The sequence below is a fragment of the Nematolebias whitei genome, chromosome 13, assembly GCF_014905685.2.
Source record: "Nematolebias whitei isolate Nwh7 chromosome 13, NemWhi1, whole genome shotgun sequence".
Taxonomy (NCBI): Eukaryota; Metazoa; Chordata; class Actinopteri; order Cyprinodontiformes; family Rivulidae; genus Nematolebias; species Nematolebias whitei.
Window position 1 is genome coordinate 23,957,727 of NC_056510.1, and position 72,089 is coordinate 24,029,815.

The 72,089-nt window shown below is 38.8% G+C and overlaps 3 protein-coding genes across 4 annotated transcripts; 1 reads left to right on the forward strand and 2 right to left on the reverse strand.

Annotated features, from left to right (window-relative positions):
• Positions 1–3,963: 3,963 nt before the first annotated feature.
• Positions 3,964–5,239, reverse strand: LOC119419181 (ribosyldihydronicotinamide dehydrogenase [quinone]-like). The gene is given in 5 exon segments (XM_037686491.1): positions 3,964–4,462; positions 4,532–4,645; positions 4,710–4,840; positions 4,910–5,074; positions 5,169–5,239. Coding segments are annotated over 5 exon segments (888 nt in total). The 5' UTR covers positions 5,173–5,239; the 3' UTR covers positions 3,964–3,988.
• Positions 5,240–21,457: 16,218 nt separating this feature from the next.
• On the forward strand, positions 21,458–38,129 carry LOC119419182 (vang-like protein 1). Of its 2 annotated transcripts, XM_037686493.1 has the most exons (9): positions 21,458–21,668; positions 22,746–22,865; positions 23,224–23,239; positions 30,383–30,811; positions 32,971–33,146; positions 34,019–34,156; positions 35,504–35,623; positions 36,243–36,477; positions 37,857–38,129. In XM_037686493.1, exons 1-9 carry the CDS (start codon positions 21,607–21,609, stop codon positions 38,115–38,117), a joined length of 1,557 nt encoding a protein of 518 aa, XP_037542421.1. In that variant the 5' UTR covers positions 21,458–21,606; the 3' UTR covers positions 38,118–38,129. The 2 variants fall into 2 exon arrangements, with proteins under 2 accessions (XP_037542421.1, XP_037542420.1); XM_037686492.1 differs by lacking the exon at positions 23,224–23,239 and having other exon boundaries at positions 22,746–22,917; positions 34,019–34,152; positions 35,473–35,623.
• A 2,750-nt stretch (positions 38,130–40,879) lies between these two features.
• LOC119419183 (calsequestrin-2) lies at positions 40,880–48,725 on the reverse strand. Its single transcript, XM_037686494.1, has 11 exons — positions 48,232–48,725; positions 46,321–46,405; positions 44,708–44,808; positions 44,482–44,593; positions 42,658–42,731; positions 42,457–42,587; positions 42,306–42,351; positions 42,169–42,223; positions 41,739–41,839; positions 41,522–41,596; positions 40,880–41,425 (listed from the first exon to the last, which is right to left on the reverse strand). The coding sequence occupies exons 1-11, from the start codon at positions 48,466–48,468 to the stop codon at positions 41,195–41,197; spliced, it is 1,248 nt and encodes a 415-aa protein (XP_037542422.1). The 5' UTR covers positions 48,469–48,725; the 3' UTR covers positions 40,880–41,194.
• Between the last annotated feature and the right edge of the window lie 23,364 nt (positions 48,726–72,089).

The window sequence follows — 72,089 nt, forward strand, 5'->3', positions numbered from 1 at the left end:
TTTCTAAAAATATCTGGAATGATTTGCTAGCAGGATAGAAGAATTTAAAGATGGGAAATGAAGTTTATCTTGAGAGAGAGGGAGATGGTGTGTGTGTGAGTGAAAAGTGTTGGACAGAACGACACCCTCCATTCGACCCAGCTTTCCTCGGTACGCTCGGTAGTCAACTCGACTCATTACCTCTCTGACGATGAATCAGTGAAAGCGGAGCTCCGGTTACACTACCGGTCCAGCGTCTCCGTAGGATGGCAGAGAAACGTCCGGAGTGGTGACGGGACTTCGTCAACAACAGTTCACCTCACGAGTGGACTTCACATGAGTGGGGTCCGTCAGAGTTCCACTCAGAGGTGGAAGATGTCATAATCCCAATACTCGGAAGAGCTTTGAATCATGGCTGGACTTCTGTTCTCCCAAACGACTGGAGCTGCAAACTCTCCACCCGATTCCAACTCGACTAGGTTGAACTAGGAAGTACCAACCTTTTAAAGAGCTCTATTTCCGGTTCATTTGGGAGTTTCTGATTGGTCGATGGACCAAAACAGAGGTGTGTTTTGTGATGTAAGGTGTTATGAAAAGTCAAGGAAAAAGATTAAGATTGTTTAAGAACAGACAGAAGATTGTTATGAAGAACTCAGACTTCGTGGAGTCAATTCTCTAGTATCTTGCTGTAAAAGTTAAACATGACATTTCTTTTTCAGTAAACTTGCAGTTGACCGAAACTTGAACTTTGACCAACTTACACACTTGCTCATTGAAGACAGAAAATCAGACAATGCATCATTAACCTGATTTCTTCTTTGAATGAGGATTAAAAATCATTATTACTGTTTCACAGTTGATTTAAAAATGAGTAGTTCACTTCAACATTTAAACATTGTTTGAACTAACACAATTTGATTATCAAAACATTTGTAAAATGGTAATGATAATAGAAAGTAGTCTTCTTTTACTTGATTAATTCAAGAAAGAAAGTCTCAGGATGGGTCAACCTGTATTTCTGGATTCAAATCAATGAAATGACAGTTTCTGTCCCATAAGGTCCTCAGGCCTAGTTCACTACAACATCAAATCTAACGTCAGCATGTTCTTGACAGAAATGCTAATTTACTTTCTATCATTTCTGTTTTCATTGTTCTTGTGGCGCCATCAAGTCATTTGAATACACTGCTTCTTAATGAGATGCTCCACACACTTGCTCTTGTTTTATGCATTTTTTAAATGAATGTCAAAATCTCATCAAGAATTGCCATCTGTTATAATCATCATGTATTATAATATATTTCTTTAGATGCTTGTATTCTGCATCAGGAGGTTGTGTCTCATGAAAACAGATTGGTCTAATAATTCATTCAGAGAAATTGACACCTATCAAATCCACTTCGCATCCAGCCGAAACAGGAGTATTTTCTTATTTTAACTGTATAAAAGCTTTCTGGAAGGGACTTTTTTATTTGAAGTAAGAATTCTGCAATGTTACTCCAAATTACCAAAGTTAACTGGGGTAATAAACCTCTAGTTATAAAATAATAATGGTGTAATATACCCTAGCCTCTTTACTTTTAAGACTCAGTGTGCGCTCAAACATAGAAGCTCAGAATTCCAAGACCAGAGCTCTGACCACTGAGCTACTGCAACTCTTTCAAAAGTCATCTAAGTTGGTAAGAACCACCTGTGTGATATCTAAGTTTAGGTAAACACTGAAAATACTGTAGGCCTACTATGTTGAATAAAATGTATTATTATATATCTGACAATGTCCTCAGTTTTCTGTGTTTCATTCATGTCCGGACTGTCTGCTCTGAGCAGCTCACAGTTAATTTGTCCTAATATTTGTGTCACAAATGGATTTTTAACCAAAGTATCTCCACTATTGTGGACAGCATGCACACTTGTTCTGCATTAGATAAATTAACAGGGTCCAGAGTTACTGGTGATCATACCATTGAGCTAAAACCAGCAGAATGTGTCCACAGATCAGAATATTTTACCGATACTCCCCAATGAAAATTGATTGGAGCCACCAAAAGTACCAAGCACTGCCGATATGGCAATTTGATATATCCACATAAAAAAAAAAACTGTACTGCCCCAGAACTTAAAATAAGCAGAACTAAAAATAAGCAGCAGCCAAATAAAACGATTTACATTAGGAAGTACTTTGTGGGACATTTTTCAGTTGTGCCTCACCACATCTGGTCAGTCAGCAATCAAAGTCAGCTGCCATTTTGGGATTCTTTCATTTCCAGTCTGACCTTTAAAGTGAAACTTTAAGTTGAAAAGCCAAAGTATGAATAATAGGATAGGAAAAGTTTTATGCCAAAAATCAAAGTAGTTAAGTTGAAAGTGGTATAGTTTCAAGTATTACAATTTATTCTTCCTTTTTCTTCTTTCGGCGTTTCCCTCTTCAGAAGTCGCACTCCCTGTTTTTTATTTTTGTAGAACTTTTTATTAACAACATATAAACACAGAACACCGCTGTTGCTGGGTTGCCAGCTCTCGTTTTGTTTGCGACCCGTCAATCAATCCAGCAGGCGTGTCAGCAAATGACATGTTTCTTTTTATTCCTAGTTTTAAAGTGGATATTAAAGTGATTAATTTAAGTGATTGTTTAGTTATTTTATTTTTTTTTTAAATAAGGGGCAGATATAAGAATTATTTTCTTTTTTCTGCACTCTTTTCATTCAATGTTTTCTTTTTGATGATTTTTTTATTTTGTTTGTTTCATTTAAATTAATGAATAAATGAATTAAATTAAATGTTAATTGGTTTCAAACATCTGCTAAGTTCATGGCATAAACCAACAGACATGTTCCTGTTTTTAGTATTTTACATCACTTTATAATGTAGCTGTTTATGCTTTTAATATATATAATTTTCAAATCACGTTTTTTATGATCGTCTACTGTTGTACTGATAAATATCTCCTGGAGGGTAAACTATATCTTGACTCCAAGTATCAAGCTGTGAAATCGTTTTCTACAACTGATAGTGGTTGGTCATTAATTATGAAGTTTATCAACTTCTCTGTAAACATTTGAGCTCCATGTTTCAGCGATGTCTTCTTCTTGTTCAATCTGAAGCAGGCAGCCTGATTTGGGGCAGCCGCGCTCAGTCTGTCCCTCCTCAGAGACGAGCAGACTGATCGGGGCAGATTGGACGCGACTGGCCGGGGTCGAGTCGTCTCTTTCGGTTTGACCAAAGAGTAGCGCCCCGCTGAAGCCACGAAGCTCTAATGTCCATCATAAAACTAACTTTAACGTGGTTTAATGTGGCGCTATGGCTCTGCAGACATTGCACGTTGCTGTCTTGTTTTGTGGTGTTTCTAGTGTAAAATACTTCCACACAGCGGACATGTTTAGATGAAAAATTTGTTACCCAGATCTCAAGCGATCGTTATGTTCAAGTGTACTTGTAGTTTTAGCAAGAAGATTTTACGTCCCTGACAAACTCATTTATCTGGGCTCAGGACATGTGCTCCCTTGTGATTGGTTTCCATAACTTGGCTGATTGTTGTATTTGCAAGGTTCCATTTATTGGCAGCACAACAGCTCAGTGGTTTCTGTTGCCTCACACAAGAAGGTCCTGGATTCCATCCCCAGTTGGACCTGGGGTCTTTCGTGTCAAGTTTGAATGTTCCTCTTGTGTTTTCTCTGATTTCGTCCCACAGACCAAAAACCATTCTCATGTTTGGCTGCCTTCAGGCCACCGTAGGAAAACAGATGTGATACCAGTGGGATTTGCCTGGTTAAATAAAAGGTTAATGGGTGGGCTGTTAATAAAAGTTTACTGAAAAAGGTCAAGATTTTATTTCCATAAAATCCATTTCCTACACTGACATTTGGCAGAAACGCATGCAGAGACAAATTTTGAGTCAGCAAATAATGGGGAAAGAAAAATAAATAAACACCCCCACACACTTCAATGGATACTGTTACACAATGTCAGAGAAAAAAAAAAAAAAAAAAAAAACACTTATTGTTTTTGTACATCAGCATCCAGCCTTCATCTGGCTGTGGGGGGGCAGAGGCTTGTTCAGGTGGATGCCCACCGTCAGACCCAACTCCTCGCTGGCATGTTTTTCCTGAACATCAGGCGTCAGCTGGAAAGTCTTCTCATCAAAGCAGTCCAGAGAGAAGAAGGACAGGGGCTTCTCTTCCAGGAGCCCCTGCAGTCGTGCACGCCAGGCCTCCAGCATGGCTTTACGATCCTCCTCAGCTGCAGAGGATGGAGCCCAGAAGATCTGAGGAGCCAGAACCTGGAAGCCACAGTAGTTCAGGATGCCATTCTGTGGAGAACAGAACATTTGACCCAGTCACTTGGCACCAGTTTAAATGGAGGTCCATTTAAAGTCAGGCAGTACCTGCAGAGGCCACAGAGTGACGTTCATGTCTCCATTAATGCCAGATGGACTGAACATGGATTCAAGAGACCTAGTGGTGAAGGACAACATGGCCTTCTTGTCCTGAAATGGACAGACAGGTTAAGACAAGTTCCTTTGATGCCTGTCCAAGTCTTGTGATCCAAGTCTCACCTTGAAGACTCCCTGGCTGTAGCACTTCTCCTGGGAAAAGGCAAATCCATGAGTGAGCACCCGGTCAATCCAACCCTTCATGACTGCAGGAAGTCCAAACCAGTACATGGGGAACTGAAGATAGACACAGTTAGAGAACAGAAGCTGAGGAACAACTTTACTGCCAACCAGGATCTACCTGAAAAATGATCAGATCTGCTTCAGTGAGTTTAGTTTGCTCTGTAGTGATGTCATCTGACAGTCTTCCTTCCTCCCAGGCAATCCTGCTCTCCTTCAGGTAACAGAAGTTCTCAGCATCCTTCACTTCTCCTGAAAGCAAAAGTAAGATGAATCCACAAAGGATAACCACCAATTAAAGAAACAAACTTTAATGTATACCTTTGATATCCTCAGCAGTGGCTGTGGCTTTAAAATTCATGGCATACAGGTCAGACACTTCTACTGTGCAGCCCTGAGCAGTCAGAACCTCCACAGCAGCATTTTTAGCTGCAGCGTTGAACGAACCAGAGCTCTGGTGGGCATAAATGATCAGCACCTTCTTTGCTGTCAAAAACAAAGAAGGAAAAAAAAACAACACAACTTTAAAGCTAATCAGATTAGGAACCGTTTATTCTCATCAACCAATTTACTGATTTACCCATTTTGCTTCTCAAGTGGCCTGCTGAATATTAAAGAGCTGGTTCAGTGATGCTCAGCATGCAGCAGTCTGACTTTTTGCTGTTTATATCCACATTTAGCTAAGGATTACTCAGGTGTTGTCAATCAGCAATTTAAACCCAACAGGTAGTCAGATGACCTTTTAAGATTATCTTTAATTTCTCTTCACTGCAAATCTGAATTCTTCAACCTAGATGATTGCACCCCAATCAGATTCAAGTTGAATAGAACTTAATGTGGATTATTTATTGTAAAACTTTAGTTTTATGAATTTTGTTGTTGTGGTTGTTTTAAAGATACACTACAGATGGCGCTTTAGATAGTTTGCCTCCTGATTTCTGTCACGTTCGTGGAGGCACCACAAATATAGACACCCCAGTGCATATGCGTGCATTTCTAGTCAAAGCTCAAATGCTACAGATTAAAGGCCCTTCCTTCAGAACTGCTTCGTAATCTGCCGTATCTCCTCTGTAAACAGCAACATGTTCAGAACATTAAAGTTTAGTTGAAAGTCAGCCTCATTAAATTTAGAACTATAGTTTTATTTTTAAGTGTAGGTTTAGTAGATTTCTTTTTGCTGTGTGTTACTGTTTTATTTATTTATTTGCTAATGTACTTATATGTTATGTGCTTCTTTTTGTTTTCAGTACATTCAGAATCCTATCAACTTACTAATAACTAAAATAGTCTGGTTACACTTTAAACAAAACTAAGGTCAGGTAACACATTCAATACAAATTCAATTCATTTTAACTAGAACATTATTGCTGCTTGAGCCACAAAACTCAATACTATATATATATATATATATATATATATATATATATATATATATATATATATATATCACCAGCAGTCACATGCCGAAGTGTCCCTGGGCAAGACACTGAACCCCTTAATGCCTCCAATATGTGTCCCATGAATGTGATAAAGAAGTACTTTGAGTGTCTTGGTCAGACAGAAAAGTGCTATATAAGTACAGTCCATTTACATATATATTTAAAATCTTTTTTAAGCACCATCATATCATTGAAAACCAAGTTCTCTTCTGGTTGTTGTTTTTTTTTTTGTTTGTTTGTTTTTTACCCTTTATTTATCCAGGTAGTCTCATTGAGCCACAAGAACTCATTTTCAAGAGAGGTCTGTTTAGGGATCAGATGGGGGTTAGGGACCTTGCTCATGGGCCCAGGGTGGGGTGAATGAGGGTGGGGGCAAGTGTGGGTGCTTCACCTACCCCACCCACATTTTTTGATGTTGTCGGTACCAGGGCGTGAACCAGCGATCATCCGATCACAGGCCCACCTTCTCTAACCTCTGCACCACCACTCCCCTACCCTCCCTGTTTTAAAATACAATACCTGCTGTGTTTTAAAGTTTGACATGATAATATGTGCCAGCACAAAACTTCCAGCTTAAAAATCTGGCTTTTTTTTTAACTTTACTTTTAATTATCTCTGTTTTGTATCTAATAATAATAGTATTGGTATTTAGACAGCATGCTAAAAATAGCAAAATGGTGTTCAGTCAAGCCAAACATCCAGGTATTATAATTAATTGTTATAATTAATTCTAAAATTTTAATGTAAAATCAAACAAATCATCAAAATTAAAATAGGTAATATTACCCAATCAAATCTAATAATTACAGCCTGATGCCATTTAAGTGAATCCATTAAGGTCTAATTTAAAAGTAGATCTCTTTACAAAATTTTTAAATTATTTCCAATTCAGTTTAACTGAATTTATTTCCACTATAAACCAGTTTGATAGAAACTAAAGATCAAAAAAATAATTTAATCTGAGCCATGGACTGAATGCTGTCCAAATAAATAAACTTCTCATTGTTACCAGCAGATGGCGACAGAGCACAACTATTGTTGACGCCAAGAGAGTGATTTAAGCATTTTATAGCTTAATTACTACGGACCACCATCCACAGTGATTGATGGTCATCCAGATGGTGAGATGTTAATTGCTTCTGTTTACTCATGGATCATGATCATTGCAGTGGAAGCAAATGGCAACCTTTAACAGATTAATGTTGCTGATCTAATCACCAGGATGACAGTAAAATAAACAGAGCTGCAGGATTTACTGTGAGGCCTTTGGCTCCGAGTGAATCCTGCGTGAGGGGACAAAAACTGTCTGATGAGTCAAATCAAGGAGGACGCTAAAGGATTTTGTTTTATTTGTTGTTCCTTAACAGGAGCCTGAACCAAAGTTGGACTTCTAGATAGAGGTAATCGTTGTTTAGTTGGGATCAAACATAAATTAGGTGTTTCCTCTTATTTATCACAGCCAAGTGTTAAAAGTGAGAGCAAACACGCTGGTGGATTAAAAAAATTCATCAAAGAATTGTTACTAATTTGCTGCGTTTAACTCCTGTTCTGCTGCTTCTTGTTGCGAACTCAAAGTTGTTTTTTCCCTTTATAGTCTCATTGAGTCATGAGAACTCATTTACAAGAGAAATCTGTTTTAGACAAACATTCAGAGTACAGACAACAATATACAAAAATAATAGCAACTAAAATAAAAGTAGTTTTATAAAAACAGTCAAATCAAAGTACAGTACCAAATAAAACAAGGTAAAATACTAAAAACAATAAGGTATTTGCTTAGATTTTTCTAATGATTTATTTAATTTTTATAAACAATAAGTTTTACATGCAATAATTTAACACACACTTCCATATGTTAAAAAACAAAACAAAACAAACAAAAAAAACTGTAGTATGCTTTTTTATAACTGTTTATTGTTGTTGCTGTTGTCCATTGTTGTTCATCTTTCTTTGTTGAAATCAGGTCTCTCTTGTAAATGAGTCCTCGAGGCTCAATGGGATTTACCTGTATAAATAAAGGTTGATTGATATGAATAAATGCATTTAGGAGAAAGTGATTTTATTGTTTTATTTAACAGCTTTACTTAAATGCATTTCTGTTTGAAAAATTAGACGTTAACACACAGTAGATGCTTTATTTATTTGTTTGTTTGTTATTGCATTGGTGAAAATTTGTCTTTAATAATCAAGTTTTGGGAAAGTTCAGTCTGCTTTTTGTGGTTCTGATCATTTTTCTGTGTAATTGTCACAATACATGTGTACTTTGTTTTTGAGAGCTCTCCATGAAAAACTTTCCTTTGATCATAAAAAAAAAAAAAGACAAAAGTAGTTCTTTAAGCATCCACCTGCTGTTACCATGGTGACAAACTAAATTGATTGGATACGACCAGTTTTCAAATCTGACAAATCAGTTTGACAGCAGCTGCTAATCAGAAGGAGAGGAGGGAAAAAAGAGTTCATATAAAGGTCATTTTCCACAGCTGCTCTTCAGCCCGGTTTGGCTCGGTTCGGTACGCTTTCGAGCGCTTTTCCACTGTCATTTCTTGGCAGAACCAGCCCCTTTTTTGGTCCCTTCTTCTGAAGGGGACTAAGCGACTGGAGCCAGCACCAAAACTAAAACGTGACGTCAGAACACTGTCGATCACTGATTGGTCAGGGCGTCATCTCCCCGGCTCCGAGCTCCGCTGGTCACCACAGAAGATCCTCTGTGAAACCGGCTCGGGATCTCGGCCTTGTGTGCTCTGCGGGCTCCGAGCTCCACTGGTCACCGCGGAGGATCCTATGAGCTGCTGACTCACAGAAGGCCGTTGCCCGGGTCCAGTCCGACTGGACCTCAAGTCCAGGCCTCATCCTCTCCATGTCCGAGCCGTCATCGAAAGGTCCGCTTGCAGACAGGAAGGAGTGGATCTGCTTGAAGACATGTCACCATATCATATCAACTCTTTCATACACATCACAACATGAGCAGAAGGTCATTGCAGAACGTTCTCACAGGAGTTATTTATCATGATGAGAGCAAATAATACACATGATGCGGACAATAAGCATGAAGCTACTTCAGCTCTTTATTTACAGCATCTGGTTTGTTGTTGACACGTTTTGTTGTTTCAGAAGGTGACACACGAGTCTGGAACAAGGTCAACATCACTGGAAATAGAAGGAGTTCACACTGAAATGTGTGAAAAGTCCATAAATGATCATTTAAGACACACAAACAGAAGATTGTGGGTCCGTCCTTTGAAACAAATGATGAGTTTGATCCTGAAGCACCCGGTGGAAGAGGAGGAGGGAAACATGGAGAAGTAAAACTGCATGAAAACATGAGATTCAATGAGTTGAAAGTTGTTGCTTTTTTATTTTTGTGTTGGTTTTTAGTCCATATATTTTAAATGAAATAAAGCAGGATGTGATATATTATGAGCTCAGCATTAGTGTTGCATCCAAACATGCAATAATTAAAAAGGCAACTAGGCCATCTCCATTCTGTTTTATAAAGTTAAACTTCTGACAGACACGGAGGGAAATGTTTCCTTTCACTGAAGTGACAAAAATATGGCAACATAACCAGTATTTTGAATTTATTTAGCTTATTTTATGCATTTTAGTCTGAGCTTTTCATGAACTGGCTTTTTAAACAGCTTGCAGCATCCATTCTCTAATTTATTTTAGTGATATTTGTATTAATAACAAATGATAAACACAAATGGATGGGGACATTCACTCATGTCTTTCTTTAGTTTTAGATCTGAATTTGCTCTCAGTGCAGCTCGGAGAGTCTAACGGTGTTAACCATAAGTCAAGTCGTTCTCGGTGACTGCACACAATCCCCACTGAGCTTTTATGGAGCCATTTCTCACAGGGTTCAAGGAACCACTCAGCACAGAGGTGGAGAGCTGCTGATTCACTCACTGTGATAATGATCCTGATCACGTTTCACTTCTTTTAGAAACGGAGAACGCCACATTGTTACACCTGACTTCCAGCTACAACAACTGACATGAAATCTCTTCAATATTATTTTATTTCAAATATTCCAAATGTTTGTGATCTTTTCAAGCAGTCTTGATTAGTATTTTTTTCTAAGTTCTCTAGAAATCTTTTCAGCTGTCCATTGGACTTCTACTCATTCCTTGTATATTTTAAGTTTATTAAGCAACTCAATCATGATGTAAGCACAGTTCAATCATAAAAAAAGCTCCTAAAGTTAAGGCATGAAAAACAGATAATTCAGCAAAGAACCATTTTACAGAAGGATTTTTAGTTAACTCTATGATCTCCAGTTTTATCTCTTGCAGCTTTCCTCCACCAGAGGGCGCCAACAGACTCACACCTGAGGACCATTCTCCCAATGAGCTGCAGGAGAAGTTAAAGCAGTTGATGACTTCTATCTGACGCTGGTGCATTATCTGAGCATCAGTAGTTGTGTTCCTCACCTCTACATTATGCTTTGGGTATTGTGAATATTAATCTCTACTCTCCATGTTGTACTCCTGCAATCCTCCCAAGCCTTAGATCTCCCTGGTTTCTCCTGAGCCTCCTCGTGATCTTTCCAGCCATCCCTTGCCTTCCACCACTTGCCCACCAGTTGTATGAAGCCTTTTGGAATGTCCTCACTCTTTGAACCTTTTTGGTATTTCACCTCTGTGACAACTTTGTTTCTCTACAGTAAGAGAAGAATAAACATCAAAACCATCGCTATATATTACACTAACTTTGCAACCAAGTATGACATCATGTATTCTCTCACTCTCTCTTTTTTATTTTATTTTTTTATTCTTAAGGTGATTTTTGTATTTTTTTTAAAGGGGCAGATATAAGATTTGTTCTTCTTTCTGCTGCCATTCATTTTGTTTGTGATTGCATTTCTTATAATATACATATATATATATATATATAAGTGTTTTGTTTTAAAAAATAAACTTTATAATAGTAAAAATAATAATAATAGTCTATGAGAAGCCATCTGTGAAAGGTGGCACAGTTAGATAATATTTTAACCCCAACAAATTGATTCCCAAGTAGCTGAAAACTTGTTCTACAACAGAAAATCACTTGAAGGATGATAAATCTGTCAGATCTGACAAGTCCTTTCCAGATTTCCCTAATTTCTTCCTTTCTTGACTTTCAGACACAAATCATCTGCTGTGAATATTTTTTTAAGCCTTTTTTTGGCTTTATTGTCCCACTTTGCTCAATTTTAAAGCACACACAGCCCAAACTGTGGCCGGGAACAAGAAGTGAATTGAGAATTTGTGAAAAAGCAGCTGAAGTCCAAAGAAAAGTTTTTCATAACTCCAGTAAGTCTGGAAAACTCTTTGTGAAACATTACAAGAACGTCTGTCTCCTTGACAGTAGTTCAAAACCTTTGCTGATATTTCTTTCTGAGCACAGCTCTCATGGCAGTTTAGGTGTTTGAAAAAGCACGATCCATAAAGATATAGTGTCACGTGTTAATCCCAGATAAACTCTAATATATATGTGGGCCCTCTTTTATGAGTCTCCTCCCCCCTCTGCGTGTCTCTCCTGGTTGTTTTGTTCCAGTGGGGGAGCAGAGGTGTCTCACAGAGCTCAGACACGAAGCGAAGGAGGAGAAGGAAACAGAGTCCTGAAAACCGGAGCAACAATATGAGGGAAACTCCACGTGAAAGCCTCAGATCCACCTGATCGGCTCAGATTAACCAAAACACCTGAGTAACAGTTTCCACGTCTCTTCAGCTGTTTGAAACTTGTCTGAATGTGCAAGGTGAGTTGAACAATGATGTTTTTGTTTGTTTGTTTGTTTGTTTGTTGTTGTTGTTTTTTTTTTTTTTGGGGGGGGGGGGGTTGCCTTTCACTTTCTCTGAGGTTTTTGCTTCCTCTCTTGTGTTGTTTGACTGTAATCTCAGGTTCCATCTGGACATGTTAATCCCCGAAACCAGATCAAATTAAAGGCATGAGGAAGAAATTGTGAAAATCTTCTGTCATTGTTAAACATTGAAATAAAAAGAGGGGTGCATGATTATCCCTGTTGACAGGCTAAAGGGGGTCAATCATGTTATTGTTTATGTTTGTTAGCAAAATATTTAATGACTCAATGGACTAATTTTGATCGAACTTTCAGAAAGTAATTATTTAATGTATATCATCAACTGATTCACTTTTGGAGCCATCCCAGTTTAAGAAAGCTGCCTCAGACAACTGACTTTAAAGAACTAAATGTGTGTTGGGGATTAGTCGTAGCCACTAAAACACCAAAGTTACTCAAAATCTGTCAAATTAACTGAATTGTAGCTATTTGTATGAGTGTCAACAGATTGCACAGGATCTTTGTGTAAAAAGTTTTTCATTAACTATTTGATGTCAGCCCCATCTGTCTGTTAGCAATAAAATAAATCATGAATCACAGGACACATTTCAATAAAACTTACATAAAATAATTAAATTCACGTCTACAGCAGATTAACTTTTGTAGCCACACCTATTCAAGATGGCTGCCACAGCCAACTGACTTTAGAAAGCCTCAAAAATGACCAAAATTCAATCAATTGTATTGATTTTCTGTATAAATTTTGTGTAGTAGTTGTTGAGAATCATTCACAACACAGACTTACAATATCTCATCAGATTGAGCATAATATTATTTCCAAGGTGTGAGTCAAACAGCCTTGTCTCAACATAAATTATTCTAAAACTCTTGCATGAAAAGTGGCGGGAGATATGCATTATTCCTTCAAGGGTTTGTTTCCATCTTGTCCAGTTTCTTTCAGCACCTCGGACAGCGTCAGTCTCTGTTGTAATGCTGTGATTCACCACCAGGGGGCGACACACGCCGTTACATTTACCGTCCAACACGTTTAGTTCGCGTCTACAACTTTAGTACTTTTAAAATAACATTTTCTTTGTTGCTGTTGCTCATGAAACTAAAGCAGAGTTGTCTTCACTAACAAGAATCTGTCCACCTGTGGGGACAGAAGGAAACGGAGACCTGTCCTCCTGGCTCCATGTCAACAGTCGAGCTCGTGTGCAGCAGCAGAGAGGGCGGCGCGCGCTCCCGGGAGGAGAGGAGGCGCAGGAGGCGCGCCACCGCCGGGTATCGTTCTGCGCATGCGTCCAGGGAGCGGGTCCGGGTCGTGACCTTCAACGTGGCTTTTGCGGAGCTGAGAAAACTTCTCCCGACGCTCCCACCCGACAAAAAGCTGTCCAAGATTGAAATCCTGCGACTCGCTGTTTGTTACATCTCCTACCTGAAGCACGTGCTGGACAGGACAACGGATAATACCAGAACATAAATAAACACAGAACAATCAAACATCTGCAACTGTTCTCACAATAATGGGACTGTTGATAACAAGAGTCAAATAGATGGTTTGGATGTTCTAGGTATTTTGTGGAAAGTGTATAAACAGTGAATATTTTACCTGCTGTAGATGTTTTCACTTTGAATAAACAGAGTTTAAATCTGACAGGACTGAAGATCTTATGGTCCAAGAGGCAAACCAAGTGGATTTCTGCTGTCTCCAAATCTGACATCCAGAATTTCACAACAGTTCATGCAAGTTTTCATCACGTCAGTGTTTTTATTTCAAGATGATCCCAACAGAAATATGATGATGTTCCTGTTTGCACTTGGAAACAAACTGTTTAACGTCACGACTCTAAAAATGTCCATTACTTTTCTTGAATATGCTTTTTAAGTTTTCAAAGTTAGATGTTGCTGTTGTTTCATTTAATCAAATGAGAGCGTATGTGAGGAAATAAACCTTCAATATCTGAGGTTATGAGTGTTCTGTGTGTGCACGTGAACGCACACGTTCATGATCTTGTGCTCTCCACAAGCCTGTTTCCTTTATGTGAATCTCTGGTGTAATGTGACCCAGGGGGCTTCAGGTATTGTTCATGTCCACTCCAGCGGCAACACTTTGTGCACAAACTGCAAACATGACTTCAAGAGAACAAGGACAATGACCCTTTTTAACGATTAAAGAGATGGTTGTGAATATTTATGTAATTTATGTGTTTATTAAATAACTAAAGCTGGTTTGTTTTATTTTTTGTCAATAGTTTTATTTGTTTTAGTGAGTCAGATGTTTTTGGAGAAAATAATCATCTCTGGTGGTGATGTGGAAAATTACAAGATTTTTCATCAAGTTGTCCATTTAAAGAGGCTTCATTATAAACAAAGCTCGACTCAGTTATGTATATTAAATATTAAAAAAAAAACTTTGACTCATAAATGGTTTTATATCCTCACTTTCTGATTATCTTGGTCAAAAGTTTCATTTTTGTTTCTGCTTATTGTTTTTATCTTTCACCTGACAGGGAAGAATATTGAAGAAATTCGTCTTTTTAAAAATTGTACTCAACTTTGGTTTGGTTGTGAAACCCTTTAACCCGTTATAACTCCGATTTTTATTCACACTTTATAAAATCCCTAGATCTAGGTTCTGTGGTTCTGTTGGCATGTTTAGAACATCAGCGTGCACTGGAGCGAGTGTGGAGCGGATGGGATGAGTCAGCTCCTCTGTTTGAGGCCTTGGTTCTTCAAAGCCCAGAACAGGTGGACCTCCAGCTTTGTCTCAGGTGGAGGAGCTCAAGTATCTGAGCATTCTGTTCACAAGTGATGGTATGAACAAATATATAAACAGCACTTTTTTGTTTTTACTCCTATTGTTCATGAGCTGAACTCAAATATCTCATACTTCTACTATGAACACAAAAGGCCTTTTTCTTTCAAATATTGTTCACAGATTTGTGTAGATCTGTGTTAGTGAGCATTTCTTCTTTACTGAGATGAACCATCCACCTCACAGGTGTGGCTTATCAAGACGCTGATCAGACAGCATGATTATTGAACAGGTGCTCAGGCTGACCACAATAAAAGGCCACTCTAAAAGATTCTCAAAAAGAAGTCTCAGTTTTATTTACTTTTATTGTGGCCAGACTGGAGGGGGCTCAAGGGCCCAGAGTGGGGTAAACAAGAGGGGAGGCAAGTGTGAGTGTTTTACCTTTCCCACCCACATATTTGATGTTGTCAGTCCAGGGAGTCAAACTGGCAACCCTCCAGTCACAGGCTTGTCTTCTCTAACCTCTGCACCACCACGCCCCCCTACAAAATAATAATAATAATAATAACAATGATGATGATGAGGGCAGCACAGTGGCTTCGTTGGTAGAGCTGCTGCCTCTCAGCAAGATGGTCACTGGAGACCTGTCCAAGTGTCCCTGATGGACTGGAGACCTGTCCAGGTGTCCCTGATGGACTGTAGACCTGTCCAGGTGTCCCTGTGATGGACTGGAGACCTGTGTCCTACCAGTGACCCCCCACGACCCAAATAGGAAGAAGTAGGTAAAGATCATGGATAGATGGATAATGATGATGTTTGCAAAGCCTCTTAGTGAGCTACCTTAATGTTTACAAGTTTTTCTCAGAAACAAAATAATTTTCTCCTATTAATAAAGTGTGTTAATCAGAACGAAGTAGTTTAAAACGTTTTATTTATTTATTTATTTATTTATTTACTGTGCAGGGATGCGAGTAGGAAAACATTAAAAAGTATTACAAATGTGAAACATTTCAAACAAACAAACACAAATTATTGTTGACAAAGTGTTTTGACTTTTACATCAGTCTTGCACAAAGTAAACAAGTATTTACAAAGTTTAAAAAAAAACAAAAAAAACCAGTGACATTCTTAAGAGGGAGACGGGTTCCGGTTCTGAAAAGACTTTAACAATGACCCTGAAAACAAGTGGTCAGCCCAGACTTACCATACTTCCAATATGAGCTATATTACTGTGTTCAATAAACAATAAATGAATAAACAAAGATGAATCTCGAGATGAAACACCTTCTCTCGGTCAGGGAGTGACGTCAGAGACCCGGTGTTTCTGTCGCCCTCTGGTGGCTGATAGTGAAACAACACCCAGACTGCTCCATCCATCCTGCTGCCTCTCCCGTCCTGAAACACAATAATCCGGCTTCGAATGAGGGTCGGAGCTGCCTCTCGGTTCCACCAGGATTCACCGACAACCTTTTTGAAGGAATACGAGACACATATGAGTCGAAGGTGGGTAAATCGATCTTTTCTGGTAAGGTTTTATTTTTAGGGATCGGGTGTAGGCTCTTTGCCTTAAAACAAATTAAAAAAAAAAAAAAAAAGACGCCAGAGAAACACGAGCTCTTAGGAATCACTGAGGAAGTTCACCTCTGCTGTGGCGTCGTGAAGAATTAAAACATTATGTTTGCTTCTCTCAGGCAGATGCGTCCTTTACATGAGCTTCCATTAAGAGTAACCTTTTGTCTTGTCACCTTCCTACCTTCTAAATGTTAACAAACACACAGAATCTACAACGGAATGGGGTCATTGTGCACCATTTAGAACCGGTGTGGAGTAAAGGGGGAGTCAGATCAGCTCAGATAGAATAAAGGACATTTTGGAGCCTCTGCAGGGATCAGCAGCAGCTGCCTGCAGAGGCTGCACAGCTGGATGAGGTATTACTGTGGCTCAAATGTGCCTCCTCTGGCTCTGAAGCTGCACAGACCGTGCAGTCAGTGGTGGATTTTAGTGATGAGAGAGGAGGACTCGAGGAAACTCCTGATAAGATGAGTCATCTCATGGAAGATATCAGTTCATGCCAGGAGGGATCAGAAGAAAGCAATGTGCCATTGTTCTCTTTAAAACTGGCCTTTCTGGACGAGATGGAAGAAGTGTAACAAGAAGTGGTCCTGCCTTTAGGCTGCAGAGGAAAGTTTGGATGCAATGTGTGCCACTTTACTGTACACAGGCACTTAGAGGTGGACTGTTCAGGGTTATCTCTCTACAACCCCTCCCACTTGTACCTCCCCCCTTACTGCTGTACTTTTATTTAGTTCCACATGAACGCATCAGAGGAGGGTGAAGTTTGCATTCCAGAGGACCGTGTCAGGTCTTAACTTTCTCCCTTTTTCTTTCTGTGTGGGTGTGAATCAACAAAGTGGCATAAAGTGAGAGTCAGCCAGAGGCCGAGGGTTTGCTCCTTGCACGTGTCCAACAAATACCACTGAACAGAGAGTGAAAGAAAAATATACAGAAAAATGCATGTTTTTACTAAATACAAAACATGCAGCCATGTCAAGGGAATAAAATGTGTTGTTGTTTTTATGAATTAGGCTTAGTGTGTGATTTAAATCCTGTGTTTATATAAATTGTTAAAGTGCTAATGAGCAGGTGTTTCTCTGGGTTTATCTGAAGATTAGAGACTGTAGTCACAATAAATAACACGGACACACACAGATAAACAGATATTAGTGTTTGTGGCTTCTGTGCACATCTGCTTTTCTGCTGCCATGTTCAAATGATGCATTTAAACTATACAAAATAATTACAAAGCTAAAATAAAAATTACATATATGTAAGTTTGGGGTAGTTTCCATTTGCTTTGCTCATGAAAATGGAGCAGTTGTTTTAGAGTTTAAATGTTTAGAAATGGGATTTTGAGGAAATTTCATGAACAGTTAATATCTTGTTTATGTTTTTATTTGTTTTATTATGGGTGGGTTGATGAGTTAACAGCTTGAAATGTGGTCAAGACCAGGTCAGATATTTACTGGTTTAAAACAATGTCCCAAATGTTACAGTAGCTCTGCCTCTGCCGCCCATTCCACATCGCCGGGTGTTCCTGATAAATGTATTCCTGTCGGACGTTCCCACTCTGCACCAGACTCACCACATGCTGCGTAAATAACTGAGTCTGACACAAACGTAAAGGTTTGTGAAACAGTGTTTGCTTGAACCAGTATGAAACGATTAAGTATTTCTCCAAATCAAGGTAATTTTAAAAGCTATCTACAACAGGTAAGACAGTCATTGTTCATAACCCAACTTCAAAATAATCTAAGTTGGGAGTTTAGATTATATTAGGCTGGACTCAAGTCTTAATTTACAGTATTTCTACATTGGAGGTTGAGGTTTTGATTTGATGCCATGCATCAGACGGAGCAGATTATGGCAAAACACCACCGGAGCAGGGTGAAGCCAGGAAGGTAGGCACAATGGCTAATGGGTGTGGGGCGGGGGCAGATGCCATGGTAACCAGGATTCAGGATGTTCTTTAGCAGAGCTGTGAGACTGATACGTAAGACTGCACTGGGAAATGTGATGAAATATCTAGTTCTTCTGCAGATCAATGCAAAAAATGCATATCCAGCATTAATAAAGGTTACAGCTCTGCGTTGGAACTCACGTGCATTTTTTTCTGTTGCAGGGCTGGAGTCTTGTTTAATTTTTATTACTCTTCTTTTAGAATTGACGTTTAAAACGAGCCTGTTGCAACCAAGCAGCACCTTTCGGTCCGACTAGCTGCCACTGTGCACCAGGCCGCTAGACAAACACATTAATGAATGTTTGTTTTACATTAGTGTCACTTTCTGCCCCTGTGAGTCGCTCGGGGCGCCCGTGCACAACGATGTGCAGCCATGCAACTGCACTTCACTAAGGAGACTGTATTTCCTCTCCAGAACACAGCAGATGATTGGTTTTATGGATGTGGATGACTCGGAGTGGACAGACAGGCGCACGTGCATCTTTATTTATTATTTTTACGTGCTCTGTACGTACTCTTGGTTTGTAATTGATAGTTTTTCTTTGCCCGTGGCTGCGATTTTCCACATGGCCTGGTTCTCATGCCTCCTCCTCATCGTCTTGTGCATGAGCGGCTTTTCAGTAGCATCCTCCTGGCCCACATCCTGACAGCCACGCGCTCATAGATCAGCACTGGGGGGGTTAACAGCTTTCATTCACATTTTCAAGCTTATTCATTTAACCATATGGGTTCTGGACGGGATGAAAGACCATTGTTTGCTGTTTGGGTTCTCTCACTCAGCCACCCCCCGTCTCTCCTGCACCACACACACACACACACACACACACACACACACACACACACGAGTCTATCACATGAATTTTCTCTCGGCGGGGGTGATTGATTGTTGCCCCTAAATTGGGCCTTCTGCCTCGCGTGTTGCCAGGGCGACAGCGGACGCTCCAGATGTGTACTAGAGATGTGATGCATTGTAAAAAACTGGAACGCTGCACCATCATTTAGGCCTATGATTGACATGCTGAACCGCATTATTTATTAAAGTTATACGCTGCTCTACCTTCTATAATCCTGCTTTGAATAAAACTAAGAACAAAACAAACCATGCACATTACTGCAAGACATTTAGTGTGGATTATATGCATTGCGTGGGGATGTTTTAATCATAATTTTATGATTTACTTTATAAAAACGATAATTTCTCATGGTAGGTTGAAGAAAACAAAAGGCCCAGCCTATCAGATAGCAGACATGACATTCTCATCCTAACATGCTGGGAATGTCATGTCTGCTATTTGTCTGCATCATTGGCTGGAGAGACAACAAATAGCCTGCAAATGATGGGCAGAATAATTCCAGTTAATAAAATGAGCTGATGCTGAGGACAGTTATTGGCACTTGGTTGTCAGGACAACAGCTGGGAGACAGACAGGTCTAAATGAACGGTCATGGACGGTGAAGCACTAAGGCAGCCTCTTGGATGCATCACACAGCATTCATTAGAGCCCAGGAGAGTGTGGCAGATGCAGTCCCACGACTAATTGACATAATGCAGAAGTGGTCGTAAATCTTTCTCAGAAATATGTGCATAAATATTTTATTTAGCACACGATACTTCAGGATTTATCTGGCCAGAAGGATAAGGCGTTGCTTTACACATATATGTATATATATATATATATATATACAAAGTACATATTCTGTATGCTTTTTGTCTGTCAGGATGGAGTTGGAAAACAATTTTTAGGCAGTATATGTTTTATTAGTTAGTAGAAATACTTTTAATGTCAGTATTTTATGAATTTCAACTTTTAGGTCTTGTACTAAATAATTAAATAAAAACCAGAGGATTTATTTCCTAGATTTTTTTCCTGGTTCAGAGAGCTCGTCAACACATCTAAAATCTGTCTTTGCAAAAAAAATAAAATTAAAATAAAAACGGTTGGAAAATTTCATTGAACAAAATAAAACATGAAAAAAAAAACGTTTTGGTTGTTACTGCAATGCTTAGATCAACAACCATTTTAATTACCTTTAAATGATGTTTTAATTGCCTTTCATTGCATCATTTAATGATGGATGTGCTAATTGTGCAAAATTATTAGGTTTTCTCCTCCCAGGATTTTCTCTTTCTATGTTGAAAACAGCATTCAAGCACTTTACAATAAAATGAGGAGACGATCATATTTTAAGAGACAAAAACAGTTTGATTATATAAAATAGGAAAGTTTTCTTAGATCGTGTTTTTAACATTTTTTAATTTATGTTTTTGTTTTTGTTTGTTTTCCTAATAAATATTTTATCAAAAAAATATTATGAGCTGAGTTTAAAATAGCATTTTGACATGTTTAACATACAATGTAATATATATTGTGGTATAATAGGATGCATGATAGTACAATGCAGTATTTTTTTGATAAAATTCAATATTATACAATAATATAAATTGGTTACTACTTTACAGAAGAGATACATTTATAAAATACTTAGAAATGATATATAAATAGATCATTTATGAGTTTTTAAACATTTCACAAATCCATATTTAACATTTATTAACCATTTACAATTAAATGTTCTCACTCTTTGGCAATATCTAGTTTTGTACTTTTGTAAATGCATTTTTTCTAGTTTTTTTTTACTTAATAACTGAATGTGCCAAAATAAACGTTATGCTCATAGTGCTCACATGCAGGTAGCATATTTATTAATGTTTGGTATTTAATATCTAATCATGTCAGATTAAAACCTGAAACATTATCACTCAAAAACAACTCCTTTAATCAAGAGGCATGAAAAACGTTGATGAAGCTGGAAACAGAATAAACTGTGCATTTGGCCAAAAGTGAGCCAGTGTTGTTCTTTTTGTCTAACGTCTGCATTATATTGTGTTTTTAGCATAATAATATCTGTTTTTATTACATGTTTCTTATTATAAGGTACACATTTGTAAAGTTGCACCCTCTGTTGTCACATTGGGGAACTGGTTTTGGACTTTGTGCTGAGCCAAAAGCAGCTTTTACACACACACACACACAAAACATCTATACATAAACTATTAAAGCAGTTACACAATTCAAACACAATCAACAAGTTCAGATTAAACCCCAAAACTTTATCACCCAGGAATAACTCTTTAAATCAAAGCATTGACGGAGCTGGAAACATGGACTGTGCATGATCAGTCAGTTTAGTCACTTCAGCATCAAGAATCAGCACATTTCAGAGCAGGAACGTTTGACTCTGTTGTGTGTTAAATGTTGCTGTGACCCCCCCCCCCCCCCCCACACACACACACCCTCAGATTGCTGCACTCTGTTTGTCTCTCAGGTTCACGTGGTATTCGAAGCAGCTCTCTGGGATAGCTGTCAGTCACTGTGGAATCCTGAGGTCCGTCGCCATAGCAACCCATTCCTCCTCCTCCTGAGCGCTGCTGCCAGCTTCCTCCCTCTGCCACGCGACGAGCACCCCCCTCCTCTTCATCCCTCCCTGCCTAAATCACCAAATCTGAGCTCAGTTGGAATGGACACCGAGTCGACCCACTCGGGCTACTCCAGTCGCTCTGGGAGATCAAACCGTCATGGGTATGTTGTCTGCATGTGCCTGGCAGCTCCAGCTCTTTATTTTTATTTTACCACACAATGTTCAGTTTGAGTAACGTCACAGCCCTTGTTGTGCTGTTTTTACCTTTGAGTGAAGGTTTGTTGTGTCCTGGGCTGATGAGAGGGACAGCTCAGGAGATTGAGACGGGCAGAGGTTGTGGATTAGGGTCATCACAGCTGAGTCTAACCCATTCCACGGATCGACTCGGCCGACGTTAGGAATGACAGATTCATTTTATCCTCGACCCGATCAGTCCAAGGCCGGATTGTCTTTAAAGATGTCAAATTCTCAGCTACATTTTTACAGCTGTTGTTTATTTTGTTGAATAATCTTGATTTTGCTTTGTGTTCCATTTAGTTTTCATGGGTTTTTTTTGCTCGTTTGTTTATTTTTAACTAATGAATTTATCTGTAAGATGACAGAAAATTAAAACTACTTTTAGCACAAAGCTCTCAGATTAAGGTGGCATCTTTTGATGTCTTGATTGTTCAAATTAAATATGTTCAAATCCTCAGACATTCAGTTACATTGGTATTACATTTCCCAGGACATCCTTGTAAAAGAGATTAATAATTTCAATGAGTTTATGTCCTGGAAAAATAAAGGTTTAAATTAAAAAAATAGGTTTGCAGCTGTAGAGTCTTATAAAACCTTTTTAAAAAGTGGAATTTAAACACGATACAAACAGAAAATAGAGAATTTAATTTAAAAGAACAACTTTAAGAAAAGTAAGCTCATAAATGGGTTTTAAAATTGTATATTTTAAAAGTTGGACTTTAATGGAATGTTCTTTTTGATATTTGATGTAATATTTTGTTTTCTGGCTCAAACATTTTTCTGGTTTTAATATTTTCAGTTCAGATATGAACAATAAAAAAGCACACTTTTTTTTCATTTGAATAAATTCTGGACTTCTAAACAATATTTATTTTTGTTTGTTTGTTTGTTTAATTGCCATCATGTTCAGAATATTTAACAATGCTCCTACATCTTAATAAACAAGTTTTTATTCTAATATCTATGATGGTATTCTTCATTGTTTTGTCCTTGTTATCCAGAGATCGAAGCCGTGAACGACACAAAGCCACCAGCAGCAAAGACAGCAGTCGCTCAGAGAGATCCGTGGTCATCAACCCCCCCGACACCCCGTCCCAGGACTCCCCGGTCCACAATGAAGAGCCGCTGCCTGGAGAAGCCACACCAGCAGCAGATCATGGAGAAGATGCTCAGGTTATTATCATTACCCATCAAACACAGACTGGAGTAGCCAGAAAGCTGAAACTCACAAAGCTTGTTGTGCTTGCAGGTTATTTTTGCACACGCTGCCATTGTCCCTGCAATAATCACATTAGTTTAGAATAAATCCGATAATCCTTGTACGAACTTTGTATCCTGACCTTCTAAACTCCTGCTCCCTCACAGCTGCCTTACATGAAATAATGATGAAACTAAATCAAACGGGTCACGAGAAGAAACACTTCTCATGATGCAGCTGAAGCAGCATCAGTAGATGTTTAATGAAATCAGTGCGTCGAGGACCAGAGGTGAGGAAGTGGTTCCATACTTCACTGTTTTCTGTCAGGGCTTTAGAAGAAACATTTCAAGCCCCTTTGTTTGGTTTTTGTTGGTTTAGCCTGGCACAAAACCTGGAAATAGTTCAGCCTCGCTCCACTTACAAGCTGGTTTCCTTTGCCGTTCTTGTCACTGTGACACTGGCAGGCAGGTTTCCTCAGATAGAGGGACAGCTTGTTGTTTTTACATGTTAGTTTAAAGGTGTTTCCCTAAAAGGAGCTGACTGAAGCTAACGGAGCTGCAGAGAGAGGAAAAGAATGGCTGGATAGAGAAGGAGTAATGTAAAGGTATTTTCATGCAGAGCATGCCTGTGGCAGCCTTCATGTCGTCTCAGATAAAAGGTTTTGAATGTTAAAAACGGTAAAAAGGCTGTTTATTTGTTGCACAAACAGCGTTCATGTTGCATTCATCAGGATAAAACAGGTTTATTTTCTGTGTGGGAAACTGGTGCCCACATTTTCTGACCTATTTTGCCATCTCTCATCTGTTTCACCTCCTTATGGCGGGAAAGTAACATTCCACACATTCCCCACTGGCGTGTGATTGTCTGCTTGTGGCTTGTGATACTTTGTCGGCAGTGTAAGGTAATCTCCCATAGGAACCGCAAAAACACCACAAAAATGTGTTGTTCCAATGGCGGCAGCAGCGCTGTCGTTTCTGTCGGTGCCCCTCATCACCAAAGTCCACCGTTCCTGAAGTGTGGAGCAGCCTACAGCTGGCAGAGCCAATGTAACACAAACTGGTCTCCAGTGCAGAGAGATGTGCTCCCAGACTGAGATTAGCTGAGAGTTTCCTGCCAAAAGCCACTTTGGGAAAAGTGATATGAATAATCCTGCGTGTTTACATGCATGACATAAGGATATGGTCTTAGGGTGCAGCTGGTGTGTGAATGTGTGTGTGTCAGTTACTGAGACCATCCACGCTGCTTTGTGATGGACTTTGTGCCCGAAGGAGCAACTTGAGTTTCCTCACAGTGTTAGCTCCAGTAACACCAAACCATATGTTACCATGTTTAAATGCTTCACTGCCCGGTGTGTATTTTAGAGTTCAAAGGATGTGTTGGACAAAATATCCTCTCTTCGTCTTACTTACCCAAAGAAGCCACAGTCGACAGCAGGAGACTATTAACTGGTTTACTTGCAAGCACAGACTTTCACAATAGGTTACACAGATGCATGCATGGAGCCCAGTCATGAGAATCTGCACCAGGCAGCGTGTTAGAATTGTTTCTATACACTTATCAGCTCTCAGCTCGCAGGCAGCAGACTGGTGTCCTTGGACTGCACATGCAGGATTAAATCAGCTCCTCATTCAGCCTTCCCCTCAAGAAAATAACTTCCTGCTAACTCCAACACATGGTTCATGGGCAGTTAACATTCTCAGCCATGGTAGTTAAAAACATCCATAAACCTTAACCTAAATCCCCTGACAAGATGCTAACACAACAACCAGTCGGTGGACATTCTGGATATGATTTGATATAAAGTGTTCTGTGACGTCTAAATCTTGAGTAGACGTCTGAATTTTTCCAAGGTCCACGAAAAAACAAGGCCCTAAATTTAAAATGCATTTATTTGAAACGCTTATTGCAATCTGCAGAGCTAAAACCACACACACTCTAACAGCAATGATGTAGTCTACATGATACGCGAGAATACGGAGTATACTCAGTAGAAAAGCTTCAGGATTTCTGTAGACCCACTTAAAAGTGCCCAGTAACACATGACATATCATTAGACACGTGTCATTGATATGTTAAACAGCAGCTTCCATAACAATCTACTTGTATGCAGCGCTTGTTTACTTATTTATTTATTCTCGAGTCATGAGAACTCATTGTCAGGAGAGACCTATTTAGGGAGCAGATGGTGGGGTTAAGGGCCTTGCTCAGGGGCCCAGAGTGGGGTGAATAAGGGTGGAGGCAGGTGTGGGTGTTTTACCTTTTCCACCCACATTTTGATGTTGTACTGGAAGTTGAACCTGCGACTTTCCGATCACAGGCCCATCTTCTCTAACCTCGGCGCCACCACTCCCTATTACATCCTCTTATCCAGCAAATTATTGTAGAATTAATAATTCTGTACTTACTACTTAATACTTGAACACGTTTTGCTTTGATACAGTTTTATAAATTCTATAACGTGTTTTTAATACAAAGCCAACTGTTGTACAAAGTTTGTTGTACATTCATTCAATTATAAGCATCAGAGAAATTTGGAAATGTTCAATACGCTTAAAAATCTAAATAAATTGACGATTACATTGTACTAACCAGTGTACTTTGGTTTCTAAGCACAGTATACGGACTGACCGCGGTAAAGTTAGTTTTACGTTGGACATTCACACTACGTGGCTTCAGGGGTGTCCACCGTAAAACTAACTTTACTGCGATATACCCACTAGAAAAGTGTGGACTAGACCACAGCCTAACAGACTCTTCAGTCTTTCTGAGCTGCGTTTTATACATGAAAGCAACCAGTTCTCAGTTCTTTACAAGCATAAATTAGATTTTGTTCTTTGTGACGTCTTATTGTCTGCACACTGTCTCCATAGTTTGATGTTTTCGTGACACATCAAATAAAATTAAATATGATTTCAAGTTTTTTTTTTCTGCCATTAAATGATGACTACTGTATATATATATCCTCAGATTACCTCCATGTCTCTATTGTCAATCCCAGCCGAACAAAGTAGTTGTGGTTTTTCTTTAGGTTTGCTGTCAAAACCACATTACAGAAGAATGAAACTGAGTGGAAATGAGACAAGTATGTTGAGTACTGGTTGAGTGTTTTAAATTTTTATTTATTGTATGTTATATAAATATTCTAGGGACTAAGCTGCTGGCTATAAATTAATCTGAAGACATTCAGAACTACATAAGAGCTAGGACTAAAATATTTTTGATAATGGTTAAAAAAAATTAGAAAGACAGTGTTTTGTGTGGACATGGTATTAAACTCTTTTTGTCTAAATTGAGGTTGTTCAAAGCGTTATCTGCGACTACCTGTTCATAAACTTCTTAAGATCTGAACTATCTTCTTATTCATTTCTCAGAATAGATGTGTGTATCTGTTTACATTTCATACACATGCATGTTATTTGATATCAAAACACGCCCTGCAGTAAAAGGAAAGCAGAAAAGTCAAGGAAGCCTTCCAGGAGTTATAAACATTTTCGTCTCACACTTATAATAAATCTCCCACACACACTGACACACACAGACACTAAATCATCTCCAACACAAACACTTCACACTGTACTTTGCTCTTGGCAGCATATTTGCAGAGTTGTGGTGTTTCACAGATTGAATGATAATCCATAATCTGCTTCTGTCTGATCTGAGAAAACTGGCAACAACCACATTGTTCTGTTTCTTTCTGTCTCTGTCAGTTTCTCTTAATTTTACTATATTACTACAAAGACTTGTCTGACTAAGCATTAAAATTAATGACATTGTGGCTGGTTTTAACAGCTTTATTGGTGATTTCTGTTTCTTCATATCTAAACAAGCCATAATTGCAGATGTTTGAATAGAAATCTTGGTTCTGGGATGGTTTGTCAGATTTTAAATCAATGCTTAATGCATTCTGAATTATTAAGCAGCTTCAATTTAAACTTAAAATTGCACTTCAAACAAGGCTACAAGAGTCATTTCCAAATTGAGGTAAAAACTACTCATATTCAAGTTCAGATCATATTATACTTTGTATATTTTTGTTTGCTTTTGATCTTACAATCAAGTGTAGGATGATGTGTTTTATTTATAGATCCGGTCATCAAACTGTGTTTTTATATGAAATAGAAGAAAACTTGAAGGGATAAGAGCTGAACTTAAAATAGCAACTAGAGAAATTTCACTTCCTGTGAAAATGCAGTGTGAATGCTTATTGCTGAAGAACTTGCTGAAAAACAGCTGAAATTAGCTAAAAACATGCTGACATGTAGCTGAAATGAAGAACTAGCCTAAAGTAGCTGAAGAAAGCAGAACGAACACATATTTGCTGAATTATGTTTAAATAATCAGCAATTAGCACAAAAATTAGGAATTTAGCTAAAAAAAAAAAAGCTGAAAAGAAGCTGAAAAAGCAGAAAGAAGCTTGAACTACCAGAATGAAGTGGAAAGAGATTAAATTAGTTTTTTTAAAAATGGAGGAATTAGCTGAAAAAGCAAAAATGAGCATAAAACAGATAAATATTAGTTGAAATAGCAGAAATAAGATGAAACAAGCATAATAAGCTGAAATGAGCGTAAATACGTTAGTTAGCCTGAAAGTAGCAGAAATTACAATAAAAAGCTTGAATTTATTTGAAAACAGCTGAAATTAGCTTAAAAATGTTAGAAATGTAAATGAAAATGCTTAAATTAGCATTTAAAATAGCAGAAATAACGTTTGCCCAATTAGGTTGAAAGAAGCAGAAATGAGCACAAAAATGGAAATTATCTGGAAAAAAAAGCTGAAATTAGACCAAAAAAACAGCTGTAAAGTAGCTAAAAGTTTAAGGAAGTGGAGAGAGCACATTTTTGCTGAATTAGGCCGAAAAAAGTTTAAATGTTTAAAAAATGTTGAATTAGTTGAAAAGGCTTAAATTAGCATAAAAACAGCTAATAGCTGAAATAGTATCAAGCTCAAACTTGCATAAATAAGCTGAAAGGAGCAGAACAAGATGAGTTTAGCAGAAAGAAGTAAGAAGAAACAAAAAAAAAATGTTGTAGTTAGCAGAAAGAATCTGAAAGGAGCACAAAACAGCTGAAAATAGCTGGGAAAAAAGTTTAAATTTGCACAAGGAAGCTGAAAGAAGCTGAAGCAGAGCAAAATGTGAAAGGAGCAGTAAAAGGTTGTAAACAGATCTAGAGATTTGAAGGAGGTAAAAATGAGCTCAATTCATTTCCTATGAGGAAAAGAAATGGCAGAAAAGGATAAATATTCCAAAAAGCTAAAGTTGCATCAATACCAAAAGTCTCAGCCTGATTGTCCTGAACGATCTGAAGGTTTTGATATATGATTTGTTGAAATGGCTTGAAAGCTGCGGGATTAGAATCGAGCCGAAATACGTACAGAAGAAAAATGGATCACAATAGAGTGAATGCTTCATAAACATTCACACAATTAAAGGAAGCTGATGCTGCTTGTGCCCAGCTGACCTCTGGTTTCATTACACACATGCAGGATAAAACACTTCTAACCTCCACACCTCCTCAGCCTCATCTTCTCCTCTCTTCTGCTGCCATATTGCACTACAGCCTTCCCCCTCTCTGACTTTCCTTCCTTTTTTTATGCTCATTTATCTTCTGGCTCCCGTTGGTGTCCCCCTCCTCCAGCAAGGCTGAGTTAATTGGTTGTTAACTGCAATGGAGGATGGAATCTGTGTGCATTTAGTATTTTGCTGCAATGTTGACTTGAAATGTTATCTACCAAAAATAACCCCAGTCCTCACTACACCTGCGCACGTTTATTTTAACATCTTAATAGCCCAGGCTTCATTTCTACACACACACTCCAGACAGGTGAGCTCTAATGTGACCGTCTGTTGTCTGGTTTTGCAGCAGCTTCGCAGCAGGCTGGAGGCTCGACGTGTTCTTGATGTTCTTAGTTATATGTGTGTGAGTGTGCACGTGTGTGAAGACAAGAAGGTGTTTCCGTGCAGCTTGTCGTTTTTCCAGCCTCCATCTGTCTTTCCACAGCAGCTCCAGAAGTGATTGGTTGTAGTTGGCTCAACACAGGGACACTCGCGGGGACAATGAATGACTAATTAGTTGTCTGAATTAATGACAGGAAAACAAAAAACAAAAAAACAAATGCCTCCTTGGAGTAGACGTAAATTTATCCTGCCCATGTTAGTTTGTTGGAAATATTTATGCTCATAATGACTGTTTGGATGAAAAAGAATTACTATAGATTGTAATGATGGGCATAAAAGCTACAGCTTTCGTGGTTGTGATCCAGTGTGTGTGTCTGCGTGCGCTTCATGCTGCAGTGCACATCTTTCTTGCTGCTTGAACCTTACTACCCACCCAGTGCTGTCGTCCTACATTACTTCAGGCTTACCGTAATGAGGCAAGACCAAAGGAAGTCAGACAATTTAAAATAAGATGTGCTGAGTGCCTGGACCTTGAAATCTTTTGTGCTTTGATGACTAAGAAGTGTGTAAGCAAAATTAAAATACTTCATGTTTGTCCATTTCCAACAGACATGTCTCATTTCGTCATGGATGACGTTTGGGCTTATTTTAGGGAACCTTTTTTTTTTTTACCACCATTTATATATTTAAAGACGGTCACTTTCTTAATTTATAGACAAGCAGTTGCTTCATGGTCAGCAACTGATTTAATTTTCCCTTTAGGTGTAGCTGCTACCACTGTTACATTTTCACAGAGCATATTCAATCTAGATCTGTGCAGTTCGGCCCAACAATGGGTTAATTTTCAATTAAACCTAGATTTTAAACCATAAAACAAACTTAGTTACTGACAATAGCTGCTGGATGTCCGGCCCCTGAGCTCTTGGAGTTCATTAACTGTGGCTCCCTGGGCGATTTAGTTGGAAGGCCCTGATCTAGAGCCATCCATCCATCCATCCATTATCTTTTACCCACTTCTTCCTTTTCAGGTTGCAGGGGTCATCAGTGCCCATATCCAGCAGTCACGGTGCGAGAGGTGGGGGACGCCTTGGACATGTCTCCAGTCCATCACAGGGACACAGAGACAAACGAGACCAACAACCATTCACTCTCTTACTCACACCTAGGGACAATTTAGAGTTACCAATCAGCCTAACATGCATGTTTTTGGTCTGTGAGAGGAAATCGTATAAAACCCATGTATGCACGGAGAGAACATGCAAACTCCACCCAGAAAGGCTTTCGGCCGGGATTCGATCTGGCGACCTTCTCGTTGAGGGGTAACAGCTCCCTCAACTGAGCCATCGTGCTGCCCAGTCTAGAGCCAAACTAAGCAAAAGCTTTCTTTTCAGGTGTTTAAGAAGCAGCAGCTCACCTGGATTTAAACCTGCATTTGGTCAGCAGTTGAAGGTTAACTTTGTTAAAGACCATTTGACAGCCTGTGATTTTCAAATGTGAGTAATGGCTTGAATTATTCCCCTTTTTTCCTGTTTTCTCCGTTCAGGATGATAACTGGGGAGAAACCACCACAGCAGTGACGGGGACTTCAGAGCTCAGCGTTTCCCAGGAGGAGGTTGTTGGCCTCGGGAAGGAGATACAGGACCGGACCCAGAGTTTCCGCCGCTACCTCCCTTTGGTTGTGGGTTCATGCGTGGGGTTGCTGGTTCTGGCCACCCCCCTGGTCTTCCTGCTTCTTCCAGCAGTGATGTGGCCTGACAGACCTCAGACTTGTGACACAGCCTGCGAGGGTCTCTTCCTCTCCATCTCCTTCAAGATCCTCATGCTCCTGGTTGCTATTTGGGCCTTGTTTCTGAGGCCGAGCCGGGCTTGCCTACCCAGGGTGTGTGTGTATCGTGCCTTCCTCACTACGCTTACACTCCTGCTCACCATGTCTTACTGGCTTTTCTATGGGGTTCGGATCCTCGATGCACAGGTAGGTTTGCAAGAATTCCTTCAAAAAGTAATATTATTTTGTGTATGGCTTTCATAATCAAGAAAAATATTTTCAAATTATTTTTGGAAATGTTTAAAACAAATAAAGCTTGCTACAAGCATATGTTTTTATCAAGAATGAAGCTACCTGTAATTCTTTTAATTAAAAAGAAGTTGTGAGCAGCAGTTTGGTTTCATGCCAAGAAAGAGCCATCTTTGATGCCATCTTTGCTTTGAGGATGCTGATGGAGAAGTACAAAGAGGGTCAGGAAGAACTACATTGTGTCTTTGTAGATTTAGAAAAAGCATGACAGGGTGCCAAGGGAAGAGGTGTGGTGTTGCATGAGGAAATCTGGAGTGGCAGAGAAGTATGTTAGACTGGTACAGGACATATGTGAGGACAGCAGGACAGTGGTGAGATGTGCTGTAGGAGTGACAGATAGCGTCAAGGTGGAGGTGGGAGTGCATCAAGGATCAGCTCTGAGCCCCTTCTTGTTTGCTCTGGTGATGGACAGACTAACAGATCAGGTCAGGCAGGAATCCCCATGGACTTTGATATTTGCAGATGACATTGTGATCTGTGGTGAGAACAGGAAACAGGTGGAAGAGAACTTGGAGAGGTGGAGGTATGCACTTGAAAGAAGAGGAATGAAAGTCAGTCGTAGTAAGACAGAGTACATGTGTGTGAATGAGAGGGAGGCCGGTGGTACAGTGAGGCTAAAAGGATCAGAGGTCACAAAGGTGCAGGACTTCAAGTACCTGGGGTCCATTGTCCAGGAAAATGGGGACTGTGGTAAAGAGGTGAAAAAGAGAGTCCAGGCAGGATGGAGTGGATGGAGAAAAGTTTCAGGAGTGATTTGAGACAAAAGGGTGTCAGCAAAGGTCAAAGGAAAAGTTTACAAGACCGTGGTGAGACCAGCAATGTTGTATGGTCTGGAGACAGAGATATGGACAAAAAGACAAGAGAAAGAACTGGAAGTAGCAGAAATAAAGATGCTGGTGTTCTTTTTAGGAGTGACAAGGATGGATAAGATTAGAAATAAGATCATCAGAGGTACAGCACAGGTTGAACAACGGGGAGATAAAGTTAGAGAGGCCAGACTGAGATGGTTTGGACATGTCCAGAGGAGGGACAGTGGGTATATTGGTAGAAGGATGTTAGAAATGAAGCTGCCAGGAAAAAGACAAAGAGGAGATGTATGGATGCAGTTAGAGAGGACATGTGGACAGAGTGAGATGGAGGAGGATGACTCGCTGTGGAGACACCTGAAAATGGAAAAGCCAAAATAAGAAGTTTACTTGGATTTCCACTTCATGATGTATGTGTCTCGTAGTCCAACTGTCAATCAAACTTGCCATTTTCAAAAGTTTTTTTTTTATTCTCAACAATAATTTTCTATTTTAATAAAGTTTAAGTCAAATGAAAGAACACAAACAGATGCAATTTTTTATCAAAATAATATTATTTGTTATATCCTGTAACTCATTATTCTTTGTTTTCTTTTTAAATAAAAAGATAACTTTTTTTTTGTCTTAGAAAACAAAAGTAAAATGTACACTTTGACCGATAATTTATTTAAGATTTTAAAGTGTGTCGAGGTTCTAACTCAGTACCATTAGAACCACTGACTGCTTGTTTTTATCGTTAGTTTGTTTCTGGGTGTAGGAATTTAAAGTAGTGATATCTACATTACTTAGTCAGCATCAAATTTGTAATCCACAAATCATTGACTGACTTTGTGGTGGATATGTTCATACACAAATACACCGTAACAAAAATATAATCTACTTAAAGTTGAATAAATCTCTTTTTAGGCAGCGAAACGTTTGACCAGTCAGGTCATGGACAAAATTATTATTCAGCATAAGGTTGATCTTTAGTCTTTGTTTAGCAATATATTTAATGTATTTTGAGTGACGTGGGGGTTGTGGGGGACTTGCAGGGATGGAACATCATGTAGACCCTTAAAGGTGAACAGAAGCTCAGTTCAGGTTCAGTTTGAAAGCTGCTTGTATTTCATGAAACTGGAGATCAAAGATGAGGAGTTGGCTGGTATCCAACAGCCATGATTTTTATTCCTAACACCTTGGACCAAAAAAACAACAGGAATGTATTTAAAAAAGCTGAATCCAATATAACGTTTTGTGTGGTGCACCCAGGATGAGGATTACCAAGGTATCGTCCAGTTCGCCGTGTCCCTGGTGGACTCACAGCTGTTCGTTCACTACCTGGCGGTGGTGCTGCTGGAGCTCCGCCACCTTCGGCCCTGCTACAGCGTTTGTGTGATCCGCTCCACAGACGGAGAGACCCGTCACTACAACATAGGACAGCTCAGGTATGCAAGAATGCTTAAATCATTCCCACAGTTACACAGATGCCCTCAGCAACTTCACGTGAATTTGACCTTTTTGCACACTCTTACACACTCACACACACTCATACACACACACACATACAGAGAGGCTTTCTGCCACACTCCCCTTGCTGAAGTATGTGTGTAATTGGAGGCTCATGTCCACAGGGAAGATTGGCACAGGCAGTAATCGAGTTACTCAGGAGTCTCGTCAGAGTGGAAGATATTCTGAGAGTTTGGGGGAGGGATGAAAAAGGGCCGGACAGGGTGCTCGCTTTGTGAATGTCTTGCTTTGTCTCCTTTTTGGCATTAACGCAAAATGACCTGAAGATTGGCATTTGCGTTCGATTTATGTGATATGAACTTGAGAGTTATAGAAAAACTGGTTAACAGGGAGTAATAAACAAAATGAAGTTAATCCAAAGCTTCTGACAGCAAACATTACATTGAGTTTAAGTTTCCTCATTGATCTCTTTAGTTAAAACTTGATTAGAAAAGCAAACAAAGGGAGTTTGCTCCATTACTTCAGCTCATTATTTGGGGTTCTCAGTCCAAGGTTATCTCCACCGTTGGTCTAATACAGCCAGTTTTCCAACAGAGTCAGGGAGCAGGTAAATGATGAAGATGTGTGAGGAAAAAATAGATCATTTGTCTGGTTCAGGTCACGGCTAAATGATAATAAATTACTCTTGTACATCTTTTAATCAGTGTACCAAGAGAGAAGAGAAAAAACAGCAAGCAGCAGATTCAAAGAGCTTCTGTTGGTGGATTCAAGATTATTATTAACTCTTATCCTGTATAAATCTTCTGTAATGTAAACTCTACTAATCTTTTCTGTCTCTTGTGTCTTGCAGTATTCAAAGGGCTGCTTTGTCCATTTTGGAGTATTACTACAGAGACTTTCCACTACACAACCCAGCCCTTCTGTCTGCCTCCAAACACCGGGCTGCCAAACACCTGGCTGGGTTAAAGGTCTACAACGTAGACGGTTAGTCACTTCATACACATGTAATTTCTTGCTCTGCTCTAAAGTTTTTCCATTTACCGTATGTCCCTCCTGCTATTACCTAAAAAATAAAATAAAACTCCAAATCATACTGGTCAAAGTTCAAAGTTTAGCACCAGACGTGACATATTTCACAGCTTGTCTCAGTAAAATTGCACACTGAAGCCTTCACTTCCAGAACAAAGTATTGCCTCTATCAAGCACACTCCATGTGCAGCGCCATAATGCACTTTATACGTTGCCTCCCAGCGCCCAGATGCACATAATCTGCAATGCTTCGTATTGTTCTCTTGTCTGTGGACAAAAGGATCTTCTGCTCGCCATCCATTAGTCTCCCGTCGGCTCCAGAGCACTGAAGCTTTCTGGATCTGTTGCAGGGGTATAGTACGGGATGTGGTGCCCTAATAGCGCATTCCATGCAGCCCATCCCTTTCCCCATCGTGGTGCAACAGAAAGGCCTCCAGGGGCCCGCAGAATTTCAAGCCTTAAATAATTCATCAGAGTAACGCTCATTTCTCACATTCTCCCACATCTCTCCTTCCAGCCGTTCAGCCTGTCTCCAGCTCCTCCTGTTCAGTCCTTTTTCCCCCTTGCTAACCCCTGCACGTGCTTCTTTCTTCCCCATTCATTCATCCACAGTCACTGCTCTTATTATAACGGGATATGTAGGCCAGGAGGTAAAGAAGTGCATGTTCACGTGTTTAATCCATAGAAAATAGTTACAAAGCTTCTTGCCACAAACATCTAGGATATTTCATATCCAACTTTTATTACAGTGTCAGCTGCTCACCTGCGTAGAAAGATGCTTAAATACATGTAAATGCAGATCAGACTATTAATGATTTATATCCATACCTGACCTGCAGCATTAGTCTGTTACCTCCCCCTAACGCTACTGATCTTCATGCATATGCACCAAGTCCTCCATAATATAACCCTGGAAAACATGCGCTAATAGTTTTTTACGTTTTTTTCTCATAAACTCAAACATCAAACATGATTTTTGGACTTTGATGAGCAAAATAATTAGTCCAAGCCACACACAGTGAAATGATTCTGCAACAGAGTGTTTGTGAAGAAGTCTGACCAAAATTTCCCAGATAATTATGATGAACATATCGTGGCCCAGAAAGGTTCACGCTCACTTGTTTGGCATTTCCAGTGATAAGATCTGAGTTCCCCTCAGATGTGAGTTTTCACCACCGTGCTCATTCATCACTGGTGGTGGTGGTGGGGCTGCAGGGTCAGGGGCTGCTTTCCTTCAGCTGATCTAATCAGTTTGTCCTCGCCCTCCGTTTGCAGCCCCAGGCAGCACAGCGATGGCTCAGACCAGTGATGGAAATCAGTCGCGGTCCACGGCTCCACCTGCCGCCAAACGCAAAGACAATGCGCACAATGAGCTGTACTACGAAGAGGCCGACTATGAAAGGAGAGTTCGCAAACGCAGAGCAAGGTGAGTCAAACCACCTGCACGTTAGAATCTGAGCCAAGAGGATACACGAGGGAGGAACAGGGAGCATTTGAATTTTACACATGCACCTTTTAAATTTTTTATGAACATTATGCATGCAGCTGACATCTATACGAGTACATTTTATGTAAATGTTGCTATGCCTGACACGCCTAGTTTAATTTTTGTTGCAGCTTGACCCAACTGGTTGTTTGAAGCAAAACATTTAGTTTTTCATCATCAACCACTTCAGATCCAACACATTCTACAGTCCCAAATAAGCTCTTGGTTTTGAGCCATGTAGCCGCACAGAGCAATTTCCAAATCCAATGTTTCACAAATCCTTGAAGGTCAGCTTTATTATCCACAATTTACTACGGTTTACTTTATGGGATAAAACTGAGTCCATGCCTAATGAGGTCACAGCATCAGTGACTATTTGCAGAAAATAGATTAACTACAAAAACGTTATACTTTTTGTTTAGTAGAAATGAATTGCCAGCAGTATTGTAATGGGTGCTACACAATATCTAAGAGTCTGAACCGCATTCTCCGTACGAGCGATTTTATTTAAAAACAGGTGAATCAGGTTAACTAACTGCTGTGTGTCCATGTGTGTCAGGCTGGTGGTGGCTGTGGAGGAGGCCTTCACGCACGTCCGCCGGATGAAGAAAGAGGATGAGAACGCAACGCCGTCTGACATCATGGATGTTCACGAGGCCGCTCTAGCTGTGTTTCCCTCCATGGCTCGAGCTATGCAGAAATACCTCCGCACCACCAGGAGGCAGCACTGCCACACCATGGAGAGCATCCAGAAGCACCTCGCCTTTTGTCTCGTTAATAACATGAGCCCTAAGGTCAGGATGTGATGGATGGAGAACGGCATGTGACTAAATGAAATAAATAAATACATAATAAATTAATGTATTACAAAATGTAATAAATTAATGAATCATTAAATAAAAAAAATTATTGTGTATTTAATAATTTAATTGTATGTTTAATGATTTAATTATGTATGTAATAATTAAATAATACATTTCATTATTATGTATTTATTTCATTTAGTCACGTTCCGTTCTCCACAGACTCATAAGGATGTTTTTTTTACAACATCTGATGCATTTATTGAGTAAAAGTTTGATTTTAATGTGAAGTTTAATCATCATGGTTGCTGAAACAATCTTTTTTTTTTTTACTTGCTTAGGCTGCTTAAACTGGTTTGATTAGATTTTATTAGCACTTAAGTCTTTATTGACTGGAATTTAAAAAAAATATATTAAAAAGGCATATAGGCTTAAAATAAAATGTGTCCAATCAACTAGAACTCCAAACATGCATGCATTGACATTTTCTTAATCACCAAGAGCTTCTTCTTGGAACTATTCCAAACTGAGATGGTGGATCTTATTGTTAAGATCTTTGGAATTGAGGTTCTGTGGAACAGTTATGAACAATTAATATCATACCTGTTATAGATAGCTCTTTGAACAACCTCAATTTGGATATTTAGAGTATAATTCTGAATATAATTTAAAAAAAATGAGCAGCTAATCTGAGTGGAACCAAGAATATAGTAGATTACTGGTGTCTTAAAACAATACTCTAATATCATAGCATTTTAGGCTAAGCTTATTTTATACACTTTTACTTTGCTGGTAGTTCCACATTACATTGTTATTCTAACAGAAATAATAAAAGATTCTTGCAGAAATGTCCCGGACTGCACAACAAGTGCTATAACTAGCTGGTATTAACACTATTTGCAAATAACCATAGATTTACTGGTATATGTAAAAAACAAAATGCAACCGTGAACCATAGGACTGGAGGCAATGTAAGGATATTTAAAAGAGGTTTACTATGAATTGCTATGAAACTTTCTTTCTTAGAATATGTGCTAATTATTTAAACTGAGGGATTTCTTCACGTAAAAATAAATAATGGACATCAAATTGTTGATTTTATATATAAATAATGGGTTTTAGCATAAATCTACTTCACATTTCAACTTTTAGCTATAAAATGGTTGTAAAAAGTACATTTTTATCAGACTATAAAGTGCACCAGATTATAAGGCTCACAGTTGATTTTTGAGAAAATTAAAGGATTTTAAGTGTGCCTTATAGTCTGAAAAATACAGAATACAGCTTTAGACGAGGTGTCCTGTTTGTTAGACGAGGTGTCCTGTTTGTTTAGTTAATTCGGCAGTGACATTACTTTTTTTTGCATTCAGGCCTTCCTCGAGGCTTACCTCGCTCCTGGTCCGACCCTGCAGTACGGCCCGGAGCGCTGGATGGCCGATCAGTGGACTTTGATCAGTGAGGCTTCTGTCACCAGTGCCATTAAGGAGGGGACCGAGTTCCTGCTGAAGTGTCTTGACTTTAGCTTAGCTGTCACGGTCAAGAGCATCCCATACATCCGTCTGACCGAGGAGTACATCGACCCCAAGTTACACAAGTTTATACTGCTGCTCCAGTCAGAAACCTCCGTGTAGTAGCAACTCAGTCGAGCAGAACTGTTCATGTTTTCTGACTGGATTTTTTTTTTTTTCAAAATGAACTTTTTATACTGTTTTTTTTTTTTTTTTTTTTTGTACTTCTGTGTAAGTAGTTTTCTCATATAAAGTATTTTGTCTTTGTGATGGGAGACTTGAAGGATTATAAACGATACAAAAGAAGGAGGAAAGACGCTTGACTTTCTGTGTGGATGTACGCAGGGCACAGTTTCGTTCTTCCTCTATGCACAAACATCTCTCACCCTTTGTTTGCGTGCGTCCGTGTGTGCAGTTGTTTAGCAAAATGTGGCATTTAGGATAAAAGTGTCAAGTGCTTTTCTTGGAGGTCAACACTGGAGTCTGTTTAAACTGATTTACTGGGACCACTTTTTTATTATAACCATTATTTATAATCATTCTTTATTACAAAAGTATGTACAGTATTTATATGTGAATACACATTAGCCCAAGTGATTTTTTTTTATACTAAAACTGCATATCGTTGGAATATTTTTTACCATGTCCAAGATTTTTTACCTTGTGTATTTGTTTTGTTTGATTGACTCGACTTCAGAGTTGTGAAGAAAAACAACTGATCAGCTCAGTGTTGCCATGTGCATTGTTGTAGGATAATAAGAATGAATTAAAATTTAATCTATGGTTGTTTATTTACTGTTAGTGACATTAAAGCACATTTCTAAAAGATCCTTTTTTCAGAACAGATTTCTGGGTTTTTCATAAAAGATGTAAGGATGCTGTTACATAAGACCGTCTGAAAAATGTATTATTTGTGTTCTCATGCTGGCAAATGTTTAGGCAGGTGTTCAAAATGAATCATTTAGTTTGAATGAAGTGTCTGATGCTCTGCTGCCACCTGCCTGCCATGAAAGAAACAGAGTGTTTGTGGCCGAACAGCTGGAGTGTCTTTTTATAAACTTTTTGTATTTGTGAGGCTTGTTGTGTCACATTTTGACAGTATTACTGTGCTCACAGTGTAGTTGTGTTCATGAGTGTTGATGGTTGTAAATACCTTCTCTGAACTACACGTGCCTCAGTTATACTTCATTTACAGGATCTGCTCAGCTTGCATTTGCAATTGTGTGTGTGTGTATATGTGTGTGTGTGCGGGGGGGGGGGGGGGGGGGGGATGGATAAATGGCACTTCCCAAATCTCCAGCAGCTGACAAGTTTCACACGTTGTCCCTGTCTTCTTTTATACAACAAAAACGTGTACAACCACAGCAGCTGTGGAAAATTTTTAAGAAGTAAATAAATGCTTGTAATTACCTTTTACATTGTTTTGTACTCTGATTGTTTTTTAATTAGCTAATAGACCCTAAATAGGGATCGGGACTTTTTGTTTATGTGGCCAAAAATGTTGGAAACCAATCATCTGTCCATCGATTATATTTTACCCACTTCTTCCTTTTCGGGGCATGGGGGTCACTGGTGCCCATGTCCAGCCATCACTGTGAGAAACAGGGGACACCCTGGACAGGTCTCCAGTCCATCACAGGGACACATAGAGACAAACAAGACAAACAACCATTCACTCTCTCACTCTCACATAGGGACAATTTAGAGTTACCAATCAGCCTAACATGCATGTTTTTGGTCTGTTTGAACAATTTACTTGATTTCTAAACCTTTTCAGAGTCTAAAACGGATTTATTTTACCAAACTGGCTGATTTGTGAACTAAATGATCCTTAAAGCTCAAGCATATCATTTGTTTCAGCCTAGAATGTTAAGGTTTCTTTATTTGTCGTTCCACCACATGAACGAAATTGTGTACACAGGGTCCCAGTTATTTCCAACAAAAGTATAAATTGTAAAGTAAAACAGTAATAAGATCCAATATATGAACTAAGAAATATGCTAAATTAAGAATACACTAAGCACTAATAGTACAAAAACAATACGCCTAACAGCAGCACGAACATGAGTCTGTGTGAGCAGATGAGTACGAATGAATACAGCAGTGTGAAATAAATCAGCAGCATGAGATCAGCAACATGGATATCAGCAGCACGTATCAACAATCAAGTGGAATTACAGTGATTTTTCACAGTGATTATTCTGGTTAGATATTCATGAGTCTAACAGCCTCAGGGTAGAAGCTGTTCCTCAGTCTAATGGTTCTACACTTAATGCTCCTCAACCTCCTTCCTGAGGGGAGCAGGGCAAAAAGTGTGTGTGCTGGGTGAGTGTGGTCCTTCATGATGCAGGGGGCCCTCTTCCTGCATCTGGAAGTGTAGATGTCTGTGGTGGTGGGGAGGCTGACTCCAACAGACTTCTGTTGTGGCAGATGTCTGCAAACAGGTGCGTGCATGCACACAGAGCTCACCCCAGTGTTTATGTGGTGAGTTTGATACAGTAAAAATAACAGGTCAGTGTGATTTTCTGTGCTACTATTGTTTCCAGAGGAATAAAGGCAGCACAAATCAGTACCGCTCATAAAAAAATCTTTATATTTACATTTGTTTGCAAATCTGCATTTGTCTGTTGGGAAATGTATTGTGAACTCTTTTTAAAATTTAGCCAACAGAAATAAGAATTAACTGCAAACTCAACATGCTTCTCTGCCATTTGATTGCCAGTTGCATCTGCAATAAGCAACAAGTTGCCATGGTTACCGGCACCTCCAGCTGAGCTGCATGCTCCTCTAATTGCTTCTTGCAGCTGCTGATAGAGATCTAAAGGAGGAAGAGCAAAGCGTCACATGATAGTTTTACTTGTAAAGCTATAAATGATGCTGCATCGTTAAAGGAATTAAAAAGTTCTTTATTATTATCAGGCATTTATTAAAAACATTTGTTGTCCGATCCCTTTTAGAAGTTTAAGTGTACAAATGCTTCTTCTTTTTATAATCTCCAAACCCATCCCAGGTTTATTTACAGAGGCAGAATAATAAATAATTAAGTGTATTTTATGTATGTATGTATATATATATTTAATTATCAGCAGGAATATATTCAGTATGTACTGAATTGTTTTTATTGATAAATTATTTAAATTTATAGTAAATTGACTGAAGAGAAGGCAACTCTTGGGTAATTAATTAGTTTTAGCTATATCTTAATCATCATCCTCTTCATCATCGTCCTCTTCATCATCATCGTCTTCATCTTCATCATCTTCATCATCTTCATCATCGTCATCATCGTCATCATCGTCGTCGTTGTCATCATCAACATCATCATCTTCAGTGTTTACTTTGCCAGAGAGAACATCCTGGATCCAGTCCTCGAGCTCCTGAGCCGTGGGCAGATCTTCCTCATCCTCCATTTCTAGCCACACACTGTCTGCCTGCAACCGTGCGCACACACACGCACACACACACACAATGATCAGGCTGTGTCATAGAAACTTGTCATCATTTTCAACAGGCAGTCAGGGGCTCACGTCTGTAACATTGACGACTCCAATCTGCGGCCTGAACAGATCCACCTTGAAGGTTTTCTCCCAGTAGGGAATCAGCTGGAAGTGGTCAGCAGGATAAAAGACAGCATCAGATATGGACCCACACACATTTTTTCAGTTTTGTTTTGTTAATTATTATCTATGTATATATCTCTCTCATCTCTGTTTGTTCCTCCCGTTAATGATGTGTGCGGCTCACCAGTGGGAAATCGTCGGGATCGATCCAGATGATGCTGAGCTCAGGAAGTTGAGTGTTTTCTCTGGCAACCTCCTTCAAGATCTCCAAGAACTCATAACCATCTGGAATAACAATTAACAATTCTATTATAATAACAATTTATGTAAACCCTTCATGTTGTTATCGACCAACCAAACCAAGATTTGGTTTCCCAGATTAATAAGTGACTAACAGCAGCATAAACTTCCTAAACTCATTGCTCACACTGAGATTTTTTTTCTTGTTGTTGCTGTTTTAATGACTAAATTAACTGAGTTCTATTTGTTTTTATGCTTTTCTATTATTTCTGACAATGTTTTACATATGTCTTGGTGCTTTCAATTAACTGGCTGCATGACAATGGTCTCACATTGTCTTTTTAAATGTCTTCTATAATTTAACACATTCTCACCAGGATCCTCCTCCTCTGCAAAGGCCACGATGTGGATGCCCTCAATGTCATCCTCCTGAAAATAACGAGATATACAAAACTATAATAAAAGTTTGACAAAACTAATCAATTATGTATAATTGGTGCTCATGACTGACCCATGTCTCAAACATGTCCTCTGCACGCAGCTTCCTCAGGGTTGGTCTAGTGCCACAGTGAAAACACAGGATCAGGACAAAAAGCCAACAAAAAAAATCCAATAATGAAGAAAAGAAATCGGATGGAATAAACGCAGAGTAGTTTGTTTACCGTCTGTGTTCATTAATGAATTCTATCAGCTCCTCCTCGGAGTGAGGCTTGCCTGGGATGGTGACAGGCTCCTCCATGAAAGGCTCGTAGAAGTCTACCTCGTTCAGCTTCAGAGTCAGCTCTTTGGCCACCTGAAGCACATCAGGGGGGTCAGTCAACTGCACCTGTTTCTCTACAGCATTGTTTGTGTTTGCAACTTACAGATTTCTCAAACGTGGCAAAGAATTTAATGTAGGGCTGAAAGTTTTCTGCAGCTTCTTTAAATGCGTCATAATCTAGGAAACAAAGGTTTAGTTGTGCACAAATCTTTACTGGCCTTGTCCCACAAGCATGGATAAATCAACTATTGTCCCGGTGCCCAAAACAACACATGCAAAGTCACTGAATGATTTTAGACCAATTGCCATTACATCAAATGTATGGGGTGTCTGGTGAGCAGGTAACTCATGTCTTTTGACTATATGGACTCCATGCAGTTTGCTTATAGGGCTAACCGAGGGGTAGAGGATGCATCTCTCTTCCTCCTCAACAAGGCCCATAATCACGTAGACAACCCAAAGACATATGTTTGCATATTATTCATGGAGCTTTCATCAGCTTTTAATATGGTTCAGCTGCATATTCTTTTAAAACACCTGTGTGATTTAAATGTTAGCAGCTATCTTGTGTTGTGGATTATAGTTTTTGAGAGAAAGACCCCAACAAGTCTGTGTTGATAACACTCTATCTGACTACAGGGTTTTGAACACTGGTGTTCCACAGGGTTGTGTGTTATCACCACTTTTATTTTCTTTATACATAAACGAGTTTCGACATAACAACAAAGGCTTAGCATTTATTAAGTATGCTGATGATATAGCCCTAGTTGCTGGGCTGAAAGACACCAATTGTCTCTCCTACTCCCAGCTCATAGATCAGCACTCTGCCTGGTTTGATGACAGTTTTCTGGACCTTAATGTCAGTAAAACCAAGGGGATTTGTCTGGGAGGTGGATAGGGAGGAGCCAGCACCAGACATGGACCTTCTGTTATAAAAGGTCTGGAAGTAGAGCAGGTAACTGAATTTAAATACCTCAGAACAGTAATTGACAACAAGTTGACCTTTCAGCTCAACACTGACTGTATTTACAAAAATGCCAGAGAGCATCTTCACCTTCTATATAAGCTAAGCACATCTAATGCTAGCAAAATACCTTGCAATTGGTGTACAGGTCACTGGTTGAAAGTGTTACTTCCTTTAATATTGTTTCATGGTATGGGAACCTCCTAGCCAACAAACAGAACAAGTTGTCCCGGGTGGTCAAACAAGGTAGTAAAATCATTGGTCATCAACAAATGCAACCTAAAGACCTGTACCATCAGGATCTAGAAAAAAAAATGCAATGCAGGTTTACAATGACCCAACTCATCCACCGCAACCATTATTCAGGTTGGTACCATCTGGCAGAAGACTGATAGCTCCTCTTGTAAAGAAAAATGGGTACAAAAAGTAAATAATTTCCTCTGCTGTGGGTGTTCTTAATAGGCCCCTGATGTAGCTTCACATGACAAACCATTGTCTGGTAAGATGTTTTTATGTTTTTAACGTATCATGTATTTTAGAATTGGTTTTATTGTGTTAGCAAAGCTTTTTAAAGTGTTGTGGTATTTTTAACTTGTGTTGTTTTATATGTATGAGCCAAATGTCAAAGATAGATTTCCATCTCATGAAATGTTATTTATTGATTGAAATATTGTTCTCTTGTCATTGTGGTCACACACTGGGGGTGGAAGTAGCACAACTTTGACTGCAAAGTTCCCACAGATGGTCAGATGGGATGTAGCTGCAGCTCAGAGTAAGCCAGCATGTGAGAGGACAGCTGTGCTAGCAGCAAGGGTAAAATTGGATCTGTAAATTTATGAAGATGAGCAGGTTAAAATGGGCTCATGTTCTAATGAAGGGCACAGGAAGTCCATCTCTGAGCCATCTAACAAAGGCAGTGAGTAGGGGAAAAGGACCGTATATTTTACAAACTTAAACACTCACACTCAGAGTCTTCACTCTTAAAGTAACCAACGAGACGAATGTCCTCCTCCATTCTGTCAAAGGCTTTCAGCTCCAGGGCATTTTCAATAATTTCCACTGGCTCCTCCATTAGCTAAAGACAGAGAGAATCAAAGTTGATTGGAAGGGATCGAAACGACCTTTGATCCAAGACAGCTGTTGATTAATGCTAACAGCTGGCAATCTGCTCTGAAACAAATCCACTCACATCCAACAAAAACTCCACCAGAGTGTTAGCAGACAGCAGCCCGTCGAACTCAATCACCCTGTCAGCCTTGAAAACATAGACACTTCCTTCCTCCTCCAACTCTGCAATGAAAGGAAAAAATATATTTGGAAGACTGATTTGACTCTTAAAGACATATTTAAAGTTGTTTAAAGTGGGGTTCAGAGAAAAGGTTAAGAAGCGTTAATATCTTACCTGCTGTAGATAGTTCTATAAATGGCCTCAGTTTGGGAGTGTTTATGTTAAAGCTATTTTATTAACCATAAAATTTCTGTATATATATATATATATATATATAAAAAAAAAAAAAAAAAAAAAAAAAAAAAAAAAAAAAAAAAAAAATATATTTATATTTATTTATTTATTTATTTATTTATACAGGTGCTGATAAATTTGTTGATACCCCTTCAACTCATTTAAATAATGCTCTGTTTCTCTTTAAAATAGATTCAGTAGAAAGCATGTGTCTATTGCACATCTGCATGCCTTTAGTGTGTGAGAGTATGCAAAACGTGAAAAGAAATGATTTATTGTTTATTTGCTTTTTTTTAAATGTGCTAAAATTGTATAACAGATTTAGACTTAAAAAGGTATTTGAATTATAGTCATGCTTCCAATTACATGTTTGACCTTAATTAGCATCACAGGTGCCTTCAAGCTTTTCATCAGCCGTTCAGATTATTTAAAAAGAACAAAAATGCCACCGGGTAGTTTAATATTGCTGTGTGCACCACACGGAACATGGAGCAGAGATAACAAAGGCGAGAGCAATCTGAGTAGCTCATAAAGAAGATTATAGATATCCATGATCATTTACAAGCAGCTCCATGCGCCTCTGACCACCACTGCCAATAATATTAAAAAGTATAAAGTTTAAGGAATTGAACCCACGTAGGAGGTGGACACAAAATAAATGTAACCTCAGGTTGATCAGATGTGTAGCGCAGATGGTTCAAGTCACTTGCTGATTGCACAGTTCGTCACATTTTGAATCATAGTGGGCTTTATAGAAGACCCAGTTGAGCTCCATTATTGAAGGAAAAACACAAGCAAAAAACTGACTAGATTTAGCCAAAATGCATGATGGCAAGGCCCAAAGTATCTAAGTTTCTGGGACTGACGAGACAAAACAAGAGTTTATTTGGCGAATCACATCCGATGTGTTATTTTGATTTTTGTTAAAGAATACCAGCAAATCTATTGATATCTGTAGTTGTTTCATAGTGCAAATAAAGTTAGCTTAAGCTAGCTGGTGCATATAGAGATAATACCAGCAGAAATATCAGATTTCTGCTTGAACATTTGTGTAATGCATGTGATGAAATGTTTATAAATTGGTAATTGCAAGACCAATGTTGAAAACTTGGAGATTAAGTTTTTTCAGGACAGTGCATCTTGGCCTTTTCTGCTCAGACTAGCCTTTACCTTGTCAATATGGTAAGAAATAAACTCTGTTATTCCAATCTGAGGCCATTCATCAAGCTATCTGCAATGGATAAGATATTAATTGTCATAATCTTTCCACAGAACCCTGTTTTAAATCATCCTAATTGATCAAAGATTGCCATAAAAAAAACTAACAAAAAGATACTCACCTAGTTTTTTTGCAACTTTTGCATCTTTTTTTGAGTCAACCATCCCAAACCCGATGTCCTTCTCTTCCATTACCTGAGCCACAAGCTGAAAGATATATCGTTAAAGTTTAAACTGCAAGGAAATAATTTAAGCCTTACAAGACAAGTCGCAAACAAAATCATTTGTTCTATTTCATTTTCTTCTCATAAGATTTCTCTTAAGATTCTCTTTTTTATTCCAACAGGCGTTTAGTACTTAAATATGTGGTGACATTTCTGGTTTTCTTTGTGTTTGTTTTTTTTTTGTTGTTGTGTTTTTCTTGCTTTTAATTTGTTGTCATGTTAATTACTGTTTTTGTTAAGCACTTTGGTCACCATCTCCATGGTTGTGTAAAGCGCTATAAAAATAAATGAATGAATGAATGAATGAAGATTTCAAGTCAAGACATCCAAAAAGGCTGTGAACAGAAGATGGACAGCAGCAACATAGTTGACAATATGACAGAGGTACTCAGGGGCACAGAGATACATTTACATAATCACTCAGAGACATTCTAAATATAACCCAAGTAACAGTATACTGTATATAATAGTTCTGGTATTTGTTGTGCACAGTACAGTAGAAGAGCTGTGGGAGTGTTTGACCTCTTCTGCCACCGAGGATGGAACATGCGGATAAAATTAACAGTCTTGTGGAGAATCAGGCTGATAATAACGCAGTGGAGCTAAATATTTACATAGAGTTTAATATTTAAATTATTGTTTATTATTTTGGGATTTTAATGTTGTTCTGTATGAAAGGACACGTGCATATATGTACCAAAAGTATTAGTAAATGATATGCTGTTCAAATCTTTTGTCAAGCCTTATTTGCCCATGTGGATAAGAATATTCAAAATAAGTTATTGATGTGAAATATCGAGTTTGGAAGCTATAATGTTGGTAATTCTTTGAATTGTACTGCAGTAATTATTTATTAGAAATGAAATACATTTTCAGCTGAGGCCTATAATTAATTGAAAGCACAAACAGTGGCAGCAGCAGCTAGCTGTAGCACTTATAATGCAGCCTGAAACACTTTTTACAAGATTATTTCAACATTTTTGTTTGAATACTCAAAATACAAAATTCCCAGCCGTGTAAACTTTTTTTAATTTTTTTTTTATGAAGCATTTTTAAGATTAAAGTCGTAATGGCTTGACTACCTTTTTTGTTCATCAATTATATCAGAATCAAACTTTGCTTTTATTTATTTTATTTTTTGCAAACTAGATCATTCAAAAAGCTATCTACAACAGGTAAGATATTGATTATTTATAACCTTTTGACAGAATCCTAATTCAAAATTTCTGAACTATTCTGTTTACATTAATAGTTAGGTGTTCACCCTATACTGTGATCAGCTACAGATTCATTGCATGTTGTTTTATGGGTGTCTGGTTAAAGTGCATCTGCACACCTGTGATGCGTAAAACAAGCCGCTAGAAAAGCCGTTTGGGATCAAATTACTTCTAAGTTTAAAAGGAGCTCAGCTTCAGCTGTCTGCAACAGGAACAAGACATTATACATTATTTGGCATTTAAACAGCAAGAGATCCATTTACCGGTAATCTTTTAAGTAGTTTCCAGGTAAACACAAACACCTTCAGCTCTTAGAAGGGAGTTGTGTGTTTCAGTTCAGATTTACTCATGATTTCATGCCACTTCTTGACAGCAGCAAAAAGCCACAGGATGATCACAGCTAATGCATTTTTTATTGGATGAAAATACACAATAAACTAGGCTAAAATAATCTAAAGCGACGCTGCTGCATCTTTTGTTTTTTGCTCTTAGAGTTGCTGATCTTGGAGAATGTCTAAAAACAAAGTGAAAAACTAATTGCCACTTTTCACTGGAAACCTTTAAATTTAGATATATATTCATCCTTCTTTACCTCCAGCACCAGCTCCGTCATCTGGTGCTGTTTTTGCAGCTCCTTGCTGTCTGCTATGGGCTCATGGTAGAACAGGCAGAGCATGCTGTACTTCCTCAGGGCTCTCTTGTAGTTCTTGTCGTCGATGTCAAGAACGCGGTCCTTCCCATCGTACTGTGGGAACTCCAAACCTCTTTCGGCCGGCACCACACTCACAAGGCCCAGGCAAGGGAGCAGGAACAACCACAGGGAGCGCATGGTCCAAAGCTGCCTCACACCTCCACAGGATGACTTGGATTCAGTGAATGAAACTGCAGGAACAGTTGGCCAACGCCTGCAAAGGGATAGGGGAAATCCTCCAGGAAGAAGCAGAATGCAATCTGTCAGTGGAAGCTTTTAGGCATACCCCAAAGAAATCCAACAATTTTTTAAAAACTTTCCCCCGTTCTCTGATTACACCGTCATGCCCTCTGTGTGGACACAAAGGGGAAAGCAGAGAGCTGTCAGGCCTGTGTGATTCTGAGGGTGGATACCATACATAGTCGTGCTCCTCTTCCCCAACCCATTCAGGACAGGCCCATTTTTAGGAGACCAGTTGTTTAACAGCTAAAAATAAAACAGCAAGTGAGAAAGGGAAATAGCAAAGGATGTCAGTGGGGGGTTGTTAGGAACTGAGTTCCCTCCTTCTGATATTTTCTTTAAGGGATTTGGTGATGTGGGTGGACAAAACTGAACCATAAATTAAGTTGTACTATTTGCAGTATTTTACAGAATCGAACATATTGATGCCAGTAATGTGGTGTGAGTGTGGAAGACGTTGTGTTTTAGGAGATAGCTTACAAGACAACCTGCTAACAGGTGTGCAACGAGCAATTCAAAGAGTCTGCAGGTAAAGCTTGAGCTCCATGGGTGTGACATCCTAAACAAGCTCACTAATACCATCATTTAGCTTTTGTATGAGTTGGAATTTTGATAAGGTTGCTGTAAACTGCAGGGCTCCATTTTAGCCCCCCTCCTCTTCATGCTGTACCTGCTCCATCTTGGCTCTATTTTTAGGAAATATGGAATCTCCTTTCATTGTTATGCAGATGATACAAAGATACATGTCCCACTAAAGAAAAAGGACTGTAACTCTCTGTGCTGTTTTCATGTCTGGAGGACATAAAAGCGTGGATGGATGTGAACTTCTTGAAGTTCAAGACTGAGGTGATGGTCTTTGGAAGCTGATACTCCCAATGTAGATGTTGATTCCTTGGCCCAGTATATCAGGCCAACTTCTAGGGATCAAAGTCGATGCTGGACTAAAGTTAGAAAATCACATCAGAGCTGTTGTTAAAACTAGGTTTTTCCATCTTCGGCAGCTGGCTTAAGTAAAGCTGTTTCTTTCTCAGCGACATTTCGAAACAGTAGCTCACGCCTGTGTGACCACTCTGGATTACTGTACTCTAATCAGTGGTATATCTCTCAGCTTCAGAGGGAACAGAATGCTGCTGCACAGCTTTTAACCGGCACACGAAAGTTTGTCCACATTTCTCCTGTTTTAGCCTCCCTGCGCTGGCTGCCCGTACATTCTAGGATTCATTTTAAAATTATTTAATTTGCTTTTAAAGCTCTTGATGGACTTGCCCCGCCCTATCTGTCTGAGTTGCTCCATCCCTACATGCCCTCTCATCCCTCAGGTCATGTGATCAGCTGCTTCTGAGTGTGTCGAAGACAAAGCGTAAGCTCAGAGGAGACCGTGCTTTTGCTGTGGCAGCTCCTAAACTGTGGAACGACCTTCCCTTGAACATCAGACAGGCCTCGTCCTTGTCTGATGTTAAATCCCTTCTGAAAACAAATCTCTTCTCCCTGGCCTTTGACACCATCTTAAATGTTGACTTTTAATTATTTTAATCATTTTTTTATTATCTGACTGTATGATTGTTTTATTATGTGTACAGCACTTTGTGTAGGAATCTCCCTGTCTGCAGCCCTGTTCCAAGATGGCCGACCAATTAACAACAGCTGACGGCCATCCACCTGATGAGGAACGCCTCTACTTAAGGCTGCAGCCAAGTGTGACCGGACGCTGGAGCATTGAGCCTTATTTGGTATTTATGCCTTTAGCCTGAAATCTGTAAGTTGAGTGATTAGACTTACCTTGTTCTTTATGCCTGCAGTATCCTGTCTGCTCGTATCCTGTTCCTGTTTCCTTGCCTGTCGTCCGCCTGCCAGACCTGCCTTGCCCATCCAACCTGTTCCTCCCCTCTGGAGCATCTCCCACTCTACGCTGTCCCACGGCGTCTCCACCTGTAAGACAAACAAACGCATTACCTTCGACAAACCATCGCTTTAAAATGGATCTACTGACCCTGTTCTCCTTAGGCACTCCAGAGAACCAGCGTACATACACTCACTGTATATAATAAACACTGTTCCCTTTTCTAACGTCTGAGTCTGGTATCGTACCAATCTGGGTTCTGCCAATCATTACACTTTGGTCCTGTGGGTATATTTAAAGTGTTCTCGTAACAAAGCTGGTATGGTAAATCATTGTACTTAATCTGTTTACTCTTCACATGTTTAATTCACTTAAACTTCTTTTATTCTACTACAAAAAAATAAAAACAGGGGCAACTACAGATCTGCTTTAGTTTGTTCATCTTTTCTAAATAAAGCTGTTGCTCCCTCTGTAGATGAAACCAGCTGCTAACTCTTCAGTCGCAAAATTACAACTTTCGCAGGCATTAAAATGATGATGTGGACTGCCTATATAGCCAGCTAGTGAATCTACCTATATATTCACGTGTTTTTGTTTTTTTACAATGAGTGAAGCCAAAAATTTAAACTATGACTAAAACCTTAATCAAATGCTTCTATTTAATGTTGATCTCAGATTATAGACATTTTCATCACAATACAGCGCTGTCTATAAATGATGATAGGAAAGGTGTATCCTCAAACATTTTATAGTATCACTGCAAATATCACTTATTGTGACAGACATAAAACTATAGTACAGATATTTGTATCTGATTTTAAAAAAAATTAGGCAGCGAGTCAAACCCATTTAAAGTGCATGTGCAAACATCCACTACAAATGCTGGATTTGATCAAAATGCACAACAGAGGGACAATATATCCTTACACAAATCATGTAAGAGTTGCAAATTCACTAAATATACTTTGAGTCACACAATGGTTTTAAAATCAGGGATTCTAATTACTGGGAATTTACAGATAGAGTTTTATCTACAGAAAATTATGAAAACTAAAAGAAATTCAGTTTATATAGCGTCAAATCACAACAGAAGTCATCTCAGGACACTGAACAGAAATATTAATGTACATAAAGTAAGTTAACATTATTTATCTGAGGAGCAGACTGCTGTGAATTTAACTCCATCACAGAACTCTCATCTTGAGCAAGCATGAAGGCGACAGTGGAAAGGAAAAACTCCCTCATGAGGAATAAACCTTTAGCAGAACCAGGCTCAGGACAAGTGGCCATCTGCTTCGACCGGCTGGGTTTGAGAGGAACAGATGCACAATGGCAGGTCAAGAATCACATTCCCCTAAACTACAAAACTTGGAAATATTAAGACAAAGAACCAGAATTTTTAAAGCAATTTGCAGCAAATTGAGAAGCTCTAAAAATGTTCAATAATTCATAATCAGCTTTTGAGTTAATGCTACAAAATCATGTGTAATTCTTCTCTCAGATACACAAATGACTTGTAACTTGTTTTTAATCCTGTCTGTACTCTACAATATTAGCCTTTTTGCATTATTTTTTTCCATTTGGATCTATGTTTTTAATCCTGTGTCCTTTGCATGTTTGTTTTTCCTGTACAGCACTTTAATTGGCCTTGCTGCTGTTCTAAGTGCTTTATAAATAAAGTGGTATGGTGGGTTTTTGAAAACCACATCAGAAAATTACTCAAAGTCCCACAAAAAACTGCAATGAAAGCAGAATGGACCAGAACTGTCAACTTGTTAATTCACAACCTACATGTAAAATTGAGAAGAATCAGTCTTCATCCTTCAGTAACTGTTTTGACTTTCCCTAGAATAAAGAAGGGAGGTTTTAACTGTGTCAGCACCGAGTGGATGCTTGAACAATTTGATGTAATTTTAAAAAATTTGCTTTCTTTTTTTTTTTTTGCTTCAAGTAATAATAACTGGCACGTGTAGAAATTGTCTTGTAACCAGTGACTGAAACAGTAGATGGCAGTATAATGCAGCATACTTAAAACAACTTTCTCCAACTTTTTAGTAAATATTTATTAGACTCTCATTAACAAGATGACATTGCTTGTCCTTAAGTTCCTGTTATTTTATTTTATCTTATTTTATACAAAGTGGGGTTTTTCATATGTCTTGCTTTTGCAAGTAGAGTCTGCTGATCATCTTTCTGTAGGTGTGAAGTAAAAAAAAAGAAAAATGCAACTGTCTCATGGACCATGTTACAGTTACTAATACACATGCACAAAGTCAATATTTTGCGATGCACTGAGGCCTACTTCTCGTTCCTTAACATGTAATCAAACAAATTTGTTTGTGTATATTCATTACTATGGTAAATGGACTGTACTTATATAGCACCATCTGATCAAGATACTCAAAGCACTTTACACTACAATCTGTGTCCTCATTTACCCATTCATACAGCACTCTACTAGATCTCTACATAACTAATTGAACAAATCATTCTAAAGAGACTGATCAGAGCTTTAATACATTCATACACTGATGGGACACACATCAGAGGCAGTGAGGGGTTCAGTGTCTTGCCCAGGGACACTTGGGCATGTGACTGCTGGTGGATTCGAACCCCCAACTCTTGCATTGGAGGACGACTGCTCTAACCACTCTGCCACAGCCGCCCGCATGATAGGGCCTCTTGATCTGACTAAAAATTATTTGAAATCATACATTTGTTTAATCTTTTTGTTCACTTTAATCAACGATTAGTGTGGATCTACACTTAATCTGAACAGTGTTCACATCTACCTCTGTTCCAGCTGTGCTCTGCCGCCATTCTTCTGACACTGCACATTGAGCACGTTCTGCTATCACAACATAAAATACCATTAAAACTAATGTCTGTATATACAAATCAACTAAAACTAAAATCAGCTAAAATAAAACTGGGGGGACAGGTTGCGCAGAGGTTAGAAGATGGGCTTGTGATCGGAAAGTCGCAGGTTCACCTCCTGGTACCGTCAACATCAAAATGTGGGTGGAAAAGGTGAAACACTCACACCTCCCTCCACCCTCATTCGCCCCACCCTGGGCCCCTGAGCAAGGCCCCCAACCCCCACCATCTGCTCCCTAAACAGGTCTCTCTTGAAAATGAGTTCTCTCAATGAGACTACCTGGATAAATAAAGTCTAAATGAAAAAAAAAAAACGCACAAAAGTAGAAAATGGTACTTGAATACCTGAAATAATTGTGAATGGGATATAGTGCCTGATTTTATGTATGCACAAACTGTGAAAAAGTTCAATGCATAAAGTAATAAATAAATTAAATTCAGTTTATTTATATAACACCAAATCACAACAGAAGTTGTCTTGAGGCACTGTACAAAAACACTCGCATACAAAAACCAATTAATAAAGTTCTCTAAGAAAGCCAGCAGACTAGTTGAATCTTCACTTTCTTGCAGTCTCCCATCCTGAGCAAACGCAAAGGCAACAGTGGAAAGGAAAACCTCCCTTTTAAAAGGAAGAAACCTCCAGCAAAACCAGGTAGGTGCAGGTGTACGTCCTATTGGAAGAAAGACAAAAACACATGTCAAGGATAGAAAACATTACAAATACAAAAGAGGTTGTGCAGAGTAAGTAAAAACAGTAGCATAGTGAAGAAATGTGGGCGTTATGTCCTCCAGCAGTCTAAGGGGCCGTTTACACGGCACGTATTTTGAGTGCATCTGCAGCTTTCTCTCTGCAGTTCTGCTGATCATTTACACGACACCAGTGGCCCCCCTCTTTGAATCCAGAGGTTTCTGAAACCGCCTTCCAGAGTGGAGGTTTTTCGCTGACCCCCCGCTGATAATGTAAACATCTACCGCTGAGGCTTTGTGTTAAACCACATGCGCATACGCACCCGCAGACAGACGCTATATTTCTATCAACATGGCGGCGGACAGTGCTTTTAGAACTACGACTGATGGAATATATTTTGCACATTAGGTGAAGGTACAAAATTCACAGCGCCATCTAATGACCTGGCATGGTAACTACAGCAGATTCGGGAGGGCGAGGGGGAATCCTCCGGATGCATGTAAACCCAAATGCGACCGTGTCAACGCAAATCTTTTCCTCTAATTAACATACGAAAGAACCTACGTTTCCCCCCATCGTGTATGTGTAAATAGAGCATAAGCCTACAGCAGCATAACTAAGGGATAGCTCAGGAAATCCAAGACAACCCTAACTATAGGATTTATCAAAAAGGAAAGTCTTAAACCAAGTCTTGAAACTGGACAATATGTCAGCCTTACAAACAGAAACTGGAATTTGGTTCCACAAGAGAGGAGCCTGATAACAGAAAGATCTGCCTCCCATTCTGCTTCTGGAAACTCTAGGAACCACAAGTAAGACTGCAGTCTGAGAGTGAAGTGCTCTGTTGGGAAAATACGGAACAATAAGATTTGTAATGTAGGCTGGAGCTAAGTTGTTGAGTGCTTTGTAGGTTAGAAGTAAGATTTTGAATTCTATTCTGGATTTGACAGGGAGCCAATGGAGAAACGCTAAAACTGGAGAGATATGATCTCTCCTATCAACTCTCATTAAAACTCTTGTAGCAGCATTTTGGATCAGCTGAAAACTTTTTAAAGAGGTTTGTGGACACCCAGACAGTAAACAATTGCAATGGACCAGCCAAGATGTGATAAATGCATGAAGCAGTTCTATTTCGTATAGGCTTCGCCCTTTAAGGCTATCGCTAGTGGGTTTATCCCTTCGCGCACAGCACAGCACTGAAAACTTTAGTCCACGCCCACCTGCTGTGTGGGCCTCACCCCCGGTATAAATTACAGTGGGACCGGGCAATTGGCTCCCATTTTTTCTCCAGCAAGCAACAAGCACTGTTTTTCGAGAAGAAGATGCCCAGCACCATCCGCCTGTGCCCATCCTGCCAGACTGGCTACATTTTGAGCTTTGACTGGCACGACATCTGCGAAAGATGCCTGGGTCCCCGTCACGCCGACCTCGCTTCCTCCTGCCTTCTCTGTGACCTCCTCCCTCCTGAGGAGAAGCAGAGACGAGAGCCTTGTTCAAGGCTAACATCGAGGAGTGTTTTTCCGTGGCAGGGGATTGTTCGCTGGATGACGCCATCGCCTTTTTTGACGCTGAGTCACGGAGCGAATCGGATGATTCCTCCAGAAAAGGCGATGTCAGTATTCCCTCCTGGAGAGCATAGTGTTGGAACAGGGGAGGCAGGGTGGATACTCCCACCCCCCACGGGCCTTTCCGCATCGGTGAACACACCTATCCCAGCTGTCAGTGCCCTCCTCTCGGAGCTGCCCCGGCATAATCTAGGAAGCGGCTGACACAAAGGGACTTTCCATCCCTCTCCTTCCCCCGCCCAGATCGGATGATCTAGCGGGAAAGTTTGGCTCCACCCCGGCTCGCCGCACTGACCCCATCTGGCCTCGTTTCCCAGCAGTGACATCCTACTGGAACGAGGCTGCAGCCGGAACTGGTAAGCTGAAGGCGCCCGTCTCCACCTTCGCTCCCATCACCAGAGTGGAGGGATTTACTGAGCGTAGCTTTCCCTCTTTCTCAGATGCATTACTGCAAGACAGAGGAAAACATTGATGGAAGAGATTGTTTAAATTTGGTTACAGTGTTTTCTGACACCTGCTAAAATGAAATTTATACTCAGTGGCTGTGTAGTCAGTTAATGTAAACTCAAAGGTTATTAAAAAAATGGTCAGACAGAACAGGATTTTGAGAACGTATTACTAGGTCCTTACTCTCTAAGCCATAAGTCAGAACCAGCTCAAGAGTGTGATGATGAGAATGAGTAGATGTGCAAAGATTTTGGGTAAAACCAATTGACTTTATTAAATTATTAAATGCTATGCTTAAGCTATCATTTTCAACATCTACATGAATATTGAAATCCCCCATTATTGTAACTTTATCAGTATTTAGTAATGTGTCAGATAAAAAAAATCTGAGAATTCAGACAAAAACTGTGTAAGCGCATGTTGGACGATATTTAACAACTAGTAAAAGAGGTTTTTCTAATTTCCATTTTGGATGAGAAAGACTGAGGGATGACTCAAAAGAATCGTAACTAATAATTGGTTTAGCATTAATTAATAATCCTGATTCCACCTTGACAGGAGACGCACCCAGGTGAAATGAGAAAACAAGATTGTACAAGTTCAGAGGCACAAATGGGATAACTGTCACAGACTTGAAAAGATAAACACAATAAATGTAAGAGTTTAATCTGAGATGACTCATACTGTGATAGCTCAGATTTAATGTGCCAACAAGATAATAAAATAAGGGCTATATACATTGTAAATCTTCATTTAAATGCCATGAGCTACTATCTTTCACAGATGGAAAATTTCATGTGCCAGAGAAAGGAAATTTTCAAAATATTCAAATTACACAAAAATCTCCACAAAGAGCCCGGAATTTTTCTTTCTCCTTCCACCCGGTCAGCTTTCAGCAGTCACAGTGTGACGAAAACTCATTAAAACATATCATGTGTTGAAACCAGCTGACAGCAGGGACCATCTGATGCTTTTTGCAATAAATGATAAAGATACCATCAGCCTGAAGAGTCCTGGTACCTTTTCTATTTTGTAAATGAAATAAAATCCCTCAGGGCAGCAAAGGTTTGCAGATGAGAGATTTTATAAGCAAAAAATATGAAAATTATTTTACTGAAACATTTACTATTGATTACCTTTAGGAGTCAACCGGATAAAAGATGACAAGCACAACTTATTGACCTTATAACTCATGAGAATGACTATAGTCCATTTTGAAGCTAAAAGAATAAAACTTGGTCTAGGAGTGGCTGAGACTCATCCTCAACACATATTCTGAGTGCTATGTAATCCTCCAGGAAATGCTTTCACTTATTTATGTTTTGCATTCAAGCAGCCGTACTTTATTGCTATCTTTAAACCTTGGTCTTTAGTAATAGCTATCCAGACATTTTGTGGTTATTTTCTAGATTTATTCATTTATTTATTTATTGAGGACATTGGCAGCTTTTTCACTCATTTTCTGTCCAGTCTGACCATGAGTTGTGTTGAGTGTGCTTAAAAAAATAAGAAAGTGGACAGATGGAGGACAAAAATAAAGAAAGGTCATGGAAGAAAGACAGAAGAAAAGTCATGAGAAAAAAAGATCTAGCAAAGACCTGAGGAAAGCCTCATTCTTCAGTTAATTGTCTACTGTTAATCGGGATTTTAGTAACTACTGCATTGCACTACTATTGAAAATTGCCTTATTGTTGATGAATTACTATTTTATGTTGAACTGTATTGACATTTTTATTGTTTCAACTAACAAAATGGAAACAATTTGCAATTTTATGGAATGTTTGTATTAATGTAACAAAGTTATTATCTAGCATTGTACTTGATAGCTAATTAGTAAGTACTTTAGCTTGTTACTGTAGCTAAATATCTGATTTAACAATGATTTTTGTTAAGTTTTCTGTCATGTTTTAATAAAACTGGTTTGTTCTTTGAGTTAAGGACACTTTTTCTGTTTGAATACAATAAATCAAAGATCAGAGTAAAGAGGCTTAACAAACAAAAAAAGTATTTATTTGAAAATGACTGGATTTAAAATGAATGAAAAAGAAGCCAGAGTCCAAACTTTGAAACCACAGCTCAAAACCACTTTAAATAACTATAATAAAGTCTGACTGACTGTAAGTTTTAGTTTTACTGTATACCTTAACGTGTGCATCAATGTGTGTTCCAGCATCAATGTGTGGCACAGGGGCTGCACAGCTGGAGAGAGAAAAGCACTGCAGAGAGTGGTGACGGCTGCACAGAAGACGGTTGGAGTCAGCCTCCCCACCATCGTAGACATCTACACCTCCAGATGCAGGAAGAGGGCCACCTGCATCATGAAGGACCCCACTCACCCAGCACACACACTTTTTGCCCCACTCCCCTCAGGCAGGAGGTTGTGGAGCATTAAGTGAAGAACCACTAGACTGAGGAACAGCTTCTACCCTGAAGCTAGACTCATAAATTCCTAACCAGAATAACCACTTTAATGCCACTTTAATTGGTGATATGTCACTTTGTGCTGCTGATTATCCATGCTGCTGATTTCTTGCCTTTAAGCTGCTGTATTCATACCCAGCTGCTCACAACAGACTTATGTTCTGGCTGCTGTTTAATATACTTTATTATATTGCATTATTAGTGTTTAGCGTTTAGCTTAGATCCTTGCATACTGTTTCTTTTTTTATACTTTATATTTTTGCTATTTTTGGATGTAACTGGGACCTTGAGTACAGAGTTTTGCTCCACCGTATGTACCACATGTGATGCGAATGACAGTAAAGAACCTTGAACCTTTACTCAGTGTGACATGTTACTGGTTTTATTTGTGTTAAAAATAATTGAAAAATGCATTTCTCAAGGAATACTCCAATACTGGCTGTTGTTTAAAAGGTTAGCTCTTTGTGTAAACAATTACACAAAGAGAAGAGATAGGAAAGATGATGTTTTGCACTGAACATGCAACTAAACCAACACTCAAGTGTTTTCTTCTCTGGCCACATTTCATCAGGATTTTCAATAGAAGAAAAAAAACAAACTTTACAGGGATTTTACTGTCCTTTCAGTCTCCCAATAGGCCATTGCTCAGAAAAAACACATACCACAAATTTAAACTAATCCAGTCCAACAATGAACACACCTACCCAGTATTGTTAGGGTTCTTATCATAGAAAAACATCTCTAATCCATTGGGGCTTTTGCTTGTTCTGACACATCCTCTAAATCCACAATCTGACTGGAAGCTGAGGTCAACATCATGTGATCTTATTCTGTGTCCCTTGAACTTGTCATGAGCAATTTTTAAGAAACCTGTCTCACTGGTGTCAAGGAGTGTTGATTTAGGGAGGATTGTAATCTTGTTATGCAACAATGTTATGATGATGGAGTTAAAGTAACAGAGTATGAAAGCAAGGAATCACTAAAGTTCAACATTTGTCACATTAAAAATGAGTTTAGATATTTCTGTCGAGGTAATGTTGCCTCTAAAGTAAAGTGCTATGTGTTGTCATCATTGTATGTTCCCATACTATGGCAAAATTGGTTCTCTGCATTTAACCCCTCGCACCCGGGATACACCCAGGTGGAGCAGTGGGCAGCTATGTAAGCACCCGGGGAGCAATTGGGGATCAGGTGTGTCTCCAACACATGAAACATCAGAACTGTTTGTATAACCATGCATATCTAACAAAATGTGGAAAGTTCATTTTAAACACACCTTATGTACAACATGTGCATAAATGTGCATAAACTGTAGAATAAAAGCTTTTCAAAAATATTTGAAAAGGCCTTTATGATTCAAATATATATTTACGAAAAAGGCAATGCAAACGGTTAAAACTCGCTTTGAGTGTAAACAAACAGCGAAACCGTAAAGGATCTGTGTGACCAGAAGCCGTCTGACATCATCACAGGCATGGTTGGATTAAATGCTAGGTGTCAGAGACGAACGAGAACAGCAACAGAAAGCCCAAGGCCAGAGTGACATATGCAGAGGATCCTCAAGAGCCAGTGGACCATAAACTCAGGGGCAGGCTGGACTGTTACATAAACGCCAAAATGCAGATTCCTACACAAACAACGATGAACTTAATGTTCTTAATTCTGCGTATATACCACCCCCCTGTGTGTGTAGCATGACCAGTAATGTGTACAGCAGTTTTCTGTGAGTCACAACTTTCAGCTTCCACGATTGCATAAAGTGCATGATCTCGACAGGAATGTTGTTTTACATTTTAAGTTCACTTGGCCTCACCTCCAAATTTATAATAACTTTCTAAGAATGACTCTCCTCGCAAATACAAATGATTCATTTAGGAGTTAAAAGAATGGAAATATGTCTTGTTGTGACTTGTTTGCATTGGGAGTCATCCTGTATTATCTTTCCCTTGTTTGTCCTTGAGAGCGACACTGCTATATTTTTCCAAACATGCCCATTTCTCTCTAAAATTACCACTTTTCCTTCCTGGAACAGTTCAAGATCGCTCCTGTAATCTCATTGACCTGCGACGAAGGAAATTACTCCCGACTTGTGGGGAAAAAATCATATCCTGAGTCATTTTCTTAAAAATATTTTGTCAGAAACAGCCTAAATCCACATTATGTTGTGACCACCTTTTAATGTTTGTTGCTCTACAATAAAAATATTTGGGTTTTAGGGTATTTGTAATATTATTTGAGTTATTTATTTATTTTCTAAGAGGTTATTGAAAATACAAATTTTGATATTGATTTCACTTCTGCAACTCACCTATTCAATAAAATGTTTTAGTCAAAGTATACATTTCAGATGTAGCGTGGTGGACGGTGTCTGATAGGGCCATTTGAGCTGACTGTCAAACAAACTGAGCTTTTGGAGAAAGTTTCTGCCTCCCTAGCTTCTCATTTTACAGGTAAAGGACAAAAGGACACATACAGATCATTGAACCACAACCGTACTGGTCACCACTTCCTTTCTGCTTTCAGGTTCTGGAGATTTCCATTGCAAAAGAACAGCTAAAGCTGTGAGTGAGACGAGACGATAAAATGGTTTAAACTTTGGTGCCCTTGGTGGTAATATTCAAACTAAAATCCCTCCCTTGCTGTTGTATGCTTCCTCCAAAGTATCATATTACAGTTTGTGCCCAAACCTGTCCAGAGGTACATAACACATGAAGGGCCATTTCCAGCTAAATTCAGTTCAAGGTCCTAAGTCCATTCACTTGAATTGGCGATAAATAATGACTGGTATGTCAGGTAAAGTTAGGCTTCTTGTTTTACCACTTAAACAGCTATACCTAATAACAACTCATAACGGCAATCACAAAAGTAAGCCCTTCTTTGGTCAAATTATATAATATAACCAAGAGTCTGAGGTTTTTTATTCTAAAAACTTCTTGGATACTGATTAAATCTGGTGGCACCAATGAAGCTCATACTCAGTCTACAGACCCCAAGGGATCTCAGGTACCAAACGCTCCAGAACAATAGCAGAGGTTCTTTCTCTATTCTCTGTCTGGTCAAAGTTGCTTTGGTGTCAAAAGAGGGACAAAATTTTAGGTTGGCACTTGGCGGTCCTATCGTTATGGTTGTCCAATGTTAGTTTCACTTGTGAAGCTGATTCAAAGAAAACACAAAGTCTTTGTAATTTTATGAAACATTGAGTCAAACAAAATTAAATATATAAACTTGGTGTATGCTATACATGCCTGTTAGACCTCAGCGCTGCATTTGATACAGCTGATTACAATATTCTACTACAGAGACTTGAATATGTTATTGGGATTACAGGAACGGCTCTAAAATGGTTTAAATCATGTTTATTTGATAGTTTCTAGTTTATAAATGTAAATAATGAATCTTCTTCATACACCAAATTCACTCATGGAGTTCCTCAGGATTCAGTGCTTGGACCAGTAGTCTTTACTTTATATATGCTTCCATTAGGTAAAGTAACTAAACAGCATGGGATACATTTTCACAGTTATGCTGATGATACACAGTTATATTTGTCCATGAAACCCATTTAATCCAATCAGTTACGTAGATTACAAGCATGTCTTAAGGACATAAAAACCTGGGTGACCCTACTGCTTTTAAATTCAGACAAGACAGATGTTGTGGTTTTTGGACCATGTGGATTAGGAATAAGCTTTACATCTTTTCATTTTCTCTGGATGGCATTAATTTGGCCTCCAATTCTAATGTTAAAACCTTGGTGTTATTTTTGACCAGGATATGTCCTTTAACCTCCACATTAAAAAGTTACCAGAACTGCATAATACCAGAACCAGAACTGCGTAATGTCAATATAAGACTTGAAACATCTAGTTCAAAAATTAGATGCAGAAAAACTGGTCCATGCGGTTGTCATGTGTCTTGACTATTATAATAGTATATTATCTGGGTGCCCAAAAACTTCTCTTAAAAGTCCTCAGTTGATCCAAAATGCTGCTGCCAGAGTCTTAACTGGAGTAAGTAGGAGAGATCATATCTCCCCAGTTTTAGCTTATCTCTATTGACTCCCTGTCAAATTCAGAACTGAATTCAAAATCTTACTTCTAACGTCCAAAGCTCTCAACAACCTAGCTCCATCTTATGACAGATCTTATTGTTCCATTCTTTCTTAAGAGAACACGTTGTTCTCAGACTGCAGATTTACTTGTGGTTCCTAGAGTTTCCAAAAGCAGAACGGGAGGCAGAGCTATCTGTTATCAGGCTCCTCTCTTGTGGAACCAACTTCCAGTTTCTGTCTGTGAGGCTGACACATTGTCTAGTTTTAAGATTAGACTTAAGTCTTTCCTTTTTGATAAATCCTATAGTTAGGGTTGTTTTAGGTTTCTTGAGCTATACCTTAGTTATGCTGCTATAGGCTTAAACTGCTGGAGGACAAAATGACCAAATTTACTCATTCTGCTACTTGCTCTACCTGTTTGTATTTGTAATTATTTATCTTTAATATTTTTTTTTTTAATCTTTGTACCAACAGAAAGTACATCTGGACCTGCAGTTCTGTGTTTGTCAGTTCCGCCTTCCTGTTCCTCTCAAACCCAGCCAGTTGAAGCAGATGGCCGCTCGTCTTGAGCCTAGTTCTACTGGAGGTTTCTTCCTATTAAAAGGGAGTTTTTCCTTTCCACTGTTGCCTTTGTGCTTGCTCAGGATGGGAGACTGCAACAAAGTGAAGATTCAACATAATCTGCTGCTTCCTTAGACAGATAACTTTTAATAATTGGCTTTTGTAATTTATGTTAATGCTTTAGTGCCCTAAGACAACATGTTGTGACTTAGTGCTGTCAAGACTCGAGGAACCCAGATGGAGCGAAACCAGAAAAGACAAGACTTGGTTAGAAAACGTAGTGATGTTTATTATATACAGTGTCTATTTACAGTGGGTCATCTTTGGAAGATCCTGGAAGAGAGAGTTGAGTAAGTGGAGTCCAGTTGCAGTTCTTAATTTCTTTGTTTTGTTTTTCCTTACAGATGGTGAAGTAAGAGTTTGGCGAGGACGTTTAGTCACCAGGGTTGATCCAAAGGGAAGGCGGGACACTACTGGAAGGACAGGCGTGTGGCTGGAAGGCGAGGCACGGAGAACATGAACCAGGACCATGGAACTCAGAATCCAAACGGGAGCCAAGAAAACAGGAGGACTGTAGACACAGAAACAAAGGTAAGTACTTCTCATATATTTTTCATATAATGGCCAAAAGCATAAATACCGAATAGGGTACAATGCTCCAGTGATGAGTCACACTGGACTGCAGCCTTAAATAGTAGCAGGAGCTCTTCAGATGGATGGCTGCCAGCTGGTGGCAATCAGCAGCCAATTAGAGGAGGAGCTGCAGGTAGTGGAACTCTCACAAGTGCTACATAAAGAAACTGAACTGAATTTTTAATAAACAGGTTTAAAGAAACAAAGAAACTCAATTTGAAAAGACAAAAAATTATTAAAACTTGAAGGAATGCATTTAATTGGAGAAATATGTTCTACCAGTTCTTTTCAGAACTCACTGTATGTTGCATCTCATCCATCCATCCATTATCTTCACCTACTTCTTCCTTTTCAGGTTCCGTCACGGGGTTCACTGGTGCCCATATCTAGCAGTCACTGTGTGAGAGGCGGGGGACACCCTGGACAGGTCTCCAGTCCATCTGAGGGACACACAGAGACCAATGAGACAAACAACCATTCACTCACTCACACCTAGAGACAATTTAGAGTTACCAATCAGCCTAACATGCATGTTTTTGGTCTGTGGGAGGAAACTGGAGTACCCGGAGAAAACCCACGCATGCACGGAGAGAACATGCACCCAGAAAGGGTCGGGGCTGAGATTTGATTTGACGACCTTCTCTCTGAAAGGCAACAGCTCTACCAACTGAACCACCTGCATTGTTGTTCACTTGAAGACTTTTCAGAGAAAATCTTAATCATCCTGGGTATATACCTGTATTTATTAAAAAATATAAAATCAATAAAACTATGAAGTTTAGAAGTAACAGTTGCATTCATTGTAGACAGGATTTCCTTTTCAAAATTAACATTGCATCTAACATTAACATTGCAAAAGAAGTAAGTTGAAAAAAAATCTCCAGAAATTTGTGTTTTTCAGATGTGCTTATGATCTAATGTTTACATCTCGCCTGGTAAATGGAGTATAAGTTAAAACAAACTAAAACTATAAAACAATCAATGCTTAACTATCAACAACATTTTAGATTATGAAATCCTTTCAAGCTTCTAGCTGTGGCATAAAACAAAACATGGTAACCTGAGTTTTAAAACTAAAAAAGCTATTTACCCTTATTATTTAAAATGTGTCATCATTTGAAGTTTATATGAAAGTGCATGTGTACCAGGAATGTTCTTTGTCAATAGTTGCAATCTAGTTTATTGAAATAGTGCTAGACAGTGCAGCACACTGTTAACAAGTGGATAAAGGATGTTGTAGCAAAATACTCAGGAACATGGACAATTTTCACATCCTGCAAATGTTCTAGGAATGTTTGACCCTTGACCTTCATTTACTAGATATTTAAGATTTATATTCCAATAGAAAATCATGGTGTTTAAGTTGTAAGCTCATTTATTGGTGATTTAAGATCTGTTAATACACTCCATCTGTTTCAAACTGATGAATACACAATTTTATAACTTGTCTATAAAGCGTCTCTCATAATCAGTCAATAATTGTCTGCTAATATGTCTTTGAATTTAATTTTAATGAGTTATTAAAGCAATAATTCAAATATATCTGAAATAGGGTTCTGTGGGAAAAATGTTTTAACAATTAATATGTTACCTGTTATAGATAGCTCTTTAAACAAGCTCAATTTGGACTAAAAGAGTTTCATTCTGACCAGATTAGGCAGTTAACATCTAGTCTGAACAGGGCCAAGAGCAAAGTGAATTGCTACCATCTTACAACCAGTTCAGTCATAAAACTGTCATAGCAGCCCACGCACAAACTGTTTTATAAATGTTTACACTGTCATTAATTTTAAAAACACTTCCATTCACAAAAATGTGTTAACACAAATGGCAGCAGGAGCACGAGCACGTTCTAATATAATATTTCTAACAGGAAAACTGTGTAAAAGGAAAATGACAGCAGCAAAAAAGTTCTACAGTAGCTTCACAGTAACAACTATAAAAGTTTTGAGATTGGCGTTGTGATGGCAGCGACACATTTTGGTCATGGCCCTGCACATACTACATATTAGCTTGTCAATCTGGTCAGAAAAATACTTTATTGTTCCAAAATGTAATCATTTAAAGCGCTATCTACAACAGGTAACATATTCATTGTTCACAACTTTTCCACAGAACCCTACTTTTAAAGAGCTGAACACCCTAAAAAGTCTTTAAAAACAAACAAATTTACCCTAAAATATTAAAATTACAAAAACAAGACCTGATTGAAAAAACTATTTAAGTGGACAACTTTTTGGGCAGCATGATGGCTCAGTGGTTAGCACTGTTGCCTCACAGCAAGAAGGTCAGGATTCAATCCCCGGTTTGGACCTAGGATCTTTGTGTGTAGTCTGCATGGTCCCCTCGTGTTTGCATGTTTTTTTTTTTTTCCAGGTTCTCCAGTTTTCTTCCACAGTCCAAAAACATGCATGTTGGGCTGCCTTTAAAGAGAGATCTGTGACATCACTGGGACTTGCCTGGTCCAATAAAGGTTAATAAAACAAACTCTTAAAGGCAATTATGCTCAGATTTTTTTATGTTATTTTTGATATAACTGACAGGAAGCGTGTAACTACACATATAATTCTGTTGAACATAATCTGAAGACCACTACAACCACGATTACATCATTTCTTACCATTTATGGGGATAAAATCATGGTTTTATATTACAACACTCCTGCAGTGAAACCCCTCTGCCTGGGAAATGCAAAACACTTGACTTCAGACTCTGTAGGGGCTACTCCAGAGGAAAAAAAAGACATGATACGTTACACAGTTTTAAATATTTCCATACACCCTCACCTATTTTATTGCAAGCCGTGGTATTGAGTTCATGGTCACATGATCATACCGGGCCATATTATATAAGTGATAAGGCTGTTTTTCCTAACATATTATGGCAGAATGAGGGGTGTTTATAAGTTTGTTTCATGTGTCGGTGCTATTTTCTTGCATATGATGTTATTATTAACTCACTGTTTCATTATCAGCATCTGTATCAACAGTTCACACCCACAGTCAGTGTTGTTCATCTGACAGGAATGAAAAACGTTTTTTGTCACTGCTGAGTTTGACCTGGAAAACAAAAAGGCCTCGTTGGTGTTTGTTTCACTGAGTCGCAGATATTATGTTGTGGCGCTAGACACCATTCTTCCTATTGTTATTTCTAAAGGAGGTAAATATTTCCTTTTGCCATTGAAGCCCTATTCAACAGATTAATGCCAGAATCCCAGGCATGCCGCCATAGTTTTGTCGGGGCTGTGCACGGGGAACGCCAGGAATGCGTTGACTGTGTGTTTACGGTATATCTGAAAGGTCACACCACATTCCCTACACGGCTGCTTCCGTTGTCACCCAAACGAGAATGAACAAGAGAAACAATTTTAAACCTTCACATCTGCTTAGCTGTGATAATTTAAAAAATGCAGAGGCATAAAAAACATGGAGAATTGTCAATGTTCATAAGAAACCACTAAAATAGATGGAAACAAATAAATGTTAGCTTCTTTATTGAAGCTGTAGGTGTAAATAATTTAGATAATAAAGTTAGTTCCATTTATGATAGAAAATCATGTGTGAAATGTAAATGTGAACATAATATATTGGCTTCAAACCCCATATTTTTCTAATCAGTTAATCAAGCATAAACCGAAGGACATTTTGTATTTTTTTATTAGTTGTGGTTAGTTTTAATTTGATTAAAGTAAAAGTATTTTACAAAGTTGGAACAGAGTTCTAAGGAGTTGCTTTATCTTATCTTTTTGAAAAACGTTGTAAATGTTTTGAGGAGGCATCATTTGTTTTTTCCTTTTTTAAGTCTTGAAATGACTGTGAAAAAATATATGATGAAATAGTAATATTATAAATGTCCGCTCTATCAAGTGCAAAAGTCTTGAGTCATTTCTTCTTTTTTTTCTTCTTCGAAGGAGCCAGACTTTCTTGTAATCTTTTAAAGCTTTTAAAGTTTTTTGGGGACTTTGGCTACTTTTTAACTCTATTTCATTCATGTCGATGACTTTGTTTTTCCTTTAAGTTTTACTCATAAATCTTTCAAGCATCTAAATGCTGCTTTTAAATCATACTAAAGCTGATTAGAATTGGATGGTTGTCAGTTTGTTGAGAATATTCCTGCAGTTAGCAGCACGATGACTGTCAGTGAACAGCTGCCTAAATACTTTAGGACTGCCAACAAAAGTTAGTGATAGAGAAGTTTGGACAGTTTCAGTTACAAAAACTTCCTCTTTCATTCCACAGACTGCAAACTAATAAATACATCTTAAATGAGGGGGTCTAGTTAAAAAAATAAAGCTTTATACTTGTCTTCATTTAAGCTCTTGAGGTTTTTTTTTTTTTTTTACAATAAACAAAGCTGGAATCTTCACAAAGAGGAAATAGGAAATAACTGTAGTGTCAAATATGTCACTTCCTGTTTATTCTGGTTGACTTTGTGATATTTAATGTCCATGATTCTGTTCACAGAGTGAAATTTGTATGAAATGTATGTAGAACTGTGGACAATCATGCCTGCACATCATAAACAAACTGAATTACAGTAATGTTTGCAAGAAAGAATGCTAAAATAACCAAAGTATGTTTTAAGAAACATTGCCCTTTTTCATTAAGGTTGTTTTAATTATTATTTTTTTCTTCTTCTTCTTTTGGCTGCTCCCTTATTCGGGGGTCGCCACAGAGAACTAAGTTGCACGAAGACTTGGTAATTGTTTTTACGCCTGATGCTATTCCTGACACAACCACAGACCATCGAGCTACCACAGCCCCGTGTGGAGCAGAGAGTTGCTGTCTAGGGCGCCTGGAGGAGCAGATGGTGGGGGTTAAGAGCCTTGCTCAAGGGCCCAGAGTGGGGCAAATGGGGATGAAGGCAGGTGTGGGTATTTCACCTATCCCACCCGCATTTTGATATTGTCGGCACCGGGAGTTGAATCGGCGATCTTCTGATCACAGGCCCACCTTCTCTAACCTCTGCTCCACCACTCCCCTCATTAAGGTTTTTTAATTAATGATTTTAAAAATTATTAACAATAAGATGTTTTGAGAATCATTATATGATTCCTGTTAATCAGCAATGATTCTGAGTTAATGATCTTGGTGGAAGACTCTGTTCGTTCCCATTCCAGTAAGAGTGAAATCACACGTGAATAAACATTGTTGTTCCAAGCAAAGACAGATTCTGCTGAGTTAATAGACAAAAATAATAATAATCTGAAAACTGTCAGGAGAATAGATCGTTGTGGAAAAGAACAATCCTGACATTACCTAGTACAGTTTGTCCAAAAAAATGGGTCCTGACACCCACAGTTACTCACCCCTGAGCTGCAGATATGCCACTATTCTTCATTAAACCCTAAACTTACAGTACTTTTGAATAGAACATGTTCTGCTGTTCTGTTGTTTCAAACTTGTTAAAGATATTGTAACATGTTTTGTAAGTGCAGTTTTTTAAATCTCGTCTTTTAAACTAAAGAAAAATTGTAATTTTGAAGAAAACTCTGTACTGTTGCTTAAAAAGTTGGACTTAAAGAAATGTTGTGGATTCTTTTGTAATAATTAAGAAGTGTTGAAACCTAAAATGTGTATGTGGTAATCTGGTCTAAGACACAAAGTACAATACAGTAGTGCCTCTTTTATCACGAGGTTTAGGGGACCACGTCCCTGCGATAAGTGAAAAACCGAATACAATAGTCCAAGTTTCACTTCCAATCTTCCACCATCTGTGTAAATAAACAATTAAAATTTAAATACTGTAATATTTTAGATAAACAATCCATGCAGCGTGGATTGTTTTAGTATTTAAATATTTAAATTTAAATTGTAGAGAAGAGAAGCGCAGCAGGACAACAAAGGGTTAACCCTTCACACAGCCCTGCAGCACGGAGCAGAAATGTACTTCTTGATCATTTAATAATAATAATAATAATTTTATTTGTATAGCTCTTTTATAAATACTCAAAGATGTTTTACATAAGTTAAAAAATATATCAAATCAATAATGCATAACAAATAAAAACACTGTAAAATATTTAAACAGGGAAATTTTAAGCATTAAAATCAATTTTTAACAGGTGAGTTTTGAGTTCTTTCTTAAAAGTGAAGAGATTTACACAGAAACTACTGAACATAGAAGTTCTAAAATAAGTAAAAATAACTTTTAAAACTTATATTTTGTGATTATGACGATTTTACGATGTGACATACTTGGAATTTTAAGTAGGAAGACAAAAGTTGATCGGTGCATCTGGACAGAAAAAAAAAGTTTGTGTTTTGAACTGGGAGTCTGTTAAGGGCTTGGACATTGTGCTTTGGTTGTACTTCAAGTTTGCTTCACCTTTCTGTTTAGCTCCTGGCATGTTAGATCCTATAGTTTGACCTTTCCTGGCTTCGGTTAACATTCCAAGGAAAATGTTATTTGCTGTTCTTCCAGTTTTGTTTGTTTTAATGTGCAATTAAAGACAAGTTTTCTATCTGACTGCCTCGTGAGGTCTACAACTGGCTTCTCTTAGCTGAATTTCTTACATGACGTTTCTTTGGGTGAGTGTAAAACCACTCTTTCCTTTCTTATCCTAGCCAGACATAATGTCATGCAAACAACATGACAAAGACTAAGAATTAAGGTTATAATTAGGTTAAGGCACTTAATTGGGTAATCTAGGGCTAAGTTAAACCTTTAAACCTGCCGATAGACTCTAACACACACTGCCTAATTCCCTCTATCTAATCCATCCATTTGAAGCATTCGTTTCAGACTATTGTTCATGTTTTCTCTCTCCAAAATAGACAATGAACAAAGCATGGCCTGGATGCCAGTACTTTTCCACAAAGACAATATCATTTGTTTCCTCTTGGGGAAAGAGGCTGGCCATGAGTCTGGTGGGAGTAAGTAAAATGTGAGTGAAATATGACAGAGAATTCAAATTAATTTGATAAACAAGATGGCCTAACTCAAAACAGTCTGTAAAACAGCAGCACTTTTTGCTCAGTGTCGAAGTAGTCTGTACAGGTTGGAAGTCTGCTCAACTAGTTGTATACACCGTCAGTAATCTGTGATGAAAACAACATGTATTCACAATTAGCACTTTAAAAATCCTCATTGCATTTAAAGAGTTGTACTGATTTAACTGAACACACTATAACTCTTTTTGTCTATTGTTGTAAAGCTTCCTTGTTAAACTACAGTACTATTTTTGCACCTTATTTCATGTTGGATGAAATTATGTAATGCTACTGTCACATTGTTTGGCATTTTGCCACATAGGTTGGAGTGTTTTGAGCTTTTTTTAAAAGTGGAAAAAATGTGAAGGAGTGAAGCATATCTTGCAAAAGAATAATTCTTGAAAGTTTCAGTGTATCAACATTGGTGTAACATTCATGTCGTTACATATTTTGCAAAAGTACTGGGTAGAAGGGTGGGAAAATTACAGCGTGCTGAGGTGTAAGCGTGATATATGCTACATTGACGTTAAAGAAATAGTCTGGTCATTTTTAAAAGGATGTTCTGCCAAGTTATTATCAGTAGTCAGTATCTTGTTGTGAGGATTCCACTTTCTGTGCCACTAATCACCTTCCTTGCAGACTGAGCTCCAGTTGATGGGTTGACAACCACATACTGACAAGGATCAGGGTTTTGGATTTGGTACAACAACCAGACAACAAGAAGGGGTAAACATTTTATTGATTTGCAGCTGCTAGTACGGGTGTGGATCCAGAGCTGGGACAAATCTTCTCAGGCAGACGAGGTGGGAGCCACCTGTTGAAGCTTGATCTGATGACGTCACCGTAACTGGTGGAAGAGCAGCTACAGGTTAACGCTGTGATTAATCTGGACAGTGGGGCAATGCAGGGTCGTGGTCCAAAAGACGAGGCAGGGGTCAAGCACATGGAGTCAAAGGTCCAAAAACAAATCCAGTGGGCAGTCCTTAATCCAGAATCTGTAGGCTAGAAAGAGTAGTCGTTACCAGGATCAGAAGGGCAGAACGAGACCAGATGTGGAGGAGGCAGAGCGGTAAATCCAGAAGACGGGTGTGGGGTCAAGATGAGAGAATCAGACAAGAACATGAGCAAAGCTCTGGATATCTAAAACCTGAAAGGGTTAGATTATCTGGCGGAGACTTGGCGTAGATGGGACTCTTAAATAGAGTGTGCGGCAGGTGTAGGGCATGAGCGCTGATAGAGGCGGGGAAGTGGGCGTGGCAGGTGGCAGAACGGTGATCATGACACATACCCCTAATTATGAAAACATCTCTCCAGAAGTCAATGCTGGAGCATTTGTTTCATTTGAATGAATAAATCTACAACCTTTAACCCTTTGTAAACTTCAAATGAAAAAAAAGTGCCTTTTTTCAGACTACCTCCTGAGCATCTTGCCTGACTACCTGGTTTTCCTGGTCTTCTAATCTTCCTCATCCATCTGGTTCTTGAAACATGGTTCATTTTC

What these genes read in the sequence shown, in the direction of transcription:
- LOC119419183 (XM_037686494.1), bottom strand. Translation starts at nt 48,468, where the DNA reads ATGCGCTCCCTGTGGTTGTTCCTGCTCCCTTGCCTGGGCCTTGTGAGT. An exon ending in TGACGGAGCTGGTGCTGGAG is followed by an intron (nt 46,406 to 48,231) that starts GTAAAGAAGGAT and finishes TATATCTTTCAG; the next exon opens with CTTGTGGCTCAGGTAATGGA. An exon ending in TGCAGAGGAGGAGGATCCTG is followed by an intron (nt 41,840 to 42,168) that starts GTGAGAATGTGT and finishes TTGTTATTCCAG; the next exon opens with ATGGTTATGAGTTCTTGGAG.
- LOC119419182 (XM_037686492.1), top strand. Translation starts at nt 21,607, where the DNA reads ATGGACACCGAGTCGACCCACTCGGGCTACTCCAGTCGCTCTGGGAGA. An exon ending in TTCGGATCCTCGATGCACAG is followed by an intron (nt 30,812 to 32,970) that starts GTAGGTTTGCAA and finishes TGGTGCACCCAG; the next exon opens with GATGAGGATTACCAAGGTAT. An exon ending in AAAGGTCTACAACGTAGACG is followed by an intron (nt 34,153 to 35,472) that starts GTTAGTCACTTC and finishes CTCCGTTTGCAG; the next exon opens with CCCCAGGCAGCACAGCGATG.